This window comes from Oxyura jamaicensis, chromosome 2 (assembly GCF_011077185.1).
Source record: "Oxyura jamaicensis isolate SHBP4307 breed ruddy duck chromosome 2, BPBGC_Ojam_1.0, whole genome shotgun sequence".
NCBI lineage: Eukaryota > Metazoa > Chordata > Aves > Anseriformes > Anatidae > Oxyura > Oxyura jamaicensis.
In genome coordinates, this window is record NC_048894.1 from 134,967,763 (window position 1) to 135,039,082 (window position 71,320).

General features: G+C 43.5%; 2 protein-coding genes, 1 long non-coding RNA gene and 1 other non-coding gene across 5 annotated transcripts in view; 2 read left to right on the forward strand and 2 right to left on the reverse strand.

Annotated features, from left to right (window-relative positions):
• The window catches only part of PLEKHF2 (pleckstrin homology and FYVE domain containing 2), a 20,096-nt gene extending 15,813 nt beyond the window's left edge, over window positions 1–4,283 (forward strand). Inside the window, exon 2 of the mRNA XM_035317934.1 lies at window positions 890–4,283. Coding sequence (XP_035173825.1) covers window positions 904–1,653 — 750 coding nt within the window. The 5' untranslated portion in view covers window positions 890–903 and the 3' untranslated portion in view covers window positions 1,654–4,283. The remainder of the gene's footprint in view (window positions 1–889) is intronic.
• Window positions 4,284–26,519: 22,236 nt separating this feature from the next.
• Window positions 26,520–38,686, reverse strand: C2H8orf37 (chromosome 2 C8orf37 homolog). The gene is made up of 7 exons (XM_035319121.1): window positions 38,499–38,686; window positions 35,385–35,481; window positions 33,825–33,895; window positions 33,217–33,282; window positions 32,299–32,394; window positions 29,103–30,716; window positions 26,520–28,778 (listed from the first exon to the last, which is right to left on the reverse strand). The coding sequence occupies exons 1-6, from the start codon at window positions 38,645–38,647 to the stop codon at window positions 30,557–30,559; spliced, it is 639 nt and encodes a 212-aa protein (XP_035175012.1). The 5' UTR covers window positions 38,648–38,686; the 3' UTR covers window positions 26,520–28,778; window positions 29,103–30,556.
• A 182-nt stretch (window positions 38,687–38,868) lies between these two features.
• TRNAS-AGA lies at window positions 38,869–38,950 on the reverse strand. The gene has a single exon. It is a non-coding gene; the product is annotated as a tRNA-Ser (tRNA).
• An 813-nt stretch (window positions 38,951–39,763) lies between these two features.
• Window positions 39,764–47,348, forward strand: LOC118163212. 2 transcript variants are annotated; one of them, XR_004748922.1, is made up of 3 exons: window positions 39,764–43,204; window positions 43,864–43,961; window positions 44,247–47,348. It is a non-coding gene; the product is annotated as an uncharacterized LOC118163212 (long non-coding RNA). The 2 variants fall into 2 exon arrangements; XR_004748921.1 differs by lacking the exon at window positions 43,864–43,961 and having other exon boundaries at window positions 44,247–44,381; window positions 45,577–47,348.
• Window positions 47,349–71,320: the final 23,972 nt, after the last annotated feature.

Here is a 71,320-nt window from a genome sequence, read left to right on the forward strand (position 1 = left end):
AATGTGGAGGACTCCCCAAGCTGGGGGCGTGTTGGGAAGCACAGGTTAATGCTACTGGGATGGTTGTTGGGAATCACCCCAGCCAGCTCTCCCACAGCTCTGTGGAGCACACAGCTTGGGGTCCTGGTTGTGCTCTCAAGGATCTTCAGCTTCCTCAGCTGAAACTGACTGGCAGGAGTTGCCTTTTTTTGATTTCTACTTGGGAAGCACCGAGCAAATAGGTTAAAGAGTTGGTTGCAGAGTTATGAATCACTCCAGCAGCTTCTTATTTTCGGTTCACCTTTGGGTGCTTTAATGTCTAACCCTTACACGAGAAGATCTTGCGTGCTGCTAGGGCAAGGACGAGGGGGTGGTTTTAATCCATAATCGGAACATATTATTCTGCAGCTTATTTTATCAGCACTTCCTGACATATAAAGCCTTCCTGCCTTAAACTTTCAGCCGGCTCAGGTCACTCGCTGTTTCTCAGGAGCAGCTGAGAGCTGCATGACTTGTCTTGTGCGGTGCTTTGCCTGTGTGCCTCGCATAATCGGGATGGATATGGACATGGCAAGAGACGAGCACTAAACCAGCTCGCAGCAACCTGACTAGAGGGGAAGCCTCCTAGTCTGTTGCCAGAAGCTCCCAAGAGCAGCGCTGTAGGTGCTGTCTGTGCGATAAAGATAGCTGTCAGCTGGATGGAACATTTTTGCTTCTAAAAAGGACTAATCAGTTGCTAAAAATTCTTAGGAGTTAATACTTGTTTAAATCTAGTCCAAGTCAGCACCTGCGAGGCAGCGGGTTCTGCTCGGTATTTTAAGAAACGTGGGGTTGGCGCCTTCCTTCTGGAAGGCTGCTGTTGAATCTGTTCTAACATCCAGCTTTTTTCCTTTTTTTTTCCTGATTTTAGGATACTTGTGAAAGATGGTGGATCGCTTGGCAAACAGCGAGGCAAACACTAGAAGAATAAGTATTGTGGAGAACTGCTTTGGGGCAGCTGGCCAGCCTCTGACTATCCCTGGTCGCGTCCTGATTGGAGAGGGAGTCTTAACGAAGCTGTGTAGGAAGAAGCCCAAAGCGAGGCAGTTCTTCCTGTTCAATGACATTCTTGTTTACGGTAACATCGTCATCCAGAAGAAGAAATACAATAAGCAGCACATAATCCCGTTGGAAAACGTCACTATTGACTCCATCCAGGACGAAGGAGACTTGCGGAATGGGTGGCTTATCAAGACACCAACCAAGTCTTTCGCAGTTTATGCTGCCACCGCTACGGAGAAGTCCGAGTGGATGAACCACATAAACAAGTGCGTTTCTGATTTGCTTTCCAAGAGCGGGAAGACTCCTAGTAACGAACATGCCGCTGTCTGGGTGCCAGACTCGGAAGCCACCGTCTGCATGCGCTGTCAGAAAGCAAAATTTACGCCCGTCAACCGGCGTCACCACTGTCGCAAGTGCGGCTTCGTTGTGTGTGGGCCTTGCTCTGAAAAGAGATTTCTTCTCCCAAGCCAGTCTTCCAAGCCTGTGCGGATTTGCGACTTCTGCTACGATCTTCTTTCTACTGGGGAGATGACTGCTTGTCAGTCGACTAGGTCAGACTCCTACAGCCAGTCGCCTAAATCTTCTTTAAATGATGCATCTGATGATGATGATGATGAAGACAGTAGCGATTAAGGACCAAACGTTTTTTTCCGTGTGTTGCAATTTTGTGTTTCAGACCATATGGAGCTGCTTTTGGGGAAGCCTATAGTTAGGTTCCCCAGAAAAATCCTGTTCTAGCCATAAAATATGCCTGAATATCTTCAACTGCGATGTGCCTCAATCTATGAACTCTCTAGACAATAGGTTTTTCACTCCTCTGCAGGGATAGACTTGCAATCAGATCATTTTCCAGCCTCTCATACTTGAGTTATGTCTAGGTTAGACTTAATGGAAGATTGGAAAGTTAAAAATACTTTAAGTTAACAACCTGTACTTCCTAATGTTTCCTATTGGTATGTTGTTACGTGAGTGTTTTGGGTATGGGGAGGAAAATGGTAAGCATGCACAGAACAGTGATGTTTTGGTTAATCCCGTAGACCATCCGTGGTGTATGAAGAGTTGAAATGTGACGTAAGTACAAACCTGAATGTCACCACGCTTGGAAATTGTCTTGTTTTGCTCTTATTTATGACTTCCTATACCAAGCAGTGCCTTGTAACACTTTTGCTGATTCAGGAAGAATGGAAACCTATTCCGTGTTGTCTGTATTCACCTGATGCTGGTATCTGAGAGATCGTTGGTGCTATTGAAAATAACTGCTGTGTTCAAAGTGGAGCTTTCAACAGGTCACAGCTGCGTACCCACCGTGGGTGACAGAGGCCTGGATCACACGTCCTCACCCGTCCAGGCAGACCCGAAGACGCTGCAGATGCCCCCGGCCTTCGGTGGGGTTCTCTCCGGAGGGACCCCATTGTGGTTGGGGCCTGGAGATGAGAAGCTGAGGGTGACTTTTCACAGGGATATCTGTGTTTTCTTTTCAGAGCAGTTTAAAATTTGGCAAATGCATACAGAGATTTTAGTGGGGTGATTTAGCATTTTGCTGTGATAGCTTATATATTTTTGGAGATACTTCCCAAACGCAACACTAACTAGTTTCTTAAAACATGGGTGAGAGTTCTTTCACTTTTTTTTTTCTTCACAAGTTTTATTGGCTGGCTTAAAAATAACCTCAAATTTTGAACAAACAAGCCTGCAAATATCTGTATAAAATTGGCTGTCCTTTTTACACAGCTGACCTCAGGATAAATGTGAGATGCAAGTTATTTCATTCTAAATGTGTACCCAGGACCAAGAAAGATATATTTGAGAACTATAATAGTGCAGAAAATGTCTCTACCATAGTACTCATTTTTACTCTTAGCAAGTTCTTGAATACCGAAATGTCATGTTCTTATATAAATGTAAAAGTTAGACTTGCAAAGATGTGCTAAGCCCCCCAAATGCTATGTTTTTTTATATTTTTATAATGGTAGCGTCAATTTTGAAGGGGAAAAAAATCTCTCTGAAATAGCTGTATGGATATAGTAGCAACTGACTTTATACAAAAAAAATAAATTGTTAAACTTTGATATATCTGCAAGTGACAATTTCTGCACTGTTCGCCTTGGATGGCGATAATTGGGATAAATATTTATTGAATAAACAATCAATGCTGCATATTGCACTAGTCTCCCATTCTGTACACTGTAAATGTCAGTCATTTAAAAGAAATAAAATAGCCGAGCACTTCAAAGCCGTAGCACTCAGATTTCTAGGAGCTAAAGATGCACTTAGCATCTTTAGGGAGGCACTCTGCGTTAATAGTCTGCAATACGTTGCTTCAGGTGAAAGTCACCGTAATATTTTTAGCTTGGGCAGTTTCTCAAAATAACTCTTTTAAAAAGCACTGAAGAGTATTTGATCTGCTTTGAAATAAACATCAAAAAGGGGGAGGGAAAATGCTTTCTGTTAGAGACTAGGGACCAGGAAGATTCTGTAAAATTACCCGATAAGCAATACACAGCTGTACATACTCAAAGCCTAGCTGAAATAGGTAATTACGTGTGCTCATTCCTTGAAAGACAGGGGGATGATGACCTGCAGAAGGGGAAAATGGGCTATTCTGAGAAAATGCTTTCAATTAATAGTGATTATTTGTTGTACCTCTCTTGCTCAAAACATTTAAGTTTCAGGAATGGAGACTTGTCAGCTTCAGTTTCTGTACAGAATCGAAACGTGAACTTCCCTTGTACATACGTTCTAACAAAAAAGTTCTTCCCGATTCAATTGCTTTCCTTTCTTACACTGTCAAATACTAACTTGTTAAAGGTTCCATCTTTTTTGTGTATTTTTCCCAGTGTTTCTCTACGCTGTGCTTTTTCCAGCACTTTTTGGGGGACAGGAGTTGGATCACGTCCTGTATTTTGCAGAATATTCTTGTACCTGTTTCAAATATCTTTTTTTTATCTGTGAATGGAACTTGCACTGTGCCGCACTGATCCCTGAAGCTGTAACCAAACCAATGTTGAGTGTGTGTGTATGGGGGGATTTTTCATTTGAAACTGATGTGTGTGGTCCAAGCTTTTGGAGAAAGTATTAAAAAAGCCGTGTTCTATGGTAATACTCATATCCCTCAGCGGTATTTGCTTAAAACTTTACAAGTTTTACAACAGACGTAACGTTAACTTCTCTTGTACTTACAAACTCATGAAAGGGCTCACTTCGTACTTTGTAATCTTGTTCTGTCAAATTATTTTATTTACAAATATATGGTGTAGCTTCAAGCCTATGTGTTTAATTTTCTTCAACCGTGGGCCTTCGAGGGTGACAGAAAATAGGGCAAATTTTAAAAACACTTGTCAAGATAAAAACCAAGAGATGCATTCATTTTCAGGAGGGATTATTAGCAAGATGGGGGTAAATATGCATGCAGGATGAGATGTAAGATAGACTTTAGCTAAGTGGAGTTACGGAATTAGAAGCAAGTTATGCATCTGTGTAACTTTAAAAGAAGGATGACAAAACCCAGGTGTGATTCAGGGGCTTTGGCTTTGGTTGGACCAGAAGAGGAGAGGCTGCAGGACCCTCACCCAGCCCTGGGCACCACGGAGGTGGCTTCAGCGGGGAGCAGCAGCTCGTGGTGTCACGCTGCAGAGCAGCTTACTGCTTTTCCCAGAGCTTCTGTGCTCTTAAAATAATTATTAAATACGGTCAGTCTCTGTATGCTTCATGTACTTTGTTTCTAGTTCCTTGTTGTGGACTTAACCTGCTCTTTTGTGGTATTTTTCAAATTGAATGAAAGAATTGGAAGAGCGCAAGTGGTACCTGCAGTATCTGGTACCTGCAGTATCTCTTTGGCAAGGCTCTGCAGTCAGCTTCTGCTTGGTAGAAGCAGCTACACTGAAGAAACAAATATGAATTTGCTTTGGCTGTGTTCACCTATGCATGCTCCAGCACCTTCCACAGCAGTCCCTGCTGCTTCTGCTGGAAATGCTAAAGGACAGGGAAAGCCTCTCTTCTGGAGGCTTTAATTGAAGCCTGTGATTCCAGCACTTAACTGGTGTTGTTATCTTGAGATAAATTAAGCTATTTCCTTTGCACGTTTGATGCAGGTGAACTTCCTTTAGCTCGTGAGTAGTCTGCAAGGGTCACGCGCTGTTACTGAGTTTAAAATTAAGTTTATAAAATAAGGAAGTGGATTTAATGAAAGCTGAGCTTGCACCAGGGCTTTTAATGTCTTGTCATTTTCATAATCTGCTTGTTAGATAAGCAGAAATGTTCTGCTTTTGTGGGGCTTTCCCTCGGGGGATAGGCTTTAGTTAATCTCTCGATGCAAATAAAGCGGTGGTTATCGTAGGTACTGGCTAATGTTTAAATGGCAGCAGATTATGGATTGTGCTATTGTCATTTCAGAGTTTCCAGTAATTGCCATAAACTGATAGAAGACTGCCTGGTTCTGTGAGCAGAGAGAGCTGCAGAAGAGCAGGGATCTTCCAGTGCCTGAGCACTGATTTTTTTTTCCCTTATTTTTTTTTTCCTTCCCTGTAGAAAATTGTAGAATACGCTGGAAATTGCCTTGGCTGCTTATTATTTGCCTTGTGTTTGATGAAATGAGAGGCACTTGTTTGTGTCCGCAGCGTGCCCCTTGCCAGTGCTGGCTCCCGTGCCTCAGGGGCAGGCTGTGCTCTGGCTGCAGAGAAATTCGGCTCTGTCCCCTTGTGGTGGCGAAGTTTGGAGCTGCTGGGGAGTCTGACACGGTGACGGATGGGCCCGCTGTGCAGCCAGGCAGTTCTCCTACCCTGTATGTATCTGAAAATGTTTTAAAGCTCAATTCAGAGTAAGAAGTCTTCAGACTGGAGATGTATTTTTTCTGAATTATTTTTTAATTGTCCATAAAATATTGGCTGTGCCTGCGGTAAAAAATGGAACACTTCGACTGCGTTTGGACACGTTTAGAATTAAAACAACAAGGGAAACGGATTGGATTGGCAGTGAAATGAGCAGTTAAGGAGCAGGAGGATGTTGGGGTCACTTAGTGCATCTAGCTGTGGTGGTTAGCCTATGCAAATGGAATTTTCTTTCAATTTCTATGAATTTTTTCACTTCTAAAACTTGCAGTTAGATAAGTGCTTTAAGAAAGTCTCAGATTAATTTCAAGTTACTAGATAACAATAGCAAAACCAAGCACGTGGTGAAAGCAGGCTTCAGATTTTTTCACTTTCACAATTCCAGAGTGGCTGAGGCTGGCCGGTCCCTCTGGAGCCACCTGGTGCCACCCGTGCCCAAGCAGGGACACCCAGAGCAGGGTGCCCAGCACCACGTCCAGGCGGCTTCGGAAGGGCTCCAAGGAGGAGACCCCACAGCCTCTGGGCAGCCTGTGCCAGGGCTCCGTCACCCGCACAGCACAGAAGGGCTCCTGGTGCTCAGGGGGAGCCTCCTGGGGGCCAGGTTGTGCCCAGGGCCTCCTGTCCTGGGACTGGGCACCACTGCACACAGCCTGGCTCCGTCCTCCCTGCACCCCCCCTTCAGGGATTTACAGACAGTGATGAGACCCCCCTGAGCCTCCTCTTCTCCAGGCTGAGCAGTCCCAGCTCTCAGCCTCTCCTCACAGGAGATTTGCTCCAGGCCCTTCATCATCTTCATGGCCCTTTGCTGGACACTCCAGGACGTCCAGGTCTCTTGTACAGGACACAGTGCTCCAGCTCTGGCCTCGTCAATGCTGAGGTCATTCTCAGTTGAACAGGGAGTAACTGGACTAAATGGCAAGAACATAAAAAAGCCTTTGGAGAGTTTTTTACACCAGATGATGCCTCAGCCTCTGCGTTCAGGCTTGTTTTGAGATAAAAACTCAAGAGCTCAAGCTTTGTTAAACAGGCAGATCTTTAAGAGCATCTGCTCACCTTTCCTGGGTAGTCTTTTCCTGCTGATGAAAGGTGGATAGATGTGGTCAGATTCATTACAGGCGTGAATGTCTGGCTTGTAATTTAGCTCCTGGCTAGACTTACTATTTAGATTTTTCTCTTCGAAGGCTGTTGTCTGTGTGCAAATGTAATCTTAGGCTGTTCTGCCTCGTAATAAGAATCGGGGTGTTGCTGCTTTCTGTACATGTCGGTGCTGTTGCCGAGCACCTCTGACCTGTGGGGCTGTAACGGGCCTGTGAGTTACCAGCAATCTCCAGGAAAGCTGTGTAGGACGGGGACCTGCTTGTTTTTGGAGGGATGGATGGTTCCTTTGGTGCACGCTTGCTATGGTCCCGTGCAGTCTTCAGCGGCAGCTCCCCCACGAGCTGGGGCACCTGCTTCCTCGTGTCTGAATGCATGAGTAGAGCCACTTCCTAATCCACCTGGCTTGCTTCATCCTTGCCTTATCAGGAAGATAACAAATAAGGGAAGGCTGAGCCTGCCTCTCCTGTCTGACACGGCGATGTGAATGCAGTCCTGCTGGTAGGATGGCTGCGGGAGCTCGGGGGGTGTGGGCGTGCCAGGAGCAGGGGTGACAGCAGAGCTAATTGCTGGGCTGAGGAAATGAAGGCATGAGTAAATTAACACTGTCTGGAAGGAAAGGCCTGGTCTTTCGGTCCATTGTGAGCATGTAAAGCACTGTGGGGTTTACTGTAGAAGGAAAGGCAACCAGCTCCAGTGAGAATGGGCTGTAGAGGGGCTGTAGTCTTCTCTCAGACTTCTTCTGAAGCTAAAGTTGCTAATAAAAAACATCCTATTTTTAAAGTCTGTAGTAGTGTTACTCGTTGTGTGCATCTGACCTGACCTTTGTTATATATAATGTGGTATTTTGAGTTGAGGGATCTTAAAGGTTAGCAGAACCAACACCTGGCTTTTACACCATACTGTGTTCTGTGGTTCAGCAGAACTGAAACAGCACTGCGTGCACGGAGGGAAGCCTCAAAGAGTCCTCTGTGAATATAGTTTGTTTTCAGCTTTTAGTGGTGTATAACTTCTTGTACAAGTCCTCTGGAAGCAGAGAGTTGCCTTTCATCAGGGAACTTGCTTCTAAATTCTCGTAGTGTGTTGAATGCCAAGAGTTTATCAACTACCACCACGGGAGCTAAGCATGGTAAATCTGACAAGAGCGAACCTAGCCTAAAGAAGAACATTTTACTTGTTGCATGAAATATTTGATGCGATTCAAATGAGGCTTGCTCGTGCCTAACAAAGCAGCCCCCACAGGTTGGGTGGTGGCAGCTGGTGGGGTCAGGCTTGTGGGTGGGTGGAGATGCCAGCTCTTGAACACCCTAAGTGTGGTGGCAAAGTGGTTGCTGTCACCCTTCCATTTCAGGGACAGGAGCAACTTGGGAAGGAAGTGTGGACGTGGCACTGAGGGATGTGGTTTAGCGATGGGATTTGTAGGTCAGGCTGATGCTTGGACATAATGATCTAGAAGGTCTCTTCCAACCTAAATGGTTCCATGAGTAGCAGTTACTGCTGCAGCTGGTCAGGACATACAAGTGAATGGTCCTGCTCAGGTGCAGGGTGTGATCCTTAGTGGTTACAAATACCAGAGACTATTTTTTTGTGTAGTTCAGACAGGCAACTTCCAGTGCTTCCAGCTGTGTCATCCCACAAACAGGAATGGGAAAGGAACCGTGCTTATGGTTTGGGTGAATCTGGAAATTACTTAGCAAAGCAAGCACAGAGACTGCAATCTGCTTGTAGCGGCGAGCATCGGCATGTCTCGTGTGCGTCGCCTGGTTTTGGTCTGGTAGGTGGGGCTCGGCAGCAAGCTCCTGACACCAACGCTGCTGCCTGTGAGGCTTTATCTGCAGTTTCTGTGTCGGATCTGGTGCTATCTGGCAGTCTGTGTGTTAGGAGGCTCTGTCGGAGGCGTCCTTACTTGTCCTCCTGCTTGTGCAAGCATCATTGCCTGTGTACAAATGACCGGTGTGCCAGGCTTCTGCACCTGCTGGTTTGGTGGCAAATGCCATTCATTACTATTCTGCAGGAGGCTAGAGGAGAGCTTGGGGCACAGAACCTGTACAGAATCACAGAACGGGTTGTGTTGGAAGGGACCCTTGAATATCATCTAGTTCCAAGCCCCCTACCCCTGGCAGGAACACCCCCCTGCAACCAGACCAGGTTGCCCAAAGCCCCATCCAGCCTGGCCTTGAGCACCTCCAGGGATGGGGCATCCACAGCTTCTCTGGGCAGCCTGTGCCAGGGTCTCACCACCCTCATCATGAGAAATGCCCTCCTTACATCAAAGCAAAACGTAATCCCCATTTAGTTTAGACCCACTGCACCTTGTCCTGTCACTGCAGGCCCATGTTTGTGAGTATCTATTGGATTATAAGGCTCTATTTTATTTTTGGCAACTTGCTTCTATTTGTTTTCCAGCCTCCCCACGAAGGAGAAATGGAAAGTTTAAATATTTATGATTTTGGGAAGACAGAGGAAGAAGAAGCTGAGAGTTGCTGATACTTTATTTTCACCCAGATGTTTCACACGAGATGTTCCCCTTCTTCTGTTGTCATCCCTTTGCTCTCATGCATTCTCACCTATACGTAGGTGCAAGGTAGGAGATCTATCATCCAACCTCCTAAACACTTTGTTTTCTGCCTCCTAGCAGAAGTGCTGACATGGGTTGGATTCGGCTTGCCAGCACGGCACGATAGTTTCATTTGCTGCAGTCCATCGTTCCTGTGCCAAACATCCCGGCGTGGGCTGACGTGCCTGTGGTGGTGTCACCCCAGATGACACACCACCCGCTGTGCATCACCCTAGTTGTGGGTCCACCTCCTGCCAAAATCTCACACCCACCGCCAGCGCTGCTGCCAGCCCAGCTCACCACAGGGGGAAGTGGGCATCCCGTGCCACACTGGGCCCGCTTGTCCTTGATGCCCAAAGCGCTCGAGGCAGAAGACTGCTCTGCCTGCTGCTGTTGTTGACTTTCTTGGTCGTGCCGTGTTCCAGATGCCCTCCGGGAGTGTAACCTCCTACCAAATCAGGCAGGAGTTAGCCTCGGTGTGCAGTCATTCTGTGTTTACTGTGGAGGGAAAGCATGTGGTTTGTAATGCCTCCGCAAGGCACCACCCTGCTTATTACAGAAACTGCTGCACGTCCCTGCTGAGATAAGGGCTCCTTTGTTGCTTTGTTGCTTTGCTCTCTGTAGATGTTCGGACCTGCCTTCTGCAACAGGCCTGAAAGGAGAAAAAAAAAAAAAAAAGAAAAAAAAAAAGAAAAAAAAAAACAGATAAAGGAGTAGGGGAGGTGACTCACAGAGGAGCGACTGGTTTGGGGCAGGGTTTGGAGCTGTGGCGTGCTCCTTCCTGCCGCCTGCCTCTCCCTGCAGCCAGCGGGAACCTGTCCCACCCGTGCCGCGCTGGGGCAAGGGGAGCACCTTCAGAGGTGCTGTGGCTCCAGGCAGGCTGCACCAGGCTCATTCTCAGCCAAGTCTTCTGCTCTGCAGTGTGCGTGGCCGGTATGCGGGTCTGGATGCCCAGAGCTGCAGATTCAGATGTTAAGAGCTGCATTTCTCAGGTGCTGGGATAAGGGAGAACACGGTGTGTGCACACCTAGTGACAGTTCGGAGCAAACTCCTGTCAGTGGCTAAGCAACCGCGGCTCTGTTGATGCACACAGATGCTGAAGTAGAATTACAGGCATGTTTTGCTGGTGCCTGGTAGCCAGACCAAGGTTTTGTTTAGAGTGCGAAGTAGCACCGCGGGTGGGATTTTTCTGCTGTGATCCATGTAAGTGCCTGTGCCAGAGCTGCAGAAGGCCATGAGGGAAGGAGTGGCCGTGGGGAGAAGAAGAAGGTTTGGGGCTATTCCTGCAGTGGATGCAAGGAGCAGCTTCTGCTCTGTAAAGCTCTCTGTGGTGTAAGCCCCTGCTGCTCCAGAGCCTGCCTGCCCCAAAATGGTGCCACTGCGTGGCTCCCAGTTGGTTTGGACTCAGTGCCCCAGCTTTGCTGGTGGGGTGTGATTCCCCATGGAGCAGTGAAGCTGATATGAGAGTAGATCCACAATTTGCTTGATGTGGAAAACCACTGGGGAAACGGTTGAGTACCTGGTGCTACAAAAGCAAACACTGAGCTGTCTGTGAGACCCAGTGGTGCTACTTGGCCAGAATAAGAGATGGAGGAACCACCACAGTGTTAGTCACAGCCAGCCAAAGCTGTGCATAAGCAGTGTAGGGTTCCTCTCTCTCTCTCTCTCAAGGTCAGTCCTTTACAGACAATAAGCTTTAAAACTTTGGTCCCATCTTGGTTCTATGAGCAGCTGCTCTGGCAATGAAATGATGCTGCAGATGAAGGGGTGTTGTTATTTCAGGGCTGTTGGCTGTATAGGAGAGGCACCTCAGCTCCTGGTGGTCAGTGGTGAGTTTGGAGCAGGAGCTGCACTGCGGAGCCTGACCCACAAAGGTGGGGATTGCATCTGAGACTGTACTGCTCTTGAGGCCCTTTTTGTTTTCATGGCCCTTTGCTGGACTCTCTCCAGTATGTCCGTGTCACTCTTGTACGGGACAGTGCTCCAGGTGTGGCCTCACCATGGCTCAACAGAGGGGAGGGATCACCTCCCTCGGCCTGCTGGCGGTGCTCTGCCTGATGCAGCCCAGGGTACCAGGTGGATGTGGCCTGGAGGAGGCTGCGGCCCATGGAGAGCCCCCGCAGGAGCAGGCCCCGGGCCGGAGCTGCAGCCCGTGGAGAGGAGCCCACGCAGGAGCAGGGGTCTGGGGGGAGCTGCCGCCCGTGGGGGACCCGTGCTGGAGCAGTTTGCTCCTGGGGGATGGACCCCGTGGCACGGAGCCGTGTGGGAGCAGTTCCTGAAGAGCTGCTGCCTGTGGGCAGCCCCCGCAGGCTCAGTTCGGGAAGGATGGCATCTGTGGGAGGGACCCCATGGGGAGCAGGGGCAGGGAGGGACTGTGAAGGAGCTGCAGAGACGAAGCCTCAGGGACTGACCGCAGCCACCATGCCCTGCATGGCTTGGGGAGAGGAGGTGAAAGAGAATGGATGGGGAAAGGCTTTTTTGGCTTGTTTTTAGTTTCTCACTGCTTTAACCGATTAGTAATATGTAATAAAGTATATTAATCTCCCTATGCTGAGTCTGGTTTCCCTGTGATGATAATTGTTGAGTGATCTCCCTGTCCTTATCTCAATCATTGAGCCCTTTTCATCATATTTTCTTCCCCTGTCCCTTTGAGGAGGGGGAGTGGGAGAGTGGTTGTGGTGGAGCTCAGCTGCCCAGCTGCGTAAAACCACCACAACAGGTCCTGTCTGATCTCTCATAAGGTAAAGGCATGAGGGCTATGCTTGGATGTGCATGTGGGCAAGTATTGGTAGTCTGTAGAGATGCGTGGCCATCAGCTTCTTGGTGGTGTTCCTGGATAGGTCCCACCTGAGGCTGTCACCTGCTTGTCCAGGATCCAGAGCCAGGAAAGAAGTCTTGAATTGCCTCTTTTCTCCTGCTATGACCCTGTGCTTTGTGCCATGATCTTTACAGAGCGTTTCTCTGGGGCTCTTCTTTAGCCCAAGTCCATACGAATACATCCCTGCTGCTTGGTGTGGAAAGATGCAGGAGATGGCTCCCACCTTCTGCCCGGGCCAGGGACAGCTCGTGGCAGCTGTGCACAGGGTTGTAGGACAGAGCCCAAAACCCATTGCGGGAGAGGAGCCAGGCTTCGGCAGGCATCCAACTCCTTGCCATAGCATTACTGCAGCATGCCGTGAAGCGACTGACTCTTCTGCTCTGTGTAAAATGCAGAACTCGTACTTGATTATTTATCTGATGATGTGAGGGAAGTGCTAAGTGAGCAGTCTTCTCCCCTGCAGGCTGCATGTGTGGGCTTTTGTTTTTAGGAGGGAGCAAAGAAAGATCTGAAGATAGAGCAGCCATTTGATCTGCAGCCGTGCTCTGAGGTGGCTGAACATTTACTCTGTTGTGTACACGGTTAGTTTATCAAAAGCCTTATCGCAGAAGGAAATCGGAGAGGAGGCTCATGATTAAAACCGAGCGGGCACCTCGAGACAGGGCACGGAGAGCAGCAGGCAGGGGAGCCTGGCAGCAGGGAATCCCCAGCTCTTCTGCTTTCCATGGCCAAAATCTCACTCAAAGCCCCCCCAGAGCCCTGCCTGTGTACCCCTTGGTTTTGGCGAGTGGTGCCAGGGGGTGTTTTCATTGTGCAGAGGCTGCAGAGGGCAATGGAGACGGCTGACTCTGGATGCACTGGGTGTTTTCCTACAGCTCCACCACCCTGCTGTAACATCAGGTTTCATTATGCAGCAGGTGGTTAGGGAGGAAAACTGAAAACACGAACCCTAAAGGCTCCTAGGCTGCAAAAGAAACGAAGAGCTCTAGTGCTCTTTGCATGATATGCAAATGCTCGCTTTTTAATTGCCGACTTCTGATCTTTGAGTGGCTGGGAGATGGCAGCTCTGTGAAAGTTGCTGCTGTGTTCCTGTTTTTTATTTGCTATTTGGCAGCTTTTATGCCTGTCCTGGCTAAGCCACAGTGTAGCTGATGGCTTTGAAACTCTTTCCAAAGCTGAATCCTGATGTCTTGAGTGCATCTCCATGTTCTCCTCACCTCCGCTTCTCCTCCTTGCATCAATCCCTCCCTTGGCTTCCCCAGTAAATGACATAATGGCCTCAAAGCACAAACCTTTTAAGCAAGGCAGGCCCTCATGATTAATAATTTAAGAGCATCTCTCAGTACCAGCCCTGGGGGGCACGAGCTGCCTTGGGGGAGGCACAGGACTTTTTTTTTTTTTTTTTCCTTTTTTTTTTTTTTTTTTTTTCCTGAATGCTGCATGCTCCAATGCAAGCAGGGAAGTGCTGAGAGCCAGTGATACAGCTGGACTAAATGTTATGTGGGGGCAAGGGAGCATTGTCTGTGCTGCCCAGTGCCAGCAGCCAGTGGGCATGTTTAGGGCTGATGAGGTGCTACAATGCTGAGATGAAGAGCTGCAAAAAAATAAGGGGATGACAGCCAGGGAAGGGGCTGCACAGGTAAAAAGCAGTGTCATGCATGGAGAGACAGGCCTGGAATTAAGACCAGAAAGAGGAAGGGAAGATGGAGAACATGAAGATAAAATGGACAAACAGCAATGAAGAACCAGGATTTGAGATGTGATTTGCCTGGGCTGACTCTGGGGCTGCTGGATGTTACTCTTGGTGGGGAGCGTCTCTCCCCAGGATAGGTGGAAACACAGCCATAGTTTTGCAGAGTGATGACATAAAAATTAGTAGCGATTGACTAATAAAAATGCTGCCTGGGAGGGAGGCTGAAGTGGATCCACCAAGGAGCACTTTCTGCTTGTTTATTCTAGTGAAGGGGAGGGTCTCCTTTGGGGCCAGGGCTGGGGCATTCTCTGCTGTGTCCCTGCCATGTCCCCAAATGCCTCTGCCCCCCCAGTCTTTCTCACCCCTCAGCTTTGCACCACACTGCTAACAGAGAGAATGGCTTTAAATGGGGCTGCACCTGGAAAGGGGGAGGATGTCCAAGTGTAGTTAATTTTGTAGGCCCAATCTGAGCTCTTACTGCTTGGCGATAACCACCCACACCCACGTTAGAATGCAGTAGTCATGTTTGTGGCTTGCATTTGATTTATTTATTTATTTTAAAATAAGAACATGGCTTCTGGTGGTGTGACGAAGCATGCAGGGAATCAAAATACAGCTCCTAACACCCAGGTCTGACTTAGCCAGCACTGGCAGGCGACCGGTCGCACGGGATTTTCGAGGCCGAGCTGGTGCCTGGCCCAACACCAGCCTCACAGCACCCCCCTGGGTGCCTGCGGCCTGTTTTGCATGGCTGCCTGCCAGGATTTGGAATAGGGACGTATCTGTTAGCACGCTCCTGCCGTCACCCAGTTCCTGAGGCATGTGCTCAGGTTTGGGGCCAGGCCTGCCGAAACACCCGCGGGCACCGGGCGCTGTTGGATCCGTGGGGGCCGCGCGGTGTCGGGCAGGTTTTCCTCCGCCAGCTCCCTCCTGGATGAACCAGAAAACCTGCTTGGGGTGCTTAGGGCTGAGTCACAGCCGGCCTGCCCTGCCCAGGCCGTGTCCTCGCTCCTGCCAAGGGCCTGGGCTGAGGGGATCAGCCACCGGCGGCTTCTGCCTTAGGGAGGAGCAGAGCGGCTGTAAACAGGCATTGGTGAGCTGCTAGGCCCGCTGAATTACAGGGAGCCTGATGGATTAGTACCGGTTAACCTGCTTGCTCTGAGCTAAATGACTGGGAATCACAAATGCTCTCTCCATTTAAATATTACTCATTTGTTTCAACCTGTTGCAAGAGGGCAGGCGGGAAGGGATGCGGGAGCAAGCACTGATTAGCGCTAATTGGCACTGCGTGGGCTGGCTGGAGCTCATGTTCAGCCAGACCTGAAGGCGGGGGACACTGCTAGGCTGCAGGGAAGATCTTGTGCCATCAGCCAGAAGGCTGCCTTCGTTTTAAATATCACATCCATTTAACCAGGCATGTGAGATGCTGGGCCAGGCTTTCTTGCTTGGGTCTCTCTGGTACAAGGTAACTTTGGGCATCAGTCAGAGGCACATGTGAGAATTTCACCTCTCCCCTCCAAATGCAGCGTTACCCCTGTTCCAAGTGATATTAGCTCCTGAGACCTGCAGCAAAACATGGCAACACCAAGCTGTACCGTGGTTCAATAAAGTACACAGCGCAAAATAAGCAGCATGAAGCCTCGTGTATTCTCTAGCATAACACTCAGATCTCTCTCCTGCAAGCTCAGAGGAAGGTCTTTTGCTGGCCATGTCCTCATTCCCCTGAAGACAGGAGCCTGAGCACAGCATCGCGCCTTCCCTCTGTGCCCACCAGCAAATGTCGCCGTGCCAGCCGCCGGTGGCACACACCTGCAGTTTCAGGAGCTGCGGTCGAAAGATGCCTCAGAAGGGTTTCAGGCTGAAGCCACAGAAACTGCTTTTTGAAAGTCTTGAGCAGGGAAGAAAAACAAAGGAATTATTGTTTTCTCTTGCTTGCTAATAGGTGTTTCCCCCAAAATAAAAAAGGAATAAAACCAGGCTTAGGCAAGTGTACAACCTGCTGTTCCCAGTGCACGGCTGTGTTGTTTTGGGGCTGGCAGAGGGACACATGGGGCTTAAAGGTCAAGGCTCTGGCTCTTATTTTCTCTTTGAATGGGATACCCGCCTTACATTTTTGGATCATCCCATTTTAGCTTGAACTGGGGGTGGGTACTCCATGCAGCTTGGAACACCAAAGCCATGAGATGCAGCTTTTTAGGACTTTCGGCTTTTCTCATTCCTGCGCTACCAGAGCTTTTTGCAAGCAGGGTATTCACCAGGGGAATTGGCATTTTCTCACAGCTTCACATAACTCACGTGGCCTGTCTGTAAAGTGGCCTTGTCCTGGGCTGGTGGGTGAGCATCCCATGGGCTGTACATCACTCCGGGCCCTGCTCCATCATGGCTGAGGGAGGGCCTTTTCCTGGCTTCAACAAGCATGTGGTGGGGTGTAACTAGAGCAACAAGAAGTTTCTTTTCTTTCGCTCTCTGCAGACTGTCCAAATGATAGCAATTGCCCACTTTAGCAAGGCAATCAGTCATTTTTAGTGAGGACCTCCCTGTGCTGGCCACATGGCTACAGGACTCATGGAGAAGTCACCGTCCAGAGGCAGGGACTGAAGGCAGGAGAGATGCATCCCCGAGCCAAGAGGAACAGCATCACTTCTGGGACAGGAAGCAAAGCCAGAATGAATCCTCCCTAATTTGTCTGCAAGGAAAAGAAATGCCTGCAAATTTGAACCGTAACATTTTAACATATCCTTTTTTACCCTCTCTGGCAGGATGGAGAGAGCTTGTGTGTAGCCCTTTGTGTTCCGTGCTCTTCACTGTCACCTCTCCTCACCGCAGCATCCACTGCTTCCCCCAGCAAGTGCCTGCCAGTGACGTGGGGGTGGCAGTGACGGTACAGCTGTCAAAACCTCAGCTCTGTGTCAAATAAGCAGTCTCTGAGCTGTCTTCTGCTCTGATGGCAACAGCCTGTGAAGCTCACGTTTGTGAGCTTCAGCTGCTTTCACTGACCAGAGGAAACATCTGCATGTTGATGTTTGCAGCTCCAGAGGTGATCCCCTTGTGTTTTAAATGCACCATGCTTTAGACAGATGTCAAATGGCTGCAGAAATAGGTGTACTCCTTACTCCAGTGTCTCTCTTGTATGAGCTACTTAAATACCAGTTTGGTAGAAAGACATCTATAGACAACCCCACCAAAGTTTCTCCTTCATGGTAGATTTTTCCATCTCAGTTTCCTGTATTCCTTATCTATAGTAAGCACATAAATATGTTCAGCTGTAACTGATATATCTAGAGGTGTTGGCTGTAAAACATTTAGTTGAACACCCAGAATTTACAAGGAGCTAAAGACAAAGCCAGTCTACTTGATCATTTATGCTACTTTCTTGCCTCTGCAAAAAACAGTTCCTAAAAAAAAGCTTTGTCACATTGGAAAAGTGGTGAGTATGCAGTACATGAATGGATGTTTAAGTACACAGAAGATGCCTGTAATGCCTCTTTAGTCATTTCTAAATGCTAGGCACTTCAAGGAGAGCAGCTTTGTTTGCAATGGTTCTGCCTACGTGGCAGCCAACAAGGTATGCAATATTTCAGTAATTTTGAAATTTTGAAAACGTGGTTTAAAAAAAAAAAAAAAAAAAAAAACATGGAAAGGGATGAGCCCCCAGTCAGCCTTCCTCCCTCCCGTGGTGTGTCACTGCCCCAGAATTTGCCTTAGGGAGGATCTGGCATGTAACATTTCGTAACCAGAAAGAGGGACCCGATGTCATTTTTGGGAGGGTGACAGGATCCCTTGGTTGTCTCTTGTGACCTGTCTGGAGGTGTAGGAAGCACACACCAAAAGTCACTGTAGCAAGGAATTTCAAAGGCAGTTCTGAATGAAACCTGCTTAAAATGTCAGTGAGAGTATGCACACAGCATTTTGTGAAAGATCAAATGAATTTAATTGCTTGTGATGAACTAACGCAATTCTGCAGTTAGATAAGCTCTTGAGGTATCATTTTAAAACTGGTTTCCCTTGGATTGTATCAAAATCTGGAAGACTGCTCTAATTTCTGGCTTCCTAACCCTAGACAGAGCTTAAAGGGATGATGCAAAACCACCCCAGCTGGTTTGATGTAACCAGCAGGCTGCAAAACACCAAACTGGTCCTAGTGGGAAGCTGTCCTAGAGCCAGCACAGCTTGCCTAGTTATAGGATGATGTAGTTATAGGATGTTCAGTTGCAGGCTTAATTTAGAGGAATGCACCAGCCACATGTCTTTATTTTGCCTTTAATCAGAGGCAAAGGAAGATTCCATGGGTGTGCAATTAGAGGCTAACACCATTTATCTCGTGACTTACTCTGCTGCAAGGGGAGGCTGTTTTTGAGAGTAGAAGTCCCCAGGGAGCTATCAGCAGTGCTGGTGGTGGAGGGTGTATGTGTGCAGCCCTGTTTGTCCCACCAGTAAGTTATAACCATGAAAGTCACCAAAAGCATTGAGCCGTATCAATGTCAGCATCACAGGGAGCCAGTGAGGCCTGTGGGATGCTTATAGAAAGTAAGCAGTGAGCAAACACTTGGGAGCCTTAAAATCCTCATGTAGGGGGCAGGTCTTCTGACTTTCACTCTTTCCTTGGTTCCAAAATATGCACTTAATAATGATACACAGGGATACCTCCAGTTTCAGCTGCAGCTGCACAGTGACGAGAAACTGGCTTTGCATCGTCCCCTAAAGCTTCCCCCGGCTGGAAAGTGCTTGGTGCTGCAAGAGAAACCTCCTGTGCAGGCACTGCTGTGCTCCTCGGCGAGTTACCACGTTTCAGTGCTCTTCTTTCTGTTATTGAGCATCAGCATCATCGTCGAGCGTCATCCAGCACTTACCGAGCCCTCCGCAGCGACCGGGGGGGTCACTTGATCCCTGCCCAGCCGTTTCATCCCTTAATTCAGGTTAATGCTCCAAAGAAATGCTGTGCTTATCCCCATTGCGTAACCACACTTCAGACTGTGCTGCCCCGGGGATGTTTCAGAGCCTGCAGACCTTATTTTGGCATCAGCTGCTGTCACAACTATTAAATTCCTGGTGTCATCATATTAATTTATTTTATGAATCAAATGGAGACAATTTCTCAATGTTGTAAGATGTAAAAATCTCTGGGCCAGGGCCACATTTTATTCACAGTTATTTAAGTCTGTAGCTTATTCTACTTCTTTTTTTCCTTTATCTTTCTGTGCTTTCTTCACAGATGTGATCTATAGGTGTTTTATTTTTTTATTTTTTATTTTTTTTCCCCCTTAAGATCTGTCAGTTAACAGAGAGATCATCTTTCTTTTAGGCACTTCAAGCAATGCAGGTGGGTACTCACTGTCTGAATTCTTAAACCTTTTTTTAAAAAAAGCTCCTTTTACTTTGCATTTGGGTCCAGGCCATGCTGCGTGAAAGGAAATGTGAGGGCAGTGGCTGGCAGGATGGCAGAGTGCCATGCACGGGAGCTTCCCGAGGGATGGGCAGCGCAGGCAGGGATGCTCAGGGAGAGCTCAGTGCTCATCTACACCTCGCTGGATGGCAGGGACTCGAGTGAGGATGTTTGTAACACGAGTATGCTAATGAGCCATAATTTACGTACTGGTGCTGAGTCAGAGTACATTACAGTGAAAAGATTTCCCTGCAAACATCTTTGCATTTCAGTAAGAAATTGCCTCTGGATTTTGAAAGCCATAGCAGCTGTTGCTGCCAAGCTTGTGGCCTTGCTTGCAGACCTTGCTTTCAATCTGCAAACTCTTATTTATTTATTTATTTATTTATTTTTCCCAGTACAGATTCCTGCAAAGCAGATTGAAGGCTCCTGACAACAGACTTGCTTTGCTTAGTTACTCTTCCTGGGCCTCTCAGATGTGGTCTGTGACCTCCTGGGGCCCAAAGCTGATCAGGGCCCACAGCAGAAGACTGCACTCCAAGAGCAGCAGGCTCCTTCTCCATCAGAGGCTGAGTGGGATGGCTGTAAAACACAACAGTTAAGTTGTTGAGATTCACTGAGAAGCTAAATTTACTGCCTTGAAATCTGCATTGCAAGCGTGCCCTGAGCTTTTCCCAGACCAAGATTTTTTTTTTTTTTGGAAGGAAGGAAGTAGCTTCACATAGCTTCAAGTGTGTAAAGAAAACAGCAAACAGGAAAGAAAAAGAAAGTGTGGGAAGCAATGTTTTATTTTAAAATGGTTTAAGTGTGAATATGCTCAGTTAAGGGGAGACTGTTTATAAGTACAGAGAAGGACTGGGAGCACTGTAAGCCTATTGAGATCCTCCCGTCTTCTCCCACAGTGTCTGTTCTTGGGTAGACTACAGCCCCAGCCTTCAGGTGGCAGGGAGAGCGGGATGTTCCTCCTGCTCCTCGTGGGCACAGAAACCCTTGCTGCCCTTCGTTGGCCACAGACTATGTCCAGCAGCCCCTCAGACCGGAGGGCGAGCTCTGGTGGCAACCATGCCACCTGTCCCAGGCCCAGCCCAGCGTGCGGCCTGCCCTCGGCGATGCCTTCCAGGGCCGCTTTTGATTACGGCTGTGGGAAGATAGGAAAATGTGTCATTTCAGACAAGTTAGTGAACCCCCGTTTTCAGGCCTTGGTTCCTAAAATAGCAGAACAGGAAATGTGAGTAACTCGCAGCATCTGACAGAAAAGGAAAGTAGCTGCTCAGTTCGTTTATGGCCTGTCAGGTATCGGACAATGAAGTGAGAATGTGCTGGGGCAGGCCTGATGAGGTGCTCCTGCTGCCCCGTGCTATTAGGCTGTTTGTTTTTCCCCTATTTAAAGGTGTCCTTTGTCTTATGATGGATCCGGAAAATACCCTGGGTAACCAAATGCCTGGAGCTGGCCGGGAACCTCGGTAGCGAATTGTTATTGTAAGGTCTGAGAAACCGTTTGACATCTGGAAATTATCCACTTTACAAACATATCCTTTATAAAGAAGCAATACTCCCCAGGCTTTGGGAACGATTTCCAATATACTGCAGGGGGAAAAGCAATCTTTTGCACAAACAGAGCGATTGAGGATTTTCGCTTACACCAGCAGCCCTTGCGTGCAGCACCTGGCTGGGTACCGCGGGCGCTCCGACTGCTGCCAGCTGTGTCAGCGAATCCTCCCGGGCTCGCCAGGCAGGGGACGTGCTGCACCCACCCCCGGTTTGCTGAACAGATGGACCCCCGTATCTTCTTGGCTTAAATTGTCTCGGCAAGCCAGTTGCAGAATGTTCTCTTCGCAATTACCCAGGACAGATATGTTTTATTGCTCTTCAGAAACATTGTTAGATTCTTTTATACCACTCTCATTTTTCATAGTTTAATTGTTTCCAGCCTTCCTTACTGGCATTGAACTAAATATATATCTTGCATGGAAAAAAAAAAAAAGTGAAAAAAGGTGTTTCAGACATATGTAGGAAGATGCAACTGAAAGACAGCTTTAAAGTGGTTCCAGTTCTCAATTTTAGCTTGAATAAAGTTTTGAGAAAATCTGAAATGACTTAGCAGTATACTTTGGGGAAGAAGGGAGGAACAAAAGCCATCATTCATAGAAAAATCAATGCAGAGGATGCTACAATTTTCTGTTAACTCTTCATTTCAGCCACCAAGGAATATGTATTGTATTGAAGGGTGCCTTGCTGTGCTGTTGGCTCAGGGAAGATGAATTTCCCAAGATATACACAGAAATCAGAAAGAAACAGCCATCCTATGTTAATGAGACTGATTACACCACAAAAATATTTGTCTCACATTTGTAAACCAGATGTTTCACTGATTCAAAGCATGTAAACCAATGCTGCAACAGCTTTTACCCCCAAAGTGTTACTTTGAACTGGCCTGTGCCGGCTCTGTTACAAAACCCCTCATTGAAAAATTAAACCAGATACTGCAGTGTGGAATAGCATTAGGATTCAGGAAAGGCTCATATTTCTGTAGGGGTAACAAGACTAATAATGGCTCTTACTATGAAGAAGCTTTTATTTTTAAAAGACACACGCCCTCCTACTTCAGTGTCCAAGTCAGTCTCTTCCTGAAGTGAGAGTAACATGTCACTTCCAGGAGACAGGAATACACCATGGTAAGCATTATTTTGGATAACCAGCCTCCGGATATAATCTCTTCCTAAATCCTTCTGCATGCGCAAGATCATACCCTGATTACATTGATGTGGAGGTCTTCACAGGAAGGGGCAAACAGCTATCACAGGCAGCACTCACACCAGTTTGCTCTGCTGAAGCTATCTACATGCTTTTTCTTACCGGCATCCTGAGCAGCCCGCTCTGCCAAGATAAGGAGTTTGATACTAAATTAAATCTTCCTGTCTGGGCTAGCTGCTTCCCCCTTCCTGTGAACGCTGTTTACATCAGCGCAGTCAGGAGAGAGTCCTCCGAGCAGAGTGCTGACTATCCCAAAGCTTCTCTGCCTTAGCTGAAAGACTGAATTTAATTACTACCACGTACATTTAATTATCTTATAGTAAGGCCACATTGCTTGCCTTTAAATAGAGATTGAAAAATTCAGTAGACTCTTTATGACTATCCTACCACCCAGTTAGCATTTTTTCCCTCTCTGTAGACAACCACACTTTAAAGTAGATGTATTAAGGGTACTTGGGGCAAGAATATTATGCGTTTGTTTGACCAATATGAAAATGTCTTCCTCTTCTTTGCCTCCCAGTTCTTTAGTGTACGCTCCAAGGTTGTAAGGGTTTCAGTTTCACTAAACTCTCATGAAAAACTTCAAGTTCATTTGCCTATATTTGAATAACAGTTATAAACCACTGGCTAACAGGATTTTAGCAGCCCTGAATGAATGTAGGTCATACCTAAAACTTATCACTGGGAAACAGCTCTAAACTGCAGGAAGCCCATCTCTCAATTTTTAGAGGAAAACCCCCAGACTCAAGCGAGTCGTGTTCAGCTCACTTGTCCTTGTAGCACAGCATCCTTGTGCAAACAAACCGATACTCTCTGAGGATGTAGTTCCTCTCCTCTGCACGTTGCTTCACTGTGCAGCTCAGGTCCCGGTGTGGAAGGGATTGAGGGCAGTGGATGGGGATGGATTCACCTCCCCGTCTTCTGGGCCAGACCCCTGGGACTGCAGGTAAGACATCCTACAAGTCTCCAGGAGGGGACACCTCCCATAGGAGGTTTTGTCCTTCCTGTTGGCAAATGTTTTGCAGTCATTTGAACTTCCTCCTGCAGCACACCATTTTTATCTCTTCTATTTAGGTGTGTCCGCTAAACAAACCAACAAAAACTAACAAATCAAAAAATACCCCACCCACAAAACAATACTTATTTCTTTCCTGAAAAAAATGTCTCCACAAAACTTTTCTACATGCAGCTTTTCACAGTATGCCACTCAGCCTTGCTTGTTACTACATTCTCTACTAAAACTTCTTGTTCAACTCTTTCTCCTATAAGAAGGAAGGAAGTAAAAAAATGTGAGAGATCACTCACCTATGGTGTAACTAGGCTAAATTTAGATGATACTCTCTACCAGCAAAATAAGCAAGTTCTAATTTTACATTTTATATATATTTGTGCTCTAGTTAAAAGCACCTCAATGCTTCAGACACTGACACTGACTTTGTAACTACAGAAATAGTCCTAACTTCACAGGCTAATGGAGATCATATTTACTTCCGTCTACTGACCTACCAAACAACCTGATGAGAGTTCAAGCTGACAAAATCGTTTAAAACTCACTGTTCACCAAAACATTATCCGTGGCTAATGGCTGATGAACTGCAAGATGCAGGTGTTTGGAAGATTCTCACTGCCATTAGTCAGATGCTGCGTGTAGCATCCCCCATATTCCACATGCCTTTCCTACACAGACAGAAACAACCTTTTGGCATTTCTGAATCTAGGCCTCTTACTATTTTCTTTACAAGACCTGACGTCTTTTCACATCTTGGGCAATGTGCTGTATAAATTTTGTATTGGACATTATGAGACCCTAAATTACACAAGCTCTGCTTACCAAAATTGCTTAATGACATTTGCAGGGAAAATTAATTTGGTCTGAATGAAAGGTAAGTCCTGGAGGTCCTCCATCATATTTGAGAAGTTGTGGCAGTCCAGTGAAGTCCCCTGGGGCAGGAAGAAGGGAAACATAACCCTCATTTTTAAAAAGGGGGAAAAAAGGAAGATCCAGGGAACTGACTGTAGGCCAGCCAGTTTCACCTCTGTGCCTGGTAAGATCACAGAGCAGATCCTCCTGGAAACTATGTGAAGGCACGTGGAGAATGAGGAGGTGGTTGGTGACAGCCAGCATGGCTTCACTATGGGCAGATCGTGCCTGACAAATCTGGTGGCCTTCTACAACAGGGTTACAGCACTGGTGGGCAGAGGAAGAGCAACTGACATCATCTACCTGGACTTGTGCAAAGCACTTGACACTGTCCCCATGATATCCTTGTCTCTACATTGGAGAGACATGGATGTGATGGATGGACCACTCGGTGGGTAAGGAACTGGCTAGACGGTCGCACTCAGAGCTGTGGTCAATGGCTCAGTGTCCAGGTGGAGATCGGTGACAAGTGGTGTTCCTCAGGGGTCAGTATGGGGATCAGAACTATCTAACACCCTTCTCAGTGACATGGACACTGGGATTGCGTGCACCCTCAGCAAATTTGCTGATGACACCAAGCTGTGTGATGCATCTGTGACACGCAGGAGGGAAGGGACGGCATCCAGAGGGACCTGGGCAGGCCTGAGAGGTGGGCCTGGGCGAACCTCATGAGGTTCAACAAGGCTGAGTGCAAGGTCCTGCACCTGGGCTGGGGCAATCCCGAGCACATATACAAGTGGGGTGGAGAATGGGTTGAGAACAGCCCTGAGGAAGACCTGGGGGTGTTGGTTGATGGGAAGCTTGACAGAAGCTGGCAACGTGCACTTACAGCCCAGAAAGCCAACCGTACCCTGGGCTGCACCAAAAGCAGCTTGGCCAGCCGGGTGAGCAAGGTGATTGTCCCCCTCTGCTCTGCTCTTGTGAGACCTCATCTGGAGTGCTGGGGAGCTGGGGAGGGACTCTGTCAGGGAGTGGAGTGATACGACAAGGGGGAATGTCTTTAAACTAAAAAAGGGGAGGTTTAGGTTAGATGTTAGGAGGAAATCCTGTACTATGCAGGTGATGAGGCCCTGGCACAGGTTGCCCAGAGAAGCTGTGGATGCCCCATCCCTGGAGGTGCTCAAGGCCAGGCTGGATGGGGCTTTGGGCAACCTGGTCTGGTGGGAGGTGTCCCTGCCCATGGCAGGGGGGTTGGAACTAAACAGACTTTAGGTCCCTTCCAACCCAAGCCATTCTGTGATTCTATGGTAATTCTATGAAGGTGATTTAGTTCTTCCACTGAGGTTGCTAAAAGATAAACAAACATACATACGTGTGTAGATACACACACACACATATTCTTTAATATGCTTCTTTAGCTAAGGGCTACAAACATTTATCTGCTTCAGTATTGGTTAGGGACCACTTGAGTAATTTGGATGAAATCACACAAAAATCAAGTGGAGTTGCCACAGATCTAGCCGTCCCATTTATAATTACACCAATATGAGACAAGTTCAAAAAGCCTAGATCGGTTGCACATAAACCTTCATTATTCTAGGAAAAAACAAACAAACAAACAAAGTATGAGGTTGTGTTAAGGAAGCAGAAGCCTGACCTGTACCGCTCAGCGGTGTTGCTCTGCCCTCTACAGACTAGATTGTATAATCACATTTTACCCCAATGACATCTTTTAAAAGCACATCTAACATCAGAATTAAAGTGAATTAATGTGAGTTCACCATGCACAGGACCTACCTTCTAACCACGCACCGTGACACTGCAAGCTGTAAGATAAGTCAGGAGTACTTGTGAGCCAATATAGCACCAACACCTAGAGTCCAAACTCAAAGCAGCTTATAGGAGATATTTATGTCTATTACTCTACTGTGTGCTATTCAGCGTTTCTTTGTGCTGGAGAAACAAGATTTATTCTAACTGCTGTATGTAGCGCAACGTCTTGCTGGTATTAAGAAAAGTTTTCTACAGCAAGACCCAGGGGACTGCAAAGGCTTTGATTCCTGGACTGACACTGCAATTTTAAGGGACCAGCATGAAACTGGTGGTAACCTGCTCTGACTGATACACAAAGGTACCAGCATCCCAGTCTGCAGCTTTAGCTGTGTGCCACCTCCCACAGCAATTGGCTCCACCTATTATCCTAGATGAATGTCCAAGAAATGTGGTAATTGCACTTTTATGAACTTGCTCTAATTTAATGTGCTGTCCACATGCTATCTGGTAAAGAATGATAAAGCTCATTTACTTCTTAGGCATTTGCTACATCCCCACTAATGTGAGGAAAATAACCACGCACTTACTTGTTTCTTATGATTTGGACAATGCTTTTTTCAGTAGGGGGATTACATAACCTTTCCAACAGAGAAAACGTGGTCCTGCAGCATTTTCATAAATCTTCTCTTGGCTAGGAACAACATATTAGAGTCACAGTTTACAAGTAACACAACTGAGATTTGTTCCAACTTTGCATTTTATTGATGTGTCTACATTCAAAAAATACTTAATGCACACACGACCAGTCCCAGGCATCATATGTGGCTGTCACAAACGAGCAGCACCTGACACTCCTTTATTTCCATCCCCCACAACTCGACATGTCTGTGGTTATCGGGTGTCACACAACAGGCAAAATGGGTTGGGCCCTGTGCAAAAAAAACCTGTCAGGAAGAAGAATTTGCCTATCCAGCTCCCAACATGGCCTACTGTGGGGCTCCCACATGTGCTGGTTACATGCCCTGACCCAAAGACTCACATGTCAGGAAACAAGAGAAGTGAGCAGTCTTCTAACACGTGGAAGCATCTAGTGCCTAGCATTTACAGAATACCTTCAGTACAAAATTGAAATGGCTAATAAAAAAAAAATGTATATATTCAACTTTATACAATGCAGAGCTTGCCATATGTAACGCTGTTACACTTCTAGAAGTTAAATTTTATGGCAGGCTAATCTCCTTAACAACTACTCTTCTGAGCTATATGCAGAGTCTGGGTTGGACACCCTACCTAACAAACATCTACGTTTGCACATAGAACAAGTGAGATAGAACAGCACATTAAAATCTCATAAAGAAAAGCTATAAAAATGTATTAGGTACAGGAGAATTTGTTTCCTATCCAGAAGTACTGCAGGAACACAGATTTGGAAAAGCTGGTATGACATTAAACCACTGGCTACATATCCAAGTGCAAGCTTTTGCGTGGATTCTCCTTTTGTCATACTTCGTTGCTTCTGTTTTGTTGAGGGATCTGCTACAGACTAAAGCTGCAGGCTAGAAAATTTCCAAGCATACCACCCAAGCCCAATGAAAGTCTCAAGCTTTCACCTTGCCTGCTTCACAAACAGAAATGGTATTATTTCTTCCAAAGCAAAAACTGGAGGAAAACAATGGTCACATTTATACTTGGCAAAACCATTCCCTGGTACTTCTGTTTGACAACAGCTGAACGGCATTCTTCAACAAAATTCTTTATATAATCCCTGCTATCTCAGATAACTGACACAGAACTATCATATAAGGTCTGGGCTGTATCTTGAGAACCTTTTTGCAATCTTATAATACCATCAAATAAACGTGCAAGCTCCGATTTTACATTTCTTTACATTCTTTTCATTTGAAGGCTTTGGAGTGGTTTGTAACATCTAACACGGAAGAAAGCAAAGGTAGGGAAATCAAATACTGAAAGCCACTCTTCTTTCCAACAAAATAATTATATTTAATGACACACTAATTATTCTCAGATCTTGAAATATGCTGAATTCTATAATGGAAAACAATACAATAAGCTCTACTTCTGCACATTTAAAACTTCACCTGGACAAAGTGTTGTCATATCCCACCACTCTGATCAAGGCCAGAACCAAGTACACGTGAATAAACGCTATTTCAGGGAATGTTCAAGTTTCCATATACATTTACCAGTAAAGACTATCTTCTAACATTTTCAGGGCTTGGAGTGGTCTTAATGGTGTTAGGGATATGATTGCTTGATAACAATCTTCTCCCGAGAGAGCACCATGTTTCTGCAACTCTCTAGGCTAACAGAAGAACGGGGATGAGATGACCCAGGAGTATTACTAATGGTATCAGTTGATATTTGTGCCAGTTGTGCTCACTTCTCTTATATACTCAGTCCTTTTTTCTCAATTCCTTCCTAGCCTCACTTTTACAAGTGCTGCAGGCCATCTTCTTGTCATAAAAATCCCTAAGAAGGATGCCTTGAACTTTGTTTCTGCCTGGTTTGCTTCACACGCTTGGTAGTGCAAACTGTTCCAGAGGGAGTGATTATTTCTGTTTGTTTGTTTAAACCAGGCTAGAGGAGAAATGCTTCTTTTCCAAGTCACATGAGACTGGGTCTCATGAACTCAGATGCCTGTTAGGACTTCCCCTGATGCCTGCTCACAAGTTGCAAGCCTAACTTGTTCCCCACATTATGGCACAACTTCCAGGGGAAATCCAGGCCAAAACAGCATCCCTTGGGGCTACGTGGTCATCAGCCTCAAATGGCCTTGGGACAGGTGAGCCAAGGCAACTTAGCACTTTTTGAAATACATTCTTCTTCAGGAAGAAGAATAGGGTTTCTTCTTAGAGCTTGCTAGTAAATTAAGTACTACTGCTGGGTTCTTCTCTTACGGTGAACACTGGTGTTCTCCAGTAGCAGAAATCGCTCAGACACACCTGAAGAAAACTCAGGAACACTTCTAACATTGGAACTATCTCACCAGAAAGGAGAGAGCTCAGCTGACCTCTTCCAATAGCAAATTGGATGTTACCTAAATGGTCTCTGGTCTGCCTGTCTCCTGAACCTGTGGTTTTAGACTTTTAGCAGTTGAAATTGCTGTCTGAAACAGCAATTGCATTGAAAATGATACATGACCCCCAAATATGCATGTTCTATTATGCCAAGAGAGGCTGAAGTACCTCTTCAAACCCAACTCATCTCAGCCTACTAGCAATGCCACATGTGGCACTGGAACATGCCCTCTAGAGAACCAAAGCACTGTGTACGTAAGCACTGCTAGGCCTCCCAGGCACACTGCAGGTCCTCCACAGGCTCTAAAAAACACTCATGAAAGTGCAGGAGGCAGAGTACCTTATGCCTCTGGTCACCACCAAGATCTGCTCGTTCAGAGGGGTACAGACAAGGCTACAGATTCAAGAGATGACTTCTGTAAGAAAGACCATGCAAATGTTTTGGAAAAGCTCAGAAAAAGAACAGATTTATCATGTATAGGTTAGGGCCATGAGCAAAACTTCACAAAAACTGAAACGATCTGTATGCCTACAATTTGCACAAAGCAAGTAATTTTGAATTTATTGGTACAGTTTCACATATCACATAGCAAAAACACAAGCAGACTTCCCATTTTGGGACACTTTTCAATGTAATGATTGCCAGGAGTGGTAATCCTTACGTTCTTTCTCCTCTCCCTAAACTCAAATCCATCTCCTGAGTTATTTACACATAGTGAAAAGAACAAGCTCATAAGCTACATAATATTAATTGTAATCAAGACAATTCACCAAGTAACAACATACTGGAAATAGTTTTATGAAATTATTGGGGGAAGGGAGTGTGTCGCAACAGGACAGTTACACTTTCCGAATATGTAATATTTTGAAGTGAAGCTGAAGTGAAAGCTAAGTGAAACTTAAAAAAAATCCAAATTTGAAATTCAGTGGGGATTTATTTTTTCTTACTCTTCAAAGCCTGAATCTTTTTCCCTTGAAAATATTGATAGGTGTCATACATTCTTCAGAATATCTTTAAAATTACAAAATATTTAATAATTGCACAATAACCTGTTCATGTCTTGCAGTGAAGGCTGAAGGGAAGTCCAAGCAATTCACTGTAGTAAAAGTCTGGAGTCAGCAGAAAGTGCTTTGAAGAAAGCAGTACAAACAGGAAGGAAATTTCCAACACCTGCAGTTTTTGGCTGCTGTTGGCTAAAATAAACTTTTGGGGTGTGCTGAAACCTTTGTGATGAGAGCTGATCTTGCAGTACTTTTAAAGAGATCTACAACCATTTGTTCATTAACAGCTATGAGAAAAGTAGGACAGTAGTAATTTCTGTGTAGAAATCCATATGCTTTCTGAAACGGCCGTATCTTGGCCCCCTGTTTTCTTTGAGTCCAACATTTTGCAGACAGGGAAAATAAGGCTCTCTTCCAGATAAGAGGAACACACCCTTTGCCCTGTGCCTTAATCTGTTGATTTCCTCTTCCTTCCTTTAACACTGTTGAATGTGAGTTTTAACCTCTTTTAGTCTCCAGAAAGCCTCCAAATTGGTTGCTTCTTCTATTATTTTAACTCCTCATATTGCTTGAAATACAAAGTGAAAAACTGCTTTTGGATTGAACTCTGGCTGTTGCCATCTATTTCTAGATATAAATACTCAGGTTTCCGTCTGTTGTCTGAAAACTGTGTAGGAAACAAACGAAGCCTATGACCTGTTTCCATACAGAATTAGGTACCACTCACAAGAAGACTTCATTCTGCATGTTTACCACAAACCCACCGAAGCTGCTGGTCTGTTTGGAGGTCAGTTAATTCATCAATGGATCTCCAGCTGCATTGACAAGCATATGCTCGTGACCCTTTCTTCTTTATCATCTTTGCTCTTAGTTTACTGAGCTCAGGCATATTGTTCCTGTCAATCAAACAAGTTCAGTTTAGAATCATTTTTTTTTTTTTTTTAAAGAAAAAAGACACGTGAACCCATCTTAATTCAGAAAAGCTCTTAAGAACATTTCTTAGTACCACTGTCATGAACGAATTTAGAGATATGCTCATGTTCTCTTTGGAACACAATCCTTTCTTGAGAGCAGAACTCAGTGTGTAGTTTCTGTATTCTCAGATCAGCTGAAGTGTAATCTTTTTGTGAGTAATGTCCTCTATTTGGTTCAGAGATGCTCCTTCAGCCTCCAAAGAATGAGTTTGGAAGAAAACCAGGTAGAGTCAATTGTCTTACCAAGAAATTATCCAAAAATGTACTGGTCTTATCAAGCTTACTGTAAAAATCCCTATACAGAAGGGGGATAACTACAGAGTTAAAAATGTTATTTGTAGCTGTTTCTCAAGATGGTCATTAAAGTGACTGAAGTGGCCACAAGAGAGAAGAATGCACATCAAACCAAAAATTATTCCTGTGCAAGCATCCACCACTTGGATTGTGTTATTACGTTGTTTATTAATTCAAGATCTCAGAACCAAAATTTAGCTTTTAAGTAAACAGAATAATTATATTTTTATTTAATCTTTCTAGCTACCAAACTCATCTCAGGAGACTACTGCAGCAATGTATTTTTACAATTGTTTTACAAATTTTGTTGTAAAAAATATACCGAGGAAATAAAAAAAACATTCATTGAGAAACACGAGTTTTTGAAACTGGAGGGAAAATATGGGAAAAACCTAAAATGTAGTATAAGAAAAATAATGGAAAATGAGATGATTTATCCATCAGCGTTCTGTTCCAGATACTACACCCCCTGGTGGCCAAGAACATACTCTGAACACATCCACTACCTCTATGTGTGAACAGGCACGTAAAGAGTCTTAAAAATTCACCAAAATAAGGAGAATTTAAACTTGATGTCTGTATTAGGAGCATGCTTGGTATGCTACACGTCACTAAGTCTTGGCATTGCATAGTTTTTAAGAAACTGGAAAGAACCCCTTAATTATCAGTCTTCCCAAAAAACTGAAATGATTGAAGACTTCACTGTATAATAAGAAAACAAAAATCCCAGCTCTCCAGTTGTTTCAAAATGAAGCCTATTAAGAAACCAAACAATCGGATTTTTACTGAACATGACAGCATTATGCTTGATACTGGAAAGAAGAAAGCTGACTTAAAACAATTGTAGTTTGTGTATGTATGAGAATATGGTGAGAAGTACATGCTGGTACTTCATTAAATTTTGGCATCCTGCAATGGCACACCAAAGGCCAACACATCACACAAACTATTTTCTTATTTCAGCAGTAAAATTGCCTCTTGATCTATCAAACCTGAATTATATTTAAAAACTGAGAGGGACAGTGATGGGGAAGAAATTGAAAGGAATGAAAACAGATTGTGGAAGATGTTGCATCCCCCTCCCTGTAGGCTTTCCCAACTGATTACCAAACAGTTCCTTATTAGTTAACACAGGGCTGCTATTTCCTGTTCCCATCTAGCCCTGAAGCACAGTAACACAATACTAATACCAAACCCACCTGAGACATACCTGAAAAAAAGATAATCACAGGACTGATCCCAGATGTAGTCATTGAAAAGTGACACGCGGAAGTCACAAGCAGTACAACGTAGCTGATCACATGTTCTGGTCAAAAACAAAAAAGCAGAAATCTCCAAGAGCTTATTATAATCAGAGAAGCTACAGAGATCATTACAGTTTTAAAACCAGACACACTCAGAAATACTAGAAGCGAGGTTAACCTGTAATCTTAATTTTTCATATATCTGGCACATTCATTATGTACATGTTCAAACCATATGATCATGTATTCATTTTTACAGGTTCCTAACTCCACTGAATATATCAAATAAACTGACATTCTCCAGATACATTCTTTTTCATTCTCCTCACTGGTATGGCACCTGACCATCATCCACATATGCCTCGAGTGCATAATTACTAATTACAAAAAATCCCAGATATAAACGCATCATGTTCTATTGGATACTGGACGTGTATTTAAATTACCTTCCCTACGGTTAAAGTACCTTTCCTGCAGTTACAAAGCACTCTGCCTGTCTTCGGTTGAGGCTCTGGGATGCCTATCTTCAGTTCGGGCTCTGGGATGATTTAAACCAGCCTAACGATTTAAGTGTCATACTCAGCATTACACCGAAAGCTGATGAGAAGCAGAAAAAATACAATACGCTACAGCAGAAGTAGTCTCTTGTCTCACATGCACACATTTTTCAACTCCTCAGATGAACTAAAGATTTTGTTATCAAGAGCAGAGGACTGGAGGGGACCAGCCGACTCAGACTGCAGTTTCAGGCAGCCACACGTTCAAATGAATACAGGGCTGTCCTGTCCCGTACTGTTCAAACTCAGAACTCTGTACTACCACAGAAAAACAGCTGTGATTTAAAATAATGATAAAGCAAGCAGAATCATTTTTTTGTTTTTTACCTTTTTGAAATATTTGTTCCTATGCCATTCGGTGAAGCGCTTCCACCCAGGTATACTGGACAGCACCTATATGGATTTCATAAAAAACCCAAACATTATAGTAAAACGTGTTGGAGAAAGTAATATAGCTACCTTAACTGTTATGTGTTACACTACTTCAAGCATTGCCTTTTCAGCAAGATTTCCTTCTAGTTTTTTAAAGGCATGGTATTTCTAAGATAGTATTCATTTAATACAAGCAAAACATCCCGATGCTTACAAACTATTGAATTTTAAAATTTCAATTACTAAGGTGTTCAAACAAAAACTCGATGATAACCACTCTACGCCAAATACACGTGATTACATATTGCAAGTTTTGATGGGAAGCCATTGTTCAATAGATACTTAAATAATACTAAAATTGTAAATAATTTTGACTACATGAAAACACATTAGTAATTCTTCAAAATTAACTTTCTATTTATCTTTGTTTTTAAATAAAGCTTCTCTAAGTACTCATTTTTTTCTTAGTTCATGTCAATACAAATTAAACATTAGTAATACTACCAGGCTGAAAACAAGCTATCATCAAGCTGCGTTCAACTAGCCAAACATTTATCGCTTACCTTCTCCTATGAGTCTGTACAGCAGCACTACTGTTTTCAGGTGTGAGTCTTGCAGAATTAGACTTCAATTTCTGTTTAAAAAACAATCAAAGAATAAAAGGCATAATTCCAGCTCTATATCAATATTCTGTTTTACTTAAAAAGCAAGAGCCAGAAAATCTCTGTACCAGAAGCTGGGGACTAAGAATTTGTAAGGCTCTTTTAGGCAAAATCTGCTGAAGTTACAGATGGATAGGTAAGAAGGCTTATCTCCCTATAATGAATTCCCATCTCTGCTTGACGGAACACTATGCGATCACTTTGACTTCACATCCTCTTTCTAGTAGTTTTGCCTTTAAAAACAGATTTAATTTAGGAATCCTCTCCCTCAGTGTTTTTAAGGTTTTATTGAAAACACATCAAGGTCTTATATTATCAGAAGGACAGTGTCTTTGAAAAGTTTATTTGTTGCATATAAGACAGGTTATTAGAATTCTAGAATACTAGAATTATAGATCCTAAAGTGGAAATCCAAGGGATTTAAAATGGTAGAATTATACACATTTAATGACAGATGTAATTTGTGGTATACAAGCATTTTTTTGATGGCTCATATTAAGTCATCCTGTAAGGAACAGGGCCAAACAAAATTAAAACAAAACACTTCACTCACAAAAATAAAGAGAATCTGCACAGGGAGCTGTATATATAGGAAGTATAAATCATACAGCTTTCTACTGATGATATCTAAAAGAAAATCAATTTTCAATGGCTTCTATCACTCTCTGATTGTCTTGACTGTAAATTGGTGACTTCATCTCCATCTCCTGCTGCCAAACAACAGAAGTCATTTGCAGATGACAGAGAACTGGGAGGAGTGGTTGGTACTGCTGGTGATTGCCCGCCATTCAGAGGGACCTCAACAGTTTGCAGAAATGGGCTGAAAAGACTATCTTTAAATTCAACAAGGGAAAATGCAAACTCCTGCACATGGGACGAAATAACCCTCGTGCTCTAGTATATACTGAGGGCTGACCAGCTGGAAAGTAGCTTTGCAGAAAAGGGCCTGGGAATCTTGGTTGATGCCAAGCTGACCGTGAACCAGCAGCAGTGTGCCTTCACAGCAACAAAGGCCAACAGCATCCTGGACTGTGTTATGAAGAAGAATGTTGCCAGCAAGCTGAGGGAGGTGATCTTTCCTTGATACTCAGCACCAGTGAGACAGAATCACAGAATCATTTAGGTTCAAGAGGACTTGAGATCATCCAGGCCAACCCCCAGCTGAAAGCAGCGTCTGCATCAGCTGCTTGTCCAGGACTGTGCCCAGCTGGGTTTTGAAAATCTCACCAAACAGCCTCTACAAACACTTGGGGCAACCTGTCCCAGTGCTTGACCATCCTCACAGTAAAAACGTGTCTTCTTGTGTTCAAGTGGAATTATGCAGGCCTGTTACTGCCTGCATAAGAACATCTCTCCATCATTAAAGCTTATTTTAATTCAATTTTGGTTTAAACCAGTTTTAGTTAGTGGTGCTTTTCTTTCCGTTGTTGAACTTCTGCACTTCTCCAGACTCGTACTCACCGGAGGTGTTTTGGCAAAGCTGTCATTACAGATTTCATCAATAACGTCATCTATATCCTCTTCACTGCTGCCAAGACTCATAAACATTGTAGCTGATCTGAAAAACAAACACATCAACCTCCATTTTGCAATGTGATCAGAGCCGTTATAAAGAACTGCAAGTTATAAACATAAACATAAATCCTTTAAAATTACTGTAGTATCCAAGGTAGGCCATCCAGATCTTGACTTTCAGTCCCTGTTGAACTGCCCTGTCCCAGCATAAGCCTTCTTTTTGCTTGTTTCTTTATTTCCAAGCACTTCCAAGCTTGAATAAAACACTGATAATATAACCTTTATACACTTACTGAGGGTTATTGGGTTATTGTACAGCCCTGATTTTCACAGAAATCTCTAAAACACTGTAATAACGTTCTGAAATGTGCAGGCTTTATGCCTCACTCATCCCTTCTAATGGGCTCTGGTAACAGACATTGTTCCAGGTGTCCAGAAGCCCCTGATGGAAATGTAGCAGACTTTCACTGGTGGTCTACCACCACTGAAAGTGGTACTAGTACTGTCCCTATGGAAGGGTTGACAAGGCTGCATAACATAAGTCAATCTTAAAAGCAGATGGTGCTAAAATACAGCAGTAATACACAGCAAAAGTGACAGCTGTGTTTGGAGGGATGTCTGTTTCTGCTGTATGCAAATTTGAACTCGCTCCTCGGTATTGTGTTTGGAACCAGGGCAACTTGTTTTTAAAACAGTAAATCTGCTTACTAAAGCCTGTGCCTCCAAGCTGGCAATGCACAGAGCTTCCCATAAAAAAGAAAAAAAAGCCTTTTTATTTACTCTATTCAAGTGGAGCAGCAGTGTTTGAATTTATTTTATAATCCATAATTTATAATTTATAAACCTTACAGTTTTTGTTAGCAATTCAAAATGACAAGCTCAGAATAGAGAACAAGGCTACTCACACATACTATTATTGGATTAATTGCACATTAATCCTTACAAACTAGATGCATGCGGCTGGACACATTTGGAAAGTTCACCTTTCTTGGCCTGTTTGAAAGGGGGTGCTCACGTTCTGTGCAAATGTATTGTCATACAATATGATTGTCATCATAGAAAAACATGGGGCATTTCACACAGCTGTCCACAAGAAGTTGTGCTCTCTCTCCTGCTTCACAAAGATGATTCAGTGAGTTTTCTGATGGATCTGAAGAATCTGAAGTGACAATGAGGACTGCACAGACCACGGTTTGAACACTTCAGTAAGAACAGACTTAACTGAGGAAGCAGTGAGGATCGATCTCCTTCTTAGAAGCCTCAAAGGATAGTAAGAAACATATTCCATTGTGGACCTACAGTCAGTGAAAGAATCCAGTGAAGTCAATGCCAGGCTGCTAATGTACTGGCAGAAAGCTGCTTCAAGAGCAATGCTAGCTTTATTTACATTTACGAAATCCGACAGTGTATAAATGTATGTTCTACACAATGAATAAATGCACAAGCAGAATTCATACCTAAGTAGAATCCGTGCCACTCTTACAAACAGCATCTGTTGGAAAAATGGGTTTGAAACGTGTTTGCACTTACTGATTTCCTCCTCAGCACAGAACACAAGTCAGAAGAGTTGTGACTGAATTAGTGAAGGACACATTGCCATTTTGACTGTAATATATTATGACTGTAAAAGCTGTATTAAAAGTGAAAAAATGTTAAAAAAGATATAGCTACAGCAGAGATGTTTGAATACTTGGCATAATCCAGTCAACTGAGTGCTGACAAGTGTTTAGCTGCAACATGGGTGAACAGTCTCTCTCAAGTAAAACTAGGAAATTCAATATGAAAATACTTGTATACGGTCATTCTACAACACCGCAATCCCAGACAAAAAGAAGAGTATTTTGACATCTGCTTGCGTACTGAAAGGAGGAATCACCTTCAATTTTGTAAAGCAGCTGGCAGATCCATGGAAAAGGACCCCATGGCCAGAATACTGCAATAGACAGTAATTTTAAGACAGTAAGTTTAAGTTAATAATAGACAGTAAGTTTAAGTTCACAGAAAGTGTGCTGCTGGTGGAGCAGCAGTGCTTTAACACAATCTAAACGTTCTTAAAAGGGGTTCTGAAGGAATTCCTGCTGACCTGTATGCATTTAGAGAAATACTGGCACTTTGTTTTCACTCAAGTGCGAATTCATGTCACTTGAGCCTGCTGTTCGCTTGGTTCGTTGTCAGAGAAAGAGAGGCCTGAAGTACCACTGCATCAGCCAGCCACCAGCAAAGCTACTCTTGAGAAAGAAACCTGATTTTTTTTAAAGTTCTAGTAAGATTGATTAAATTTAGATGTTCATTAAGCAAACAAGGAGGAAGTCCAGCCTTGTGGCCTTTTTTGTCTTGTATTAGTCATTAGGCTCTTCAAGTTTGGGAAGATGTTCAAGATGGGAACACCTGCAAGATGTTCCAGTCTGGCAGCCTAGGACATCTACTGTGGAGAGCTGCTGACCTCCAGAGGGGGACAGGTGACAACCCAGCAGCTGGCAGGGAAGCTGGCAGGCAGTGGCAGCGTGGTGGCAGTGCCACCAGACATGCCCCACAGTGCCCGAAGATGCTGGCACGGAGGCCGTCACTTTGAACATCACCAAGGTTGGAGTGGATCCGTAAAGGCGTACAGTGCAAGGTAGGGACTTACTGTAGAGGATTAGTAGAAAAAGTGTTAACAGAACACAGATGTAATGCACATAACTAACGGAAGGAAACATTTGAAAATACCACTGATAAAGTTCTTCCTATTACAAACCGCAGGACACACACACATTTTACTTGTCATGGGGTCAGCTACAGAGCTAACCGCCACCCGTTTGCAACTCACAAGCAAGCTGATGTGACGTTTAATGCCACTTTTATACGATATTCCTGAGGGACAACGATTAGCAGAAGCAACAGGGCTTGCGGGCACACGACTCGGGTGTTTATAAACACAGCACCGCAAACTGACCAGCGCTCCGGGTCCTCCGTGGCGGTGGTCTGAGCCCCGGGACGGCCCCGACCCCTTCCTGCTGGGCGGGCACAGCGCCACCAGGAGATGCGGGAGGGGGAATATACCCACGCAGGACCGCTAACCTGCCCTTCGCCGCCGCCCCTTCCTCCTCCTCTGCGCCCTCCTCATCCTCCCGGCCGCCGTGCAGCGGGCCGCGGGCCGCCCCCCGCGCCGACAGGCGGCAGAGCCGCGCCTCCACCTCGTCCAGCAGCCGCTCCAAGTCGTCCGCCATCTTGCCGCCGCCACCCGTTGCCACGGCGGCCCCGCGCCGCCCCCGCCGGCAGGGGAGGAGCCTCCGAGCCCGCCGGGGTACGGGGGGCACGGGAAGCGGGCGGGAGCCTGCACCCCTTTGCCTGCCGTGCCCGCCTCTACGGTAACTGGGAATAAAAGGAAAAAAAAAAAAAACGGAAATTGGGGATTTAAAAAGTCGCACGCAGCCCTGCAGGCTCCGGCCGTAGTCGGCAGGATTCGAACCTGCGCGGGGAGACCCCAATGGATTTCTAGTCCATCGCCTTAACCACTCGGCCACGACTACACGCGGTGTGACTTCTCCTCCCGCCGCAGTACGTCTGTGAGCCCCCGGCCCCATCTCGGGGCGCGGTGGGCCTTTTCTGGTCAAAACTACAGGGGTACGGACTGCGTCTGTATGGGCGAACTGAAAGTTATAAAATAGAGGTGCATTTAAATGCTTAATGCACTTTTTGGGTATCTCGGTCTGTTGCGTATTGGTCTGTTTAGAGCAAAAAGAAATAGCATTTTCTCAGGTTGCTGTGATTATGAGGAAATGGCCCAACTTTGCTACATGCATAAATGCCTCTTGATTTATTTATTTCTTAATTTAGATGCACTTGTCAAGAGAAGGGACTCAGTACCTCAAAACAGGTACGTTCCTGTGCGCACAGCACATCCCAGTCAGCCCGTAGGAAACTCATGGGCAGCCTTTGGCATGGCTGGAAGGATGCTGGTGGCACCAGGCTGGGGCTTCTGGCTGGTTTTCGCCAGTCTCAGCTGGTTTTGGCCAGTCCCAGCCAGTTCTGGCAGGTTCCAGCTACTTCCAGCCAGGTCTAGCTGGTTGCAGCCAGTCTCACCCAGTTCTGTCTGGTTTCAGCCAGGTCTGGCTGGTTCTGCCCAGTTCCAGCTGGTTGCAGCCGGTTCCAGCCAGTTCCGACCAGTTCCATTCAGCCTCAGCCAGTTCCAGCTGGCACGTCAGGCAAAGTGGCCACGGCCAGGCTGTGACTGGTAATTAGCAGTTTCTCAGTCAGCACCGAGTGCTCCAGCCATACACAGTATCTTCAAAGGGTTCTTTAGGAGGTATCTTAAGCGTTTTTTTTTTTTTCACTGAGTGTGCTTTATGTAGGATTTTAAAGCAAACCCCTATAAAAGCAGCATCTTGCCTGTGTTAAACACAAAGCATGGCACTGCCATCTCTGGTCGGCTGACAGAAAGCTCAGCGCTTGCCCCCTCGCCAGGACCGTTCAAAATTAGTGATGAAGTGGGGGCTGCAGTCCTTAACAGCTCCAAGCAAAGCCTCTTGGTTACAAGGTGTTTTACAATCCTCCTGGCATTCCCTGTAATGAGCTGCAAGCCCTGTTTGAATTCCCTTGTACTTAAGTTTTTATTTATTTGTTCCATTTTCCTCCCCATGCATCCCAGGGCTCCTTTAATACCCCAGCCGGTGCAATGGCAACGCTGCTGGGGGGTGTGTTGGGCAGAGCAGTTGTGAGCCTTCCCTGGGTTGATGTGATGGAAGAAACTATATAGCGTTGATGCTGCTCCAGCTCTTTTAAGTGGTCCCTTGGTCAGGACTCAGTGTCATGTAGGTAAATTCAATCCAGAAGAAGCGGATTTTTGGGTGGAATTTTTACATTCATCTCTCACAGCTGTGGAGAGTTTAAACTAATCACAATTCTCCCTGGTATGCTATCATCTCTGTAATTTGAAAAAGGATCAGGAGCCCACAGGCTTGGAAAATCTTGAAGAAACTCTTGTCCTGAAATACATCATCACATGTGGAAAAGACCACTTGCTGCATCATCTTAAAGGAGCTTAATGCCGAAATCCAGTATCATTCTGGCATTCGTTCAAATGGCCTTAGAAATCCGAGTACATTCTCTCTTGACTGCAAAACAGCTTCTTTCCTTTTCCATCAATACTGTGGCTGTCAATGTGTCTGCTGTAAGGTGCCAAAAATGTATGGAGTGTCTCTGGGATAATGGTGCCAAAGTTGGGGTGCCTCAAGGCCTTCTCCCATGAACCCACTGCAGCATTTGCTCAGTTGGAAAGCATCTGAAGGGAAAAAAAAAGAAAAAAAAAAAAAGAAAAAAAAAAAGAGGCACGGATCTTTAAAATTCCTCTGCAAAGGAATTAAAAAAAAACTGCAGATATTATTTTTGTGCAGATTACTGCTTGCTGTTTAGATCCTTGTTGTTCAAAACTTCTGAAAGGCCCAAAGCAATCAAAGAGACTGGGTCAAATTAATTCCAGACCAGCCCCTGGAATCACATTGAGGTGAAGCTGACGTACTGGGCCTTCAGCTAAGCTGTGGCCAGGAGAAGTATAGGAGACAGGAGTTGAGGTCACATCCTGAATTTTGCCCTCTCTTAGGAGATGAGTGAATTAATTTGTGCAAATCATGAGTCTTGCTGACTGCATGGGGCTTGTATCGGTGCAAACAGAATGGTTACTGACTGCTGAGGTCTGGAAAAGTGTCAATCTCAAGTGCAGAACAATCATTTTGTCTGGCAACATTTATTTATTTATTTATTTTATTTAAAAAAGACTCTTAATAGTGTATCCTCAGGAAGAGAGGACAGAAAGCTGGAAGACTGGCCTGAGTAGAAGCCGTCATGGTCTCTAAACCACAAGCCACTGCAAGCCTTCTCAGCTGTGTTGATAAAACTAGCTTTTGGCAGCACAGTGATGAGGACAAAATAACTTCCTAGAGCAGGATGTTAATTTACCTCCCGTGTTTTCTCTGGGAGAACAAAGAGAACCTTAATTGAAGCTGATCAGAGCTTTCCTCAGCTCCCTTCTCTGAATGATCGATCTCTAGTGCTCAGGCGATGATAAAGGCTGGCAGAGCCGGGAAGTACCGAAGCTACCATTTCCTCTGTGCTGTGCTACCTGCAGCCAGCCAGGAGGGAAATAAATGCAGGGAGGCCTTCTTCTTGATGTGGTGATGACATGTTGCAGCCCTTTCTGCATTTCCAGCTCTTGCCCCAGAAGCTGGGGTGGAGGCAGGAGCACAGCAGCTGCCTGTCACCAAGGTGTTGTGCTGCCTTCAGCAAATGTAAATGGGTCATGCCCCATTTTTCAACCAGTCCAACTTCTTGTGCCCAGTCACAAGTTATTGCTCTAATCCTGTTCCTGGTCACACTCCAGTATAATATCATTTTGAGCGACACCATGCTTATTTTCCAGTAGTGGTGCAGTGCATTAACATGAGTAAATTCAGGCCGAATGTAGATTCTTGGCCATAATTTAGCCAGTAGTAAGCATTTCTGTGGATGAAATTATTCTCTGTAAAGATATCAGATTGGGAGACAACTTCTTGAAAGACTACTTGGCAGCAAAAGTAGCACTGTGTGCAAGATTCCTGGTGTAATGTTATTCATTTGTGATGTTGAGAGACAGCCTTGGATCAGAGGACCGTATAAGCTGGAGGCCAATTCAGTCTTGGACTTCACTGTTGATCCTTCCATCAAAGGTGCCAGCTCAGAGCGTGGATTTTCAGCTTGGTTTTCTGGCACAGCTGCCTCACCCGTGAGGACCAGACTGGCATTAGGACTGGAACAACTTTCAGTTACTTCCAACCTTTCCTCAGATTAATCATTTCAGGCTTAGGGTGTGTAAGCAACCATCACCTGGTTCCTAGACTATCCACTTCTCTTGCATAGGGAGATATTCCTGAGGAGAGCAGCTGTGTCCACAGTGGCAACCTGAGCCCTTGTTGTCAGGATTATACATACTTTTGGATGTTTGTAGCCACACGTGCCCATTTTCAAATGAATGTAATAGTTTGGCATTTACCTAGGGAAGGATAAAGTTTTCAGGATAGTACGCAAAGCAGAAAAACACTTGTCTATGAGCCTTTTCATGAACCTGGTGTAGTCTTGAAAACTGCCTACAAACATGACATTTTGACCTCCAAGAGGGCATAACAAACACTGGAAAGTCATTTCTGGAAAAATAAAAAACAACCCCAAACTATTAGCTTCTAAGGAAGTGTATCAAGAAAGTCACACTTGCAAATCAATGATAATTATGTGTAACTTCAAATAAAAATGGTGTTGCCAGGCACAATGTGGCTTTGCTGCACCTGCATTCTCTGGCACTGAGGGTGTCTGTCCCTGTAAAGTAGGGCAGAGGGAGGCACAGTGATAAAGCAGGGTAATGCAGGGGAAGCATCTCATCACAAGGCAAAAATATTTCAATCTAAAAGATAGAAATAATAATTAGCAGTAAATTTAAAATAACGGGTGGGCCAGGAAGGACCGAAGCTGCGGAACACGAGTAGTAAGGAGCAGGCGTCCAGCAGAGAGGACCAGGGGCTATAGTGGAAAAATCCTTCCTACTTGCTGCCCATTGCACAGCTGCGGCGAGAGACAAACAGCATGCAAGGCCATCCTAGCTGAGGGACACGGGAGTTGAAACCAAAGCAGCGATAGTATTACATCACCCTTGCCAAGGCTGGAAAATATTTTTAAGGGATGATTCTCCAGATGAATTGTGAGCTGGGAACAACGAGCCTGTAAGCCATGGGGTCGTGGTGTGAGTATGCACGTGAAGGGTAAGTTTGCTCTTTGTATGAACTCTAGCTGATTTTGTATTATTTTGGTTCTGGGTACATTTGTGGATAAATCTGCAAGTGGATATAGCTTTCATACACTCTTTAAGCAGCTTGCTATGCTATAAGAATTGAAGTTGAGAAATCCTATCATCTTTTGCCACAGCACTCCCTTAGCATGTGCCTTTCTGTCAGGATGATGCTGTGCATCAACAGGAGAACCCAGCTGAGTGCATAGCAGGAGGGGACCTGGAGAGAAAGGCTGAGCTGTGGACACTTACCTGTGCCTAGCGAAACTGCCAGTGGTACTGGCAAACCTGGGCCCTCTCTCTGCACTGGCTGTGGAGCTGCTGATGGGCACTGGTCTTGGTGAAGGCAGCCAGGCAAAGGCTAGGTGCAGTGCTTGTCCCTCCAGAATAATGCCAAGCAAGAGGCCGAGCCATGTGCTGGCTACAGTTAGGACCAGCGATGTGTAAAGGAACTGCAAGTTCTCTGAGATTTCTGTATCTGCTGATCTGTTTGCTCTGTCTTTCCCACATTGCTTTTCTACTGCCTGAATGCCCACATCTGTTCTGACCAGGCTTCTCTGTAGGCCCCTCGGGTGGTTGAGTCTTGGTGGGGGGAGCAGTGTAGGGGTAGGCTCATATCTGCTGTTTCGGCAGCCCAGCCCAAAGGCACAGAGGAGAGGAATTTAAGGAAGATTATGTGGTCAAATCTGAATCTATGTGCTGCGTGGCTTCTCTGTCTACCTATAGCTGTGGTAAGTACCAGGGTGTCTGTCTCTTCTTCTATGGCATCTAGAAATGGGTGCTCTCTTGCCTTGTCTTTCACTTAGCCAGTCAGTTCTTTGGCCAAAGTTTGCTCTTGCCTTGACAAGACAATAAAACTTTAGCTGTAGGTAGTTTCTATGGACTAGAACAAATCAGTATTTTCTTGGTCCAGCCATTCAGCATGGTTTTACCTAAGGAATTTTGGATCTTGTTTTAAATACTCTATGGATCTAAGTAGGTCTTGTGATATTTTATTTATTTATTTATTTTGGCAGGCATCATGCGTGTGGTAAAGCTAGCAGTTTGAGGTAGTCTAGTTTCAGAGCCCTCAGCAGAACAGACTTGGATATTTCTTCCTTAGTCGCCAGGATGCTGCATCTCAGGGGAAGTTGGATGTGGCAAATTACAGGGTTGGTGTTCTCACATTGGAGGTTCCAGATATATTCCTTTGTTTTACTGCATAATATGTACCTGGTTTCTGGTACAAGAATGCTGGTCAGTGAAAATATATGTTAGCATTTGTGTAATACATGATTCTGTCTATTTGCATGTGTGACTTTGTATACGTGCAGTCTTCAGTTAAAATGACTTAGAAGTAAACCAAGAGGAGCAATGCCTTTTGCAGTTTCCTTTTAACATTTCTCTCTTGGAGCTTGATAAATGCTAAAAAGAAACCTTAATCTCTGTAAGTCAGTAATGAACTTTTAATTTTGGACTTGAAATAAAGAGTTTTTTTCCAGGTCAGATATTGAAAAGTGTAGTTTTCTAAAGGGGGAATGTTTAAAGGTGAAGTCATAGAAAATAAAAGCTAGAACCCCACTGATTTCAGTGGTGCCAGGGTTACATATTGAAGGTGAAAATCCAGTCCATCTAATTGGAAGTTTCATTGCTTCTTGCTTGAGGACACGAACTGGTGGCTTTCCTTCCAGCTCCAAGTCATGTCTCCCAGCAGAGGGCATTGCAGGGTGACATTACTGTTTTTAGAACAAGCTGGCAAAAGGTAAAGTGAATTTCAAGGAGCTGTTTAACTGCTCTAAAATTTATTTTAATGACCTCCACTGGGAGAGTAGATTATCAGTCATTTAAAACCAAAGATGCCGCTAGTGAACTGTGTAGTTGGAAGATAAAGGGAATTTTTCCTTGCATTCTGAAAAACCTTTATGCCAGAAAGAGAAAACTAGTGCCAGAAAGTGTTTGCTCTTCAGAGTCTCTATCACACAATTTATTTTCCTCTCTTAAATGACACTGTAGGCTGAACTGCAAAGGCTTGTTTCAGGCTCAGACCCTCTCGACATTCTGTAAAAAATAATAAACTGTTCGCTTTACAAGTGAAATGCAGAATTTAAGTAAAAATGATGTGAGCAACAAGGGGAAGAGAGAAACTTCATCATTCATGGTGCATGTGGTGAATGACAAACATAATTTCAAAAAGTAGACATAGGAAATAAGTTGATTTTTAAAAAGGTGTGCTTTTTATCAAACCAAGGTGTGCTTTGTATCAAACCAAGAAGCTGTGGGGTTCCCATGTACCCATTGGCAGTGTGTAGCTTTCAGTGCCAGCTTTCTTTTTTTTTTTTTTTTTTTTTTTCTATTTTTTTTTTCCAGCTCTTCCCCAAGCCCTGCGTCCCTCCACATTACATGGCAGGAGCACATCCAGGGGGAAGACAGGGAGGCAGCTACCGTGCAGGGCAGATGAAGTCTCCTCTGAATCTATCCCTGCAGCCTGGCCCATCCTGTCCATCTACCCCTAACTGTATAGCCAATCCATGTCCTGGAAGCAGTGGATTTCCTGCAAGTGTTCAGGTTGGCTCCACAACGTGGGCATCCTGTTATGTCCAGTTTCGTCCATTCTGTTAGTCCAGTTTATTGTGTGGCCATCCAGCAAGCTGAGTGGGCGCATGCCTTGAAAGAGGGAAGCTAAAGGCTGAGAAGGAGAGACTGAGAGGTGTGTGTAGCAACAGTACTTTCTCTTGTCTAATATTTGTTCTTTGGCTGGTCACAAGGGGACCTTAGCGTGTTCAGAAGTTACTATCATCATTGCAGTTTTACAGGTGGAAAAACCGAGGCACACAGGAAGGTATATCCTGCTCAGGGTCATCAAGTAAAATCACCACAAAAAGTACTAAGACCAATCCAACCACTCCTGTTGGTGAAGTTTCAGCCTGGTACATCATATACTCACTAGGCTGTGTCATACTTACGTGCTGCGGTGAGAAAAACTTGCAAATATTAAAAAAAAATGCAGGTGGGCAAGAGTTAAAAAGCAAATTCTCCTACCTTGATTTTTTATAGTTTACAGTGTTAAAACCAAAGGGACTTGAAGAGAGCAAAGGTCCTGCATTTGAATTTCAATGAACGATACTGAGGGAGTGGTTGGGGTATTTTATAAATACCCTAAAAATACCTAATAGGCATTCTGCTCTGGACGACTTGAAAGGACCGTAACCTTTCCTACAGTTTAACAACACATTTCTCCATAAAACTAACTTAGGAGAAATTCCCTGCATTCCCACACTGAACACTTAGCAGTCTTTTCAAACTTATGATATGGCTATAAATATAGCTTATAACCATAAAATTAAGGTTATGTGGACTTGTAACTTTTTATTTTATGCTAGCTCTGTGGGCCACTAGCAAATTCTACAGGGGTTACTGTCCTGAAGTCTGCAATGAATTATGTGAGTAAGGTAAGAGGAAACAAAACAAAAAATAGAAAGCAACCCTCTCTCTTTAAACAGACACATTGGCTGTTTAAGGGGAAAAGAAGGGCAAACAAAGGGAAGGGGAATCCACCATGAAATTCACAACTTATCATGCTCTACAATTTCAATTTATTTTGACATAGATCTTTGTTCTGTACAGGAAACTTGCTAGCCTACATGGTTGTGATTGCACTCAGGGGGTGTTTAATGGCTATGGAACAACTGAAGAAAAGGTGATAGATCTTATATGTAATGAGTAGTGCTTGCTTGGAAAGCTACTGATGAGAGTCTGTCAACCTGTGCCAGGTGAAGCCCTAAAGTTTTGCAAAATTTATATATTTTTTTTTACTGTGATTGTACTAAAAAATCTTGTTTTCTTTGTAGCTGTGTCCTTGCAAATTGTATTATGGACTGTGAAGTTACAGAGCTCCTGGTTTCTCCAGAAAAAGTGCACTGCATTTATTATGTGGTTTTACAGCATGTAGAAGAACTCTGGCTTTCCAGTAATGTAACTCTGAACTAAGACATAATAAAGATAGTCTGCTTTTTTCAGTAGTGACTACAGAGTCAAGTTGCTTCAGCTTTTAGGTTCCTGAACAGAAACTCTTGAAACACCTCTGCTTTTAAGAAAACAGATGGGCAGAATTTTCAGGAAATCAGTCCCTTCTTAGTAGTTCTGTGGTCTTGAGAACTTTGAAGGCTAACAGCCACCTAAAGAACAGCCTTCTTTAGCATGAGAGTACATTTTACTGAAATCTCTATCTGGCTTCTGCAGTGATTACAAACATTTGGACAGCATGGAAATTGGATGTGTCTTTACTGACTCAGGCCCTTAGCTAAAAGAAATATAGCCACAGCAGGAGGGGGCTAAGGAAGGGAGCAATTCATTTAGTTTTCCAATAGTATTGCAACAACATGGCCATCGTAATTTAAAAGCCTTTGGAACAGTCTTCTTCATTTCCTCCTATCCCACTCCCTCAACTTTTTGTCTTGGTCTGGCTTTTGTTCACTTCACGCAGCCTGCCAGACCAACCTGAGCCTGCCTGAACCCAACCGGTTGGTCCCTGACGTAATCCCAAATGGTGACCTGAGAGGCCGACCTTAAGATTTGCCGGGCGGAAAAGGACCCACTTGGTTTTAAAGTGCTGGCTCTGTTTTGTAAGGAGCTGGCAAAGTATGTTTTTCTTTTTACTTTTATAGCTTGTTCCAAAGTCCATAGAGGATACACAGCTGGCTGGCAATACCACAGCTAATTCCATGGCTGCAGAGTCTTAAAAAGCCTCTGGTGTGATGATGCTCGAAAGCAATGCACAGGAGTAGTGCACACTATGTAATATGCACGCTGCCTACAGACCTGCATGCGCTCCACAAATGCACAACATTTGCAAGGTGTTTCATTAATCTGCAGTGGAAATAAAGCACACGTTTCTATAGATAGCAAGTTCTAAGTGCCCCTGATCTATGTCAGTTTTGATTCTACTCCATTGCTCCTTGTTCTCCCTTGTTTAATACCACCTTGAAGTGAATGACGCCTTCCAAACCTGTTTTACATTTTGGTACTTGCTTGTGTCCAGACAAGAGCAAGCTGTTGTTTGGAAACGAAATGAATATTCTGATTCCAAATTAATTCATCTCATTCTCTTGTTTGATTGTTTATTGATGATAGTTTTGTTTTCTCTAGGGTATATATTTTTAAGGGTTTTCTTTTTTGTTCTTGACTTCTGTGGGTTTGTCAGCAGTCTGAAAAAGTCTACAGGGCAAAAAGAGCACAAATACACCATATTTTCATCTAAATCATGACCTGGAAAAGCAGCTTGCAGAGAAATAAACAGTAATAATTCTTACAGAACTAATCTATGTTCCTCTCATCTGAATAAGGGGGATTACAGACATGATACATATCTCTGTAGTAGCAATCCTAATGATAGTTCTACAAAACATGGAAACTGGACAATTCTCCCAAACACTTGCTGGTAGTTAGGATGAGGTAGTATGTATTTTCCTGTTGTTGGGTAAAGTCACCCACCCAGCTTTACATAAGGGCTGCATGTGAGCACTGACATGAATTATCTTACTGTGACCATGACAGAGCCCATCACCTTCACTCAACTAAATGTTTCTGTTTCTCAATAGCATAAACAAATTGGGACATATGCAGCTGAATGACACTTTCCGGTTAGATTTAGGTACTTAAAACTTAAATGGGTTTTAAGCATCTCAGGGAGGCAGCACCGTCAGAGATGTATTAGGAATTTTGCGAGTAGTACCTAATTATTTTTTTCCTTTAATTTCGTAGTTCCTCAGTTGTCTGCAGTTCTGCTGCTTGGCAGGCTCATAGCCACATAGATCTGCTTGACATCCAAGCCAGGTGGGGGTCTAGTCCAAGGTCTTTGGGACAAATCTTCAAGAACTTCTCAGAGCCCCGGTGTCAGGAACAATGTAACTCCTGAAAAGTATGCAACAGAGTCTCTGTTCTTTCAGACAGGTTATAGCTACATCTTTCACACCATCCGTCCTCCCCCAAAAACCTAGAGATTAGTCCCCTTACCCAGGATGTACAAAATCAAGGTCCAGCTCCATTCCCTGCTTGAAAAAAAATCCAGATCTATCTTCCTCACCCATTTCAGGAAAAGGATTTAACCTCTCTTGTTTGGAGAGGTGTTCTCAGTTCCTCTTGTGGAGCAAAATAGAAATCAAGACTCAATAGCTACCATTTAATGTTTGTTAGTTGTTAGCTCTGAAGTGTTTTAGGGATGCACTTCTCCAAGAGTGTTTTGAGCGACTTTTCACTTCCCGTAATTAACAGAGAGGAAAGCATTTCTGTAGGCCTTGGACCACAGACTGGAACTTGAGTTCTGCTTATCCTCAGTGGGTGTCCCAGGAGGACAGGCAGCCATGCTTGTGTGGCTTTGGCCTGAGAGGCTGGAGGGGTATTTTGTGGTTAGGGTATGAACTGTGGGAATTCAGGCAGAGGGAAGGTCTGCTGACATGCTCTATCCAGTAGGCTACTGTATAAAACACTGGTGGTAGGGTCTCTGACCAGAATGATCTGTAGCTAGCTGCTGAAAGACAGAGCTTCAGAAGGAGCTCAGGGGCTCTTGATCTCAAGGCTGATGGGGTGCTCTGCAGCACAAAGAAAGGAGCTTCACCTGTGTGGGGAATGGAAGCTGTTGACACCCTCCTGATGCCCGTGTGTCGTGTTAGCTTGTCTAGAGCTAACAGCTCAGTGCTGGGAGTGTTGGGATCCCTTCCTGGGATTTCTGACTCAAACTGCACAAAAGGGAAGCCTGCCTGTGGAGGGGTTGCTTCTATTTCAACAGCTACTGTTCAGGCCCTATGGCTTTCAGCATTCAGTCCTTGCATCTTGTATTGTTACAACTTTTTAACCACAAAGTTGCCTGGTTTAGTGAGTCTTGCTTGACCAAGACTAGAGTTCAGACATGCAGCTGTTGTTTATCTAAATGGGTTAAGATTCATGAATCACTTTTCTTTACACCAGATATTAATTTTATAAAGGTAAATTATTCAGGGTTGGGCAGACCAACCAGGTTCAACAACTGTGTCCTTTGTAAGTGGTTTCCAGGCAGCTAAAATGCTCCTAGGATATCTGTCTACCCGTGGTCTTGATTTTAACTTCCTTGTCTATTTTCTTCCCCACTGATTTCTTCCTTCCTTCATTTTCTTCCTTTCCCAAATATATTCCTGGCTGTCAGTCCTGAAATGTTCCTTCTTTTTGTGTCCTCTGCCACTCCACCAGCCAAACAGTGGCCTGAATTCAAGGCCCTATGAGGCACACACGTACCTACTCGCTACCCCAAGCCTGCCATGAGCCCTAAGGCTCCGTACCTCCTTGGTCACAGGTCTGTGCCCGTTCCCTTCTCATGCACACCTCTAATTCATCTCACTGTTACCTTCACCCACCCTGGCACACACATAGGGCATCTTCTGATGCCCACCTCAAATAGCCGTATCCTTAGTATGTCATCTCCCAGCCTTGAGACTTGGCAGTACTTTGGGGTTCTTCTGGGAGAAAGAAGGGCAAAGATTTGTTTCCAGAGGTGAGACTTACCTAATGGAGGATGACAGGCAGAGAAGAGGGAGAAGCTGTTGTCCTGGCACATCGGAATGGGAGAGGAATGAGGATGGCTAAGATGGGTGGACATTTTGCTGTGGGGAATGCTTTTACAAAGAAAGAGATTAGGGCTTGGATGGTATTTGCTAACTGCATCATAGGTTGCATTTATCCTCCCCCCACTCCCCTCCCCCCCAAAAAACAACACCCTTTCCTCCATGAGAAAAAGAGACCATGAGACCATAGTGTGAGCAGTTGTCTATGACTATCACCCAAGCACCAGGCTTCTGTATGATTCTGAAGGCAGGTTATCAGTTTTACTAGTTTTAAATTGGCTTCTGTGATTTGTTCCTACCAATGGCTTTGCTGTATCTAGCATGGGAAAACCAAGACTAGCAAATGAAAGCTGAGCTGCAAAAGTGAACTTGCCTGATGAAGATAAAATTGAGTTTTATATAGTCACGCATTTTATAATCATTATGATGAATTGTGATTGTTTTCCAGGCAAGAAATGACAATATCTGTAAAACTGTTCCTGCAGCAAGGCTGTATTTTCTGTATAGTTCTGATGGAAAATGTGATTCATGGATTATTACATTTTTTTTTTTTTTTTCATTATAAGTTTTGGGTTTTCTGTTATTTCTTACAATTCCTTTAGGACAACGCTGGATTCTTGAGTTCATATGCTCTGGGATACCTGCATGTAATTTACATGCAATTTATGGAAAGAAGATAAGTGTTTGAGAAGACTGGACTCTACAGCCCCTGAAAACTGGAGGGAGAGAAATTTTTACAGCTAGATCTCACAGCCTGGGTTAAATCTTAATCACAACCATGCTGGTATAAATCCAGAGTAACTACACAGGGTTTCTCAATAAGGGTCCTGACCACAATGCTGCTGAATTAAACACAGCTCGTGCCTAGTATGTTCCAAGCCACCCTTTGATGTAAATATCTTCTGGTGGATGTATACAAGTCCAGGCAAGTTCACAAGCAGGATACCAATTGTCCTTTATATTGCTGCTTTCTAGTGCTCTACTGGAGTTCTTGGTAACAAAAGAAGCATAATACAGAGAGCTGTAGTACTGCTCTAGAAAATACAGACATAAGAGAAAAAACTAACTAATGAAAATATTACAGAAATACAAATCTAAGGTTAACAAATGTTGTTAGTCAGGTTGCCAGTGCTGTCTAGATAGTGCTGTCTAGATAGTGCCATAGCGACACTTGAAGAAAAATGAAGTTTGCTGAAGAAAAATGAATTGCTGAAGACATTGTAGGAACTAGACAATATAACATTTCAAAGGTTGTGTTTCCCCCTTTGTGTGCATATAGTCAAGGAAGAACATACCACATAGGAAAATTAGTGAGCCTAACACATTTAACATCATGGTTATCCCTGGCATGCTTTCCGTAGTTCGTTTAAAATTGTGTTCCATGGACTTACAGTACTTTCTTTGATTTGTTGCCAGTATTTACTTAAGCAAATTGAAGAGCTCATGTTATACTAGGGTAGAAAGAGTGATAAATTGCAAAAATGTAGTAAATGTTAAAACTAACATAATTTTTCAGAGGAAATCTGAAGAACTTATTCTCATGGCTGATAACTTTAACAGATTAAAAGGAAAACACATGATACATAACACAGTCAATAAGTAAGAACTGATAGATGAGTGACGCAGGTTGAAATGTCTACAGCAACCTGAAGAGGTTTTGGCAAAGCATTTCTACTGGGTTCACTGAATCACAGTTCATTAGTATTCTAAACAAAAGGTTTGAATTGTAGAAAAAGTTTACAAGTTACTCTGTTCAAATGTGAGAACGGAGAGACTGAACTCTGCCTACAAAAAAGTAAGCCCCAATGTTGAGTTCAGGATAGAGTTTGGCCCACTGTAGTTCTTTTAGCCAGTTTTCTTGTTTCTTGGAGAAAAGTGTTGTAAAAACTGTATTTTCAGAGTGGCACATAATAGAGATGGCATGGACCAAAACTAAAAGCCTGAACTGGTACGCTAATTTTACTGCAAGTCAAATCTAGGTTTAAATAAAAAATGTTGTATGTTCTGGAAACCTCTTTAAATGAAAAAAAAAAAAAAGGGGATTGTACATAATAGATTATTATATGAATTTATGAAAAACAAAATAATTTCAAATAGTTTTAGTGGGATGGACTCTGTCTCTGGAATTACAGTTTCAGGAACATCCTGTGTATTTTTGGTGGTTATACTGGAGTGCTGCTGGTTTATGCTTCTGGGCACTGCTGGAAATCTGAAGATTACTTAGCTTATATTAAAGCCAAGTGGGTATTGTACAAAAATATTTAGAAATGTTTGTTTCAAGAAAAGAAGGATCTCCATGAGTTGTAGAACTATTGGAGTCTGGTATCCCATTGCCTCGTTTTTTCTAGGTGGAATCTCAGGATACTTGACTGAAGCTATCAGTCCAATTAGATGGTATTCTCAGACCTTTTCATGGTTTCTGTTAACATGTGGTTACCTAATTATCTGTACTGGAAGCCCATTCACAGAAAATCGACCTCATCAGAGATGCTTATAATAATTTATAAGAAATGTGTATTGTGAACAGAGGACAGTAGGAAGAGTGAGTGTTATGAAATCTCTTTGATTTTGCTCCTCTACATAGGTGACCTTCCCGTGATGGATCAGGTAATATTGTCACCAGGTGGGGTGGGTAAAACCAAATACAACCCTTGAATAGTAAATAATGTATAACAAATAGCAAAAGAAAGAACTGAAGTGAATCACTTGAGAACAATCTAAACAGCTGAAATATGTTCACTGACACAGTTATTGGAACAATTGTGAATAACAACCAGATGAATTAAAGTCAAAGTTTGTCCATAATAACTCACAAAGAGAACAAAAGGCTTAATCCACTAAATAAAACATTTGCTATGAAAAGCTTGCCCAGCTCTAGTTCGTATGTTGTAAAAGAAGGTTGGCTTAAGATATGTTTTATTACCAAAGTCAGATAAGGATACAAGGAAATGCTGCCTGTGGACTTCATTAAAGGAGCTATGGACTTTGATATCTAAGAGTGGTCAATAGGTGAAATGAAGGTATTTTTACATTTTTTTATGACTTTAGTGTAACAAGAAGAGTGTAACCAGCCAAACTCGGGGGAGGAGGCAAGCAAAGGAAAGTCAACATAAAATTAGACTGCAAAAAAGATAAACCATCTTTTGGTGAGCTTATTTTGACTTTTTAAACTGGAAGGGAGAGCTGCTGTGGACAGTTCCTCCCTTCCACCATTATGCAATGACTTCCACTCCATTTTACATTGCTAGCCCGCTGTGTCAGCAAATGCATATCCATAAATATAAGCTGGCCCTGGCACTTTGGGAGACATCGCATGATACAGGCCCGTGAAATTCCTCAGAGCAACCCCCTGCTTCTGCAGAGTGCTGGTCTGTTCCCCCGGCTGTAGGCGAATACATGTGGCTTTAGCTGTGATAACTTCCTCAAGGTTATGTTGACCTTAGCTTATGAATCAAGTGGATAATATCCTGGTGGGGAGGGAGGACTTTGTGAGGGTGGATAATTAAAATCCTCTCTCAGGTTCCCTGGGAGACCACAAAGAAGAATGCTCTCACACATGCACAAAAGTAAGAATGTGCATTTGGAAGGAGTATTCATCACTACCGTGTTACTTTCTGATGGGTACAGGAAGACTCGCAGGATGTTAGAGTCACGTTAGCTTTGCATGCAAGTCCACATCAATGAATTACAAGGCATCCTCTGCTGAGCAGGACTTTATGCTTTGCAGTTCTTTCACACACGGCAGTTCTATGGATTGCAGGACATAACTGGGGAGGGATCATAGGCTCGTCCTGAAAATTGCAGTCCTTTGAAATGGGAGCTTTATTAATTCGTAGTCATTTAAATTTCATACATCTTTCCCAATCTTTTGACACATCTGTGGAGCAGTCCCTGAACAGTGCTAAGGGTCCCAGGTGCTTAGGTAGGTTACTAATAGTACCTACTGAAAGGCAGTTGCTCACTAGTAACAGCTGGCAGAAATCACCATGAACATAGAGACAGATCCACTTTTCTTAGGTGAGAACCCTCAGAAGAAGAAGGGACTCCATGGAACAGGGATCTCTGAGGATTTCTTTTATGAATTTCTCCCTGGTTCTCTTCTACTTTTTTGGTCACTCAGGAGTTCCCTTCAGTGATGGATGGGGAGTTTAACACACAGGGCTTCATTCACAGTGGGATACATGAAGGACTAGGGTTAGTGTAGGAAGTCAGGAAGTCTTTTTGCTCTAATGGAGTTTTTTTTTATTTTTCCTTGATTTTGTGGATAACTTGAGCATTGGCTTCTTCAGTTCCCCTCATACTCTCCAAAGTGATCCACGGTTATATTATGGTATCTTTGCATCTTCCAGGCTGCTCCCATTAAAGGCTGACAAGGACACAGATGAGCACGGATTAAAGGAGTGATGTGTCCTGTCTGGTTTCAGGTTCCAGATTGCCTCTCCTCCCCTACCCTGCATCCAAGGCACTGACAAGAACTGACTTCATGGTTCTGAGGACCAAACAAATCCATGGAGGAAACAGGTTGGTAAACTGAAAAAGAAAAAAAAAAAAAACAACCTGAAACAGTCCTCCCGAAATTACAAAGCAAAGCACAAATTCAAAAGCACTGCAACTGCTCTGTGACCGTTCACAGGTGGGAGTTGAGGCATTAAGGAAACCTTAGAAAACTGAGGTCATGTCTGCTCTGCCTAGACATTAAAGATCCCGTAGTGTTTTACATACTGGGGGAGGATTTACCCCAGTATGTAATGACCAAAATGTAACCTTTTTCTGGGAGTAATAGAAAATACCATACGTTGATTAGGGGCTTTTCTCCATCCTGGAAGTGTCTGCATTTCACCTATGCAGCGTGTGCCACTTGAGTCTTTGTGTAAATATACACAGAAGTATACAAAGAAAGACCTGGGTATTGCAAAGGGCTTTGAACACAAATGGAAGATTCCCGTACTTGTACAGAATGTCAGCAGGCTTATGGCCATGTCTTGTGAAGTATTTTGAGACCTTTTTTTTAGATATTCCACATTATTTTTAATTAATATAAAGGAATGGCCAGCACTGCAAACAACAAGATGTAACATCTGTTGAGCTTGGTTGGACGAATGTTCTCATATATGGGAAGTATTACACATGTGAGCACTTATTTTGACTTTATCAGAACTGTTTGCAGTATTAGAGACATTTACTGATATTTAGGTTGGGAAAATCATTTAGGTGAGGAAAAGAATTTGCAAGTATACAGTTAAATCTGCAAGAGTATTTGCAGAGCGTAGCTTTGATTTATCATCAGTGTTTGCCAAGTTCTGTGCTAATGGGTCAGAATTTGTCTCTCCTATTTCCTAATTTTAAAAAATTCCACACAATTTTATTTCATCTTTTTAAGCACTTTGACTCTAGGGATCAAAATAACTTCAACTTCCATACTAAGTTATACCAGAGAATAATTTTTTTTTGCGCTGTAGCATAGACTTGCTGTTTCAACAGAAAAATAAAAACCATCCACTTAATGTGTAATTAATAGTTTGGCATTTCCCTAAGGCTTACTGAGGACCCTTTCTGTTTCTGTTTTGTATTACTGAACTCCCTTGCTAAATATTTCCAGATCATATAGATTTAGATAAGACATGTTCCAGAACTTATAACATTTTTTATTTTGACTTTTGCGGTATTTATTAGTGTAATGAAAATAATACTTTGACAAGTCCCCAAATAAATGGTAATATTCACCCCTGGATAGTTAAGTGAAATGTTCAGTGGCTGTAGTCCATGAGTTATTTAACCACGCTTGCATTGGAGACATAAAATATGACAAAAATTTTGGTGCAGATCCCTTAAAAGCCCATGAACCTCTCCTTTGACCAAGGTCCTGGTCCTGTAGTTTGAGGAACTTAGGAGGACATTGGCAGACAAGAAATGTCACTAAAATCCAGGGAGCTCTCCTGGGGGTACAAGGACACTGTAGGATCAGGACCTAACCATATAACATCATCCTTTTGAGCACCTTTATGGCATTCTCTGGGATCTCTATTACCTGGCTTTTATGCATGGCAAAAAAGTGTATGAAGAACAATACGGTGAAAAGAACTGTATCTCAGAAATGAGGTAGCTGGGAAAATATCAGAGATGTCAAAAATCAGTTATGATAAATTAATATGAATTCCTAGAGATGAAGAGATATAGAGATATAGAGAGATAAAGATATAAAAGATATATAGAGAGATAAAGATATGAAAAGAGATATTGATATGCATTCCTAGAGATAAAGAATTTCACCCATGTTCACCAATAGGTATGAAATTATTAAGGCTACTTTCGTACTTATTATGAATGCACTATTGCTGAAGAGCATAGGAAGGCCCATTTCTGTGCAACAAATTGTGTGTCTAAGGCCTGTAAAACCTTCAGGGCAACATTTGTCATCTTTGTTAAGCTTTTAACACACGTTTGAGACTATTCAAAAATTAAGGAGCCTCTGGAATCTGGGCTGGATCATGGGATGCATGTGAATACCGAAAGAAGGGCTTTGTAAAACTCTCTGGCCAAAATGAGCACATTTTCTCCTTTACCGGGCAGTTCTCAACTTACGGCTCCCTGGTCATATCTACACATCATGATTCTTTTCCTGGTGGATGTGAGTCAAGTGGTCTTTACCTCTGCTCCTTTTTCTCACTCACACAGGCTTACAAGTTAATTTTTAAAGAGAGAAACACCAGTTTAAAAGCAAGAGCTGTTGAGTTTCCATTTGGAAATGTTAAAAACCAACACGTTCACTTTCCTCAAACCAAACATTTCTATTCCTAAATGAAAAGTTTCAACACAAAACAGAATACCTCCATTCTTATCCCAGCCAAAACAATTTTTCCAAACGTGACTAAAACTCATGTATAGGTTTATGTTCAGCTGTTTGAGACATTTATTGTTTGTCTAAAAATTGTGTGAGTTGCACCAGGTTTGCTATATGATGCCTTCACTTCAGCAAGGTTAAGGAATACAAGGATGTTTTCCTGGCAAAACCACTTGATTTATTTAAAGTAGTTGTAAGGCATTTTTCTCCTCTTGGTTCTTCCAGAGTAGACCACATTGGATGTATGTTCAAATTTTAATTTACCTGAAACATACCTACTTGTTTGTTAACATACTCACAGGGCTGAGTGGGTTGTGTTGTATAAAATTGGGCTGTAAGTGGTGTTTTCTTTTATCATAAGCTTCATAATTGGAAGAAATTCCCTCCTGCTTATCTTGTCCCACCGTATACTTCCACGTATACGCGTTGGATCTGACTACACAAACACATGGGGAAGTTTGAGATTCATTTGATATTACTTCAGAACACGCAGTACTTCTTTCTTCAGTACATGGAAAAGAGATCAACGCCTTGTTTAGTAGTACTGCACAGATCCATCTGGGAATGATCGTAGAATCTATGAACTTGGAAATTGCATGTTTTTACTTGACGTATTTCCTAGAAGAGTCTGAAACTTCACGTGCTGGTTCATATGCTACCTCAACTCATTGTGAATATATTTTTTTTATAACAGCTCTACAGAATCCTGTCTGTTTGCAAAAGCCATGCACCTTGCAAACTAATTGGGTCTGAATGTAATGAATCTGAAAAAGAAATTAACTGGCTAATTTCTTAGGGAAAAGAATGGCAGGTATTGAATCCCTATTGAGCAGAGAAGTGAAATTTCTTTCTGAGAGTCAAAGTCTTCTCCAAAAGAGTTGCTGTGACTACCATTACCTCCAGTTGAAATGGATGCGATAACTCCCATAACTTCAATGGGAATACAATAAAATGAGCCCTAAGTACAGGTGAAAATCCCACCCTTTCAATGTTTTTAAGGTTACACGTTCAATTTACACTGGTCAAACCCACAAGGTTAGATCACATTCTTTTTAGCTTCAAAAAAGGAGTAAAAAAAATGTCAAAAAATCAATGCAATTCTTTATCTTTGAGATAGTTCTGAATTTTCTAGCCCCTTTTCTGAATTTCTAGGCCCTACATGTTTTTGTGATCTCATGGCTGAAAATAGTCTTATCTGATGTAGGACCTGAAATAAACGGCAGCTTGTTTCCCCAAGGTTTTTGTTACTTCAGGGTAAGCAGCATTTGACGGTGTGGACAACTTGTCCCAGCTGGGTTGGTGGCAACTGGGCTGTGCTTGCTTGGGTTTGTTTATCTTTGACAGCTTCTAGAGATAGCATGCTTCTGATGCAAGAAGGACTTCTAAATTCTTCTGAACTTGCCAGTTACACTGAAAGAAGGTCTTATTCAGTCACAAAGCTATGGGTCTGGAAGGGATCACAAGGTGTCCTGACCTTGATACCACAACAGGATCCAGAGATGGGCACATATGTCTGGTCTGCTCTTAAAAACCTGTACTTTCTTCCCCAATAGCTTGAAGCTCTGGTCTATTGCTCACTCTGACCACCTCACTGACTGATAACTCTTATAACTCTTCCTCTTTCCTCGTATCCAACTGAAACCTTCTTTACCACTAATTAGTTTTTCATCCTTCCCTCTATGGAGGGAACAGTTCATCATCACTGTCTCCAACTGCCTTTTTCATATTGGAAGACTGTTATTGTGTGCCCTTCAGTCTTCTTTTCTAGACTAAACAAACCTAGTTCCTTTAGCTTTTCCCTCATAGGTCATGTTTTTTAAACCTCTTAACATTTTTTTTTTTTTTTTTTTTCTGTGTAAAAGCAAAGACAGTTGTGCTGGGAAAATTATTTCCCCAGCATTTGGCCATTGTGGGTCCCTGCTGTGAGATGGTTTCTTTCTTCCTAGAGAGAGAGTATTACTTGCCTTTGAGTTAATGTTGTCCTGAAGGCCTCATGTTATCAGTTGTCAAGCTCTGCGACCACTGTGTAGTGTGGAAAATGGAAGTAGAAGGGTGAGGAAGTATTAGGAGTATGGGTAATATGTGTTAAATTTTAGATTTAGCATACAGATGTCAAATTGATTGAGAATTCTATAGATATCATGGTTTCCAAGAAACCCATCTCTAGAAATCCCTCCCTAAAGAGGGAAGTTAGGTGATACCCTTCTTGGGAGACCCTGGAGGATGGATGCAATGGAGTCCTATGGTGTCAGATCTGATGATCTGGACTAAGAATTGACGTTTACATTGCTGGGTGGAAAGCTTTCTCTGCGGTGGATTAAAAATAAATTGCATTTACTTTCCCTGACTTTTTCTCCTTCTAACCACATGCCAGTGCTATTTCTGGAGGAAGAACTGTTTAAGCTCGACCCAAGAGTTGAGAATTAGCTTAACTCTGCTCTAGCCTGACATGCAGGAATTGTTCTGTGTTCTACTATTTTTTGTACCTGAAGCTTGAATCTCTCTTTTCTCCATTCCTCATTTTAATGAAATACATCAAGAAAAATGCAAGGATGGTGAAAAGCCTCCTGAAGGCCAGGATTACTTTTGTTACAAAGCAAGGGATCCCTAGCCCCATGGCTAGTCAAAATAACGTGGGAGGTTGTATTAGCAATTTCACATTTCCTTTCCACTGGGGTGGAAGACTGAAAAGTGTCTCCAAATCCCCCCAGGCCGTTACTGTGCTTATTCAGCATCATCATCACTTATCACCCCTGAATCGATACATAACATTTTCCATCCTTTCTGAGTCTGGCCTTGCCGAGTGGCTGCAGCCTATGGAATCTGGCCAGCAGCATTTCTATGACGATCTCACAGCACTACTGTAACAAGGAATGTTTGCCACAGTCTTAAAAACTGATGGGAATACAAATCCGTATAGATTCATCCTACAAATCTAGGTTTACCTCTTAATTAGCCCAATTAATTTCTGCTGAGCTTAGGCCCTGTTTACACTGGCCATGACAAAGGCCTTCACCTCTGCCAGAGGACAGAGTTAAGCCTACCTCCAGCTGAGATAGCTTATGAAATGTTTTCTCAAACCTGCGTGGATAGCACCAAACGGTGTCAGGGCCACACTTAGAGACTGTGTTCTCCTTCAGGGACTGGAGAGCCGGCTCAGAAAAGGCTGAAAGAGCCACTTGTGTCATAGTTTGCACTGCCAGAGCTGAAGACAAACACTAGCTAGCAGGGTGCAGCTACAAGCCAGCCAAAGCCTGCTGGAAGCCGTGTTAGCTGGGATAAGGAAAGCACGGACACTGCCTCTGCCCTGCCTGCGGGCCCCAGAGGGAGGATTTGCTGAGGGGAGAGGCCTGTGGGGCTGACCAGGTGTGAGCTGCCAAGGAGCTGGTAGAGAGGCACCATCGCTTTTGTGAGAGATAGCTTAGCAAGGAACATCCTTTGACTTTGAGGGGATGATTGCATTTATTCGGCTTCCATATTTCTAGTGCAGGAGGAAATTAACTCTGGAATTCCTCTAGGTACGAGAGATATGCCAGATATCCACCAAAGTGAAGACCTTATGAATCCCTCTTCATTCCAGCACCTCCTGGCTACATCCACAAACTGACAGCCTGGAACTCCAGACTGATCCCAAACAGGCATTCTGGAGGAGGTTGTTCCTTCAAAGTAACTTCTCTCTTGTATTTTCTATGTTTGAATGACAGACACAACGTAGTTGTACCCATGTAACGTTGTGGGTAACAGGGCTCCCTAAACTCTGCAGAGATCTTTCTAACCTGCTACTACCTGAGTATTTTTACCAATTTCCTGGTCATTCATAGGGGTTTTATTTTCCCATTTTATATTTTTGCAGAGTGGAGATGCAAATCATCAGGCTTCAGTCTAACACAGTTAATTAAGTAATGCTGTCCATGTCCACATATAAGAATGGCCCAGTCAAGAGCTGGTAGCAGTTTTACCACAAGCTGAAACACCACATCCGTCATTTCATTACATTACAGTGCATCTTGTTAAAAAAATACTTTTTTTTTTTTTTTTTTTTTTTTTTCTTCCCTCAACTTGCAGGATTAGAACTTGTCTGGTGTCTAGTTTGGCAGCAGGAAGGATGGGTTTTTGGACGGATGTTTAAAATAAAAAACATTTGCCGATGATAGCAAGGCACTCCAGCCTTCTGCCATGAAGAATAGCTTCCAGAATCGAGAAAAATGGAAGTCTGTGTTCTGTGTTCTTTACCGACCATTGGTGCAGGATGCTATGGTCTATCAGTTGTTAGCACAGACCTTCAACAAATCACATAACTCTTTCAACCTTTCTACTTTAACTGTGCAAATGAAAAAGTAACTGTAAATCTTGTTGACAATTACTTCTATATCTATTGGCAGGCAGTCAACTTTGGCCTTAACAACATGGGAACAATATGTGCAGCACAGCCAATGCCCATTAATTGTCTCTTTAGTTTCTCCTGCAACCTGTAGAGCATATTTCTCCCAGGTGATCTGCTTCTCTAAACATTAGTACAAGCTTGTCTGGCACAGAATGCCAGTAATTTATGAGTTAGATTCTGGTTTTCAGTAATATTTACAGTGTGCTCTGATGTAGACCACAGTAGATACTTTAAAGATTAAAATGTAGGAAATTTGTTTTCTTGGTTACCTTCAAGAAGCAATTAAAATTATACCGATTTTTAATGGACTGTTTCATCAGCTGACACAGACCCAGAGACTGCTTTCGTCCTCAGCCCACATCTGTTTGCTCACTAGTGAATGACACACGCATACAGAAACTGCAAGCACTTTCCAGATATTTCCCTCTCTGTGGCACGGGGCTGCTGTCTGGATTGCCTTGTCATCTTGACTCCCAGATGTACTGCTGTCCTGGTTAATCACTGTCATTCTAGTCTCCTTCACTTCTCCAAGACCTCCTCTACGTTTTGGGGAAGGGCTCTGTGACAACAGGCAATAATAACTGCTTGGCTGGGATGGATACTTTTCTAGCGGGAATGGTTGACCTTTCACTTTCTGCTTCTGAACTAGTCTCTCAGTGCTGAATGCTTTATAACACTTATTTAATGAGCAATCTCTTCCCAGCTCTCCCAAGAACTTAATAGCAGAAGCTGTAGCAAGATCGCCTATCATCATCCCTTTTTGTTCCAAAGGCATTGCTGAACATACCCCAGTTCTTTATGTAGTGTTGTTACAGATAAATCCAAGTTATACACAAAAGCAAAAGTAGGGGAATAAATACTGCATGAGTTCTACCTCTTTAACACGTTTCATTCAATTTTATTATACAATTTAGTCACTGGAAGCCCACTGAGGCTTGGAATACGCTAGGCTATTTCAGTCCTATTAAATGAAGGTTCAAGCTATTGTTTAGACATGAAGTGCAGTTGAATTAAGTTTGAATTACAATTTTAAGGATCACTTGTGATCTCAGGCTCTTGGGTCTGGGATTTGGAATCAGGCTGGACAGTTGTCTTTCAGCAGAATCAGAAATAAATCTCTATTGTGGAGGAAACAAACCGCATTTGGGAAACGTGCCGTGTATCACTTCCCTCACTAAATGACCTCCTCTGCATTGGTGAAGCCTTACTTAGCCCTCTAGCTGATTTCTGCTACTTCGTTAGCAGGCAAGTCATTTCCAGTGGGGTATGGAGCAAAACCTCTTTGGAAATGTGTGGCTGCTCACTGATTTTATGAAAGGAAGGCACAGTAATCTTCCTGCTTATTGTCACAGATTCAAGCTAGAGAAAAAAAAAAGTTTCAAGGAAAACTGATGGCCAACCTTTACCTACTGCTACCTTTATTGTGGTGTGGCAGTGTACTAGTGAGAAAAGAAGAGTACTTACCCTGATGAGCTGTGTCTCTGGACAAATTTCAGGATTCCTTTTTTGATTTTTTTTTTTTTTTTTATTTTGGTGATGCTTTCCTCTTAAGTTTTGCAGAAACACTACTGTCAACTATATCTACACCTGCAGAAAGATCTTCCCTGCACTGGTGTTTCCACTCATTTGTAAGCCTGCAGCTATCCCTGACTGTTCAATAAGTAGTCTCACTACACTGAGGAGAGAAAAAGAGCATTCAACCATACCTTGAATGCCACAGATAGCTCAGGCTCACCCTCTGCATCCTTTGCTCTGGCAGCCACCAGAGCACCCTGCTCCTCCATGCTCCCAGGCTCTCTGATCTGATATGGTCCCACCTTGCCAGGTCCAGCAGAGCTTCCCCAGCTGTCCTCCTCACCCTGCCTGGGCTGCAGGAGATGTTAGACAACCTGCATACTCCTGCTGGGACGTGGCCAGACACCATGTCCTGGAGTACATTTCCCTGCTTGCATGCCCTGTCAAGGAAAGGCAGGGAGAAATTTGCCCAGGGTTACCAGAAAATACTTTGGCATCAAATTGTCTTGCTCAAACTGGCACCTAAAAAATGTGACTTGCCCAAAGGTGCCAAATTTTCACAGCCCCCGTACTCTTTTGAGGATTTTTTGATGCTGAGTGTCTTTGGGGGTCAAAAATGAAACATGGGAGGTCTGCATGCTCATCTGAATGGCTGTTTACTCCAGATATTCACATACCTATTAATGAGTTTATTCCTGGTGGAGGTGGTAGGGATATCTCCAAAAGAGGGAAATACGTTGTAAAATCAAACCTTCAGTGCTGATATTGGCTTTGATGAAGGCCAGAGCCAGCAAAAGCAGTTACTGCAGCCTTCAGATGAAATAACTGATATGCAGTAGCTTTCCCAGATGTACAGGCATGAGGAGGATGACCGGGGTCATATATTTTCTCACACGTATCTGCTAAGGGAGAAGCCCAACATCCCACTGTAAATACCCAGTAATGTTATATAAAGCTATGGCTTTCCTTGGAGAATTTTTGCTTCATAAATTTTTGGCAGCTCAGGATGGATGTAATCTTGCTCCTATGTGTTAAGTAGAAACAGGGCCTATTGCTGTCAGACCACTAGACTGAAGCCTTGAGCAATAAGGCGTATCTTATTAATGGCCACAAAAATACACTTGCCATTTATTATCTTCTGAGACGTAGAATTTAAAACGTGCCTGAGTATCACCTTTGAATAAAGCACTACCTCCTGCCTATATAGTGTAACACGAGCCAGGTTTATTGCTTCGCCAGAGTACACGAGGGTGGTTACTGTAGCCGCGGCCCGTGAGGTTGCATACCACAGACTTGTTTTTGCCTGAGGTAGCTCATTTAAGTGATGCTGCGTGATGCATTTTCCCAGTGATATGAAACGTAAGGAAGGTGTACTCTCCTGTGGTTTTGCTGACCTGGCTGGGGTTTGCAACAGGGGACACTTATTAGCCACTAGACACAAAAGCAGTGAAGGACCTAGTACTTTAAGTATATTTACTCTTTTATAGTGTTGGACTTTTCCTCATCTAATCCCCTGGGCACCAATTTTGCTTATCTTTTGTTAAATTACTTTCCTAAACAAATATAAACACTTCACATGACCTTGAACTGATTTTAGACAATATTTTATGTAGATTAAAGATCAGTAATGAATCAATGTGTCTTTGGCAAGCAATAAAGGGACTTGGATGAATAATTCATTTTTTGCATCTATCTTCAGATATCTGTAGTTTGAGAGATGACTATATGCTCAAAATGTGTAAAGACCCTTGGGTATATATGGATAAGCCTCTGCCTAGGCTGGGATTTACACCTGTTTTTCTGAAGACTCTGTTGGATGTTTTGGTAGACTTTCCAAGTGGCAGGCCCAAGTCTGGGAGTTTTTCAGATGTGAAAACCCATCATGATCTAAATCAGCAGTTGGAACACACGAAGTTGGCGGATATTGTTCCTGTGCTGTTTCTGGGTATAGGATCTTCAGACACGTGGAGGAACTACCTACATGTGAGCAGTAAGATTTTGTCCAGAAGTTTGAACTTCGTTGGCTATCCAAAGAGATATTTATCCAGTATGCTTTGCACTGACTGTAGGAGATTTATGAGGAGCAGCTGAGGGAACTGGGTTTGTTTTGTCTGGAGATGAGGAGTCCTGGGGGAGGACTCTCTACAACTACACAAAAAGAGGTTGCAGCGAGGAGGGTGCTGATCTCTCTTCTCAGGTAACAAGTGACAGCATGCAAGGAAATGGTCTCAAGTTGTGCCAGGGGAGGATTAGATTGGATACTAGGAAGAATTTCTTCAAGGAGAGGATGGTCAAGCATTGTAATGGGCTGCTCAGGAATGTGGTGGAGTCCCCATCCCAAGGATATTTAAGAGATGTTTGGATGTGTGGACATGGCACTAGTGGACATGGTTTAGTGAGGGGACTCAGTAGGTCAGGCTGATGGTTGGACTTGATGGTCTTGAGGGTTTTTTCCAACCTAGATGATTCTCTGATTCTATGACCCTGTGGTGTTTGTGCTCAGCCAGGTGGATGCTGCAGGAACATGAAACAAGGTAGTTTGTTTGGCAGAGCAGAGCCGGGGAGGAGTGTGTCAAGATGTAGACAGATCCTCTAACAGGGATTTTTGCCACAAGTAAAAAGTACTACTTAGAGATGACAAAGAGCACACGTGCACTTTGCAGGTTAAAAATGTGTGTCTGTAATATCATCACTTTAGGGTGCTTATAAACATCCTGCAGAACCCAGCTGAAATTTATGGTATATGCAACACGGTACTAAGGCATCATTGAACCACCAATGTTTTAAAAATCTGGCATCCCCTTTACTTGCAAGGCTGAACTGTTTTAAATTTATTTACACCCCACCATTTCCTTAGGGAACTGTTTTCCATAAACTAATGAGGCACTGGTGCAAGAGCTTCAGTGTTATTCCTGGCAGAGACCATTTCGACTCAGAGGCATACTTCACTTTTTTTTTTTTCTTTCTTTCTTTCTTTTTTTTTTTTTTTCTTCAGTAGCCCGGTGCAAATAATAAATAAGAGGAAATACATCATGTTTTTTAATATGGGGGCCAACTTACAGGACCGCAAAAGGTTGAACAAAGCAATTACGAGTTGAAATCTATGCTATCTTACTTGTTCCCACAATTTTTCATGTCTTAACTTTTCATGTATTTCAAAATTGCATGTCTGCTTTGTTGGTCAAACCACCAGCAACCAAAAGGGAAGTAATAAGATCATTATTCCTCATCGTGTCCAAAAGGCTGAGTGTGCCATACCGTGGATCTTTCACTTCACATTTGAGATACTAAAAGTCTGTGTGCTTCTGAAACATGCAGGGATTTCTAAGCAAGGGATTAATTAAATTCTCATTTAGCTCCCTCTTCTTAGGGATCAATAGATGTAATATGTTATCATACTTACATAATAGGTGTATTTTTACTACCATAATCATTTCCACTTAAATCAGTGATAGTTGATTGTGATAGAAAACTTAAGCATATATGTTGGTTTAAGGTCAACTTTTAGAAGCAGAAAATCCAAGGCCTTCACTGTTGAGTGAAGATTATGTGAAGGGACTGTAATGTGTACACACAAGTACAAAATTGCATCCAATTTGCAAACTAGTGGACATTGGTATATGTAAAAATATGCAGTTTAGAAATCAAAACCTTGTCTTACATAACTGTTTCAATATGCACATCAACTGTTAACATCTTTTCACTAAGGCCCATAAACATGCAAAACTGATTTAGCAAAGAGGGGAAGATGGTTATTATGAGAATGATTACAATTGATTGTTAGAATATTGAGTACTTTGCATTATCATATTTATCTGAAATGTCAAAACATGTTTCTGTGATTAATCTCAAGGCATAAATCTCTTCCCAATTACATGTGAAAATGTGCACATACAGATATTTCTCTGCCTGTGTGTGTTGTAGGCTGAGCACGTTTTCCTCCTTGGGCATCTAAAGGCAGCTGCCTACTTAGGGGTCTACATTTTCTCTGTGGTCACCGGGGAGAGAGAAGTGAAGGTAACTAGCAGCTCTGAAGATGGGCTTCTGTTCCCAGTCTGCTTCCAAGGAGGATCGAGTGTGATTGTGAAAATGATGGTAAGTGGGAGTGGTGTAATTTTCCCAAAGTCAAACAACAAATGTGTGAAAGCTCAAACCAGAACTTGAATGTCCTGGTTTGCCAGTCATGTACTTTAAATAAAAGACCAACCTTCTCCCTGAAGAGAAGCAGAGGTCATTATTCAACACAGGAGAGGTGATTTACAAAAACAGTGATGAACTATAAAGTAGGATTATTTTTCCCCCCATCCATACCATTGTTTAGGCACTGAGGGGAATATAATCCTTTACTTGTGAATGAATAATTCCTATAATTCCTGCCCTTGTGAATGTAGAGCAAATGTGAAGGGTTCAAGCACAGGAAGTCCTTGTATGTTTTTTAAGCGGAGATGGATGAGGGAAAGAAATCCACATGAGAGCAAAGCTTCAGTTGATCCAGTTTCTACAGAAATGTTTCTTTCTCTGCCCTTTCTGTCCCTCATGGCATCAGTAAGTTGGCTATTACATGAGTGTATGCTGATACTTTCCTGTTAATAGCTGCTTGTTTGCAAAATTTATTTTAATAAATTAAACCTCAGAGCTGAGATAAGCATTAAGGCAAATTCTAAGAAATATAAATATTTTATTTCAGAAACAAATGGTGATTTTTGAAGCTCAGAGGTATTGATCAGTAGGTGTAGAAAATGATTTTGTGGATCACATTTGGACTTGCATCATTTATACATTGTATCTCTGAAACATGACTTTTGCAGTAAACTAGAGGATTCTTTTTTCACACTGAGATTAACTATTGCAAGATATTTCTGAATTGAACTCAAAAGAATACAGTGACAAGTAAAATGTAATTTGAGTGAATTAAAACATAATATACAGAGAGCAGTGCTAATAAGAAAGAGTTCAGATTTCTGATATGTATCACTAGATCTTTCTAATACACCCTGGTAGCCCAAGTTTACATTTTCCATGTGAACTTTTTCTTTCTTAAATCTTAGAAGGTGATGAGGTCCCACATTTGTAGAGCAATTCAGACTTTCCATTTCTTTATTATGTGTGCATGACGTAAAGTGCTTTTATGCAAAAAGTAAATAATGGCTTTCAGATATAAGTGGTCAGATTTGTAAATTTAAATATTATTATATATTTATAACTGCAGCCAGATTATTTGATAATGCCTGTCTCTGTCTACTCTCACAGAACGCGTGAGTGTTTTCTTTTCATTTTATGATGCTGTATTGCATGTAAGTGTGTAAGCAGTTGAAAATACACTCAGAGACGTATAGGCATGGTGAAGCCTGCACTCATTGCTTAGAGCAGGGAGACAGGCCCCCCAACCTTGAGCATGCTGCTGACAAAATTTGCTGCTGATTAGGGACAGAAATGTATTTTTATGTTAAACGTGCTGAATATGTCAGGCAGCACATGTGGCACTTACAATTACAGACACTTATCCCTGTGGCCAGGTACTGAAATGCCAGTGTGGTGTTTTAGGAAGACTGCGAGCTCCCACAGCCTTCCTAATGGAGAGGTGGGTGGGCAGAAGCAATGGTGAAAGTCATGGCAAGTCCCACTCCCACCACTCCAGCCTTGTTGTTGGGTACACGCTGGTTCTGATGTGTGCAGTATGTGGCGTTCCCTCTCCTCTCCTCTGCTTCTGATGGGGGAGGCAAGAAGAGAGAGCCTCTCTTCCTTGTGGCTTTGGTGTTCCTTTGGGCATAAATACCTGAGTGTAGCCAGAGGAAAACCAAGGGAGAGTGAAGATTTTGGGGTTATTCAGGGAAAAAATGCCTACTTCCCAGACTTGCCTAGATCTTGCCTGAGTGAGAGTCACTCACTGTGTCTCTGCAAACCCCTCAGTGTGCTTATTTCTGGTTCTCAACCATCACCCACTCAGACTGATAGCAGCACGGTCAGAAAACAGGGTTTTTGTAGCCTCAGTCCCGTCCTGTTGGGCATGGAGTGGTGCGGCACCATGGTGAGTAGGGGATTTGTGGCATCCAGCTGTGCTCCGGGGCCAGCAGCCGCCTTGGTGGGACATCAGGGCTGGGCTGCACCGGGAGGAGGAGAGCACCTTTGGGAGATTTACTCCCCGACTTAGACCCTCATAAATATTTTTTCCTTACCTTTGCAGAAAAGCAATTCAATAAATCACCAGAAAATGCCTCATACGCTCACAAGGAAAAATCATTACCTGCACGTTTTCTGCATGCGTACAGCATCACATCTACATTACAAATGTCACAAACATGTCTTAGAATCAGGCTCCTTTATTTTTTCCAGATGGCAGAAAAGCAGCTCTCTACAACTGTTCCTTAAAACATATTTCTATTTAAATAATGGCGCTCTGCCAAACAATGATACTAGTAAACAAATAATGTAGAGACTTAGGCCCACTTTGCACCGTTTGAACTGACTGCCCAAGACACAGAGAAGTGATGAATTTTGCTTACAGGCACTGACTTTTCTTTGCTGTATGGTGTAATCGATGCTCATGAAAATGTTGTTATCTGATGTGGCAGCATTTTCTCCTCCCTGAATAAAGCCTTCATAATTAGTCTAGATTTTTTAATTCAATTTGTTTATATTCAGAAACAAAGTAGTGATGAGCTGGAGAACCAGAACTTTGAATGTTCAAACTCCCGAGGCTTTTTATTTCAGTAATTCAAAACTTGTTAAGAAATTTGTTTGAATGCAGCTTTTCCTGCATAGAGTTTTAATTCTGGCGAATCAGAACTTTCTGCAAAAATTATGCTCCAGTTGCCTCCACTCTTGACATGAGGAGTGTCATTGAAGTCTGTTGCAAACATAGTATGTTTCTTTGCAAAAATGCTGATGTTTTATCAAGGGATTTATCAGAAACCACAGTCAGAAACAGACTGTAGTCCTGCCTTTAACAGTTAAAGGATGACCAACTAACATTTCCTGAACAAAAACCAGGCCAGATCCTCAGTGGGTACAATGCAGGGTAGGTCGGACAACAAGCTTGGGTTTTGTACGCAAATACCAATCTGCTGAAATCCAGATTTCTGCCAGGCTAAGCAAACTAGATTCAACCAGAATTAAATTGTTGGCTAAATGCAGAGAGAGAGAATGAGACCCTCACTCATCTGCTGTTGAGAATTTTATTACAGAAACAAAAAACACTGTGGGAAATTCAGAGGAAATGAAACATCGTACGGCGTTTGCAGCAAATAAACCACCTGAAGGAAGCCTCCTTCCCAGGAATCTCTGCTGAAAGGTAATTTTATTTTAGATAAACTTCACTATGTTGTCAAACCGTAGTATAACTTCCACTCAGAAAAAAGATTTAAAATGCTAAATATGCTCACTCTTGCTTTAGTAATGGCATGTTGTGCCAAAGAACTGAAAGCCAGTTGAAACTGGCTCAGAGAGAAGAGGTACAGTCTAGCATGACCCTGGGGAGAGTGAAGTGTTCAACCCCACAGACCCCATTTAGCACAGCGACCCTACCCCATGTCTGCACAGAGCGCTGCAGCTATGTGGAGCATGTAGTTAAGAAAACAAACACATACCAAGACGTGTATGTCATGTGGACTTCTATTCATTTTACGGTGTTTTGGAGGACAAATGCGTGCTGCAGGACACTGCGGTTCTCCACTCCTCTTTGCAGTTTTGTTGGTCAGCTGGCAGGTTGTTGCCATGCTGTATCACGTCCTGCTCGTGTCCTCCTGCAGCTGGATGGGGGGGTTGGGATGAGGGCAGGAT

Excerpts from the sequence above, each read along its gene's own strand:
- C2H8orf37 (XM_035319121.1), bottom strand. The coding sequence starts at position 38,647 with ATGGCGGACGACTTGGAGCGGCTGCTGGACGAGGTGGAGGCGCGGCTC. Across the intron at positions 33,896-35,384 it reads GCTTTGCCAAAACACCTCCG|AAATTGAAGTCTAATTCTGC; the intron begins GTGAGTACGAGT and ends TTTTTTAAACAG. Across the intron at positions 33,283-33,824 it reads GTACAGACTCATAGGAGAAG|GTGCTGTCCAGTATACCTGG; the intron begins GTAAGCGATAAA and ends AAATCCATATAG.